Below are 60000 nucleotides of genomic sequence, written 5' to 3'. Positions count from 1 at the left end.
TAGAATGGTATGAGGGGAATAGGGTACACTACTTCTGTCTAGAATGGTCTGAGGGGAATAGGGTACACTACTTCTGTCTAGAATGGTCTGAAGGGAATAGGGTGTCTAGAATGGTATGAGGGGAATAGGGTGTCTAGAATGGTCTGAGGGGAATAGGGTACACTACTTCTGTCTAGAATGGTCTGAGGGGAATAGGGTACACTACTTCTGTCTAGAATGGTCTGAGGGGAATAGGGTGTCATTTGGGAGGTCTCCATGATGCTCACCTCCTGTCTACTGTTCTTAATCGGGACACTCAGGACACTCTTGAGTTTGAAACGTGCCGTCTGGTCCTCGTCTGTGGTGAACCTGGGGTCCTGGAGGAGAGACAACAACAAACCGTTTAAATGTTTTCTCCTCCCTTCTCCTCCTCCCCCCACCTCCCCCCACCTCCCCTCTACCTGAGGTAAACCACTGAGAGAGGGGGAGGGAGGAGGAGAAGGGAGGAGACACAGACCGTCCTCCTCCTCCCCCCCTCCCCCCTCCTCCCCCCTCCTCACCTCTACCTGAGGTAAACCACTGAGAGAGGGGGAGGGAGGAGGAGGAGGGAGGAGACCCAGACTGTCCTCCTCCTCCCCCCACCTCCCCTCTACCTGAGGTAAACCACAGAGAGGAGGAGGGAGGAGGAGGAGGGAGGAGACCCAGACTGTCCTCCTCCTCCCCCCACCTCCCCTCTACCTGAGGTAAACCACTGAGAGGAGACCCAGACTGTCCTCCTCCTCCCCCCCTCTACCTGAGGTAAACCACTGAGAGGAGACCCAGACCGTCCACCTCCTCCCCCCACCTCCCCTCTACCTGAGGTAAACCACTGAGAGGAGACCCAGACTGTCCTCCCCCTCCTCCCCTCTACCTGAGGTAAACCACTGAGAGAGGAGGATGGAGGAGGAGGAGGGAGGAGACCCAGACTGTCCTCCTCCTCCCCCCACCTCCCCTCTACCTGAGGTAAACCACTGAGAGGAGGAGGGAGGAGGAGGAGGGAGGAGACCCAGACTGTCCTCCTCCTCCCCCCACCTCCCCTCTACCTGAGGTAAACCACTGAGAGGAGACCCAGACTGTCCTCCTCCTCCCCCCCTCTACCTGAGGTAAACCACTGAGAGGAGACCCAGACCGTCCACCTCCTCCCCCCACCTCCCCTCTACCTGAGGTAAACCACTGAGAGGAGACCCAGACTGTCCTCCCCCTCCTCCCCTCTACCTGAGGTAAACCACTGAGAGAGGAGGATGGAGGAGGAGGAGGGAGGAGACACAGACCATCACCCTCCTCCCCCCACCTCCCCTTTAGCTGAGGTAAACCACTGAGAGGAGACACAGACCGTCCCTCTCCTCCCCCCTCCCCCCTCCTCCCCTCGACCTGAGGTAAACCACTGAGAGAGGGGGAGGGTGGAGGAGGAGGGAGGAGACACAGACCGTCCCCAGCTGGGGATTAGTTCTGATAAGTTACACTGATCTCTGGTTCATCAGGTTGAAATGACGGAGGAAGGAGAGAGGAAGGAGGAGGGAGATCGGGGTTCCCCTCTGTCTGTCTGTCTGTCTGTCTGTCTGTCTGTCTGTCACGTAGCCTAAAATCCTAAGAAAGAAATTGAGAAACCTGTCCAACCAAAAACATAGAGACCCAGAAACCCAAAGGCCTGAGCCTTCACTACGGTGAATCACTAAAACATAGAGCCCCAGAAACCCAACACAAGCCTTCACTACGGTGAATCACTAAAACATAGAGCCCCAGAAACCCAAAGGCCTGAGCCTTCACTACGGTGAATCACTAAAACATAGAGCCCCAGAAACCCAAAGGCCTGAGCCTTCACTACGGTGAATCACTAAAACATAGAGCCCCAGAAACCCAAAGGCCTGAGCCTTCACTATGGTGAATCACTAAAACATAGAGCCCCAGAAACCCAAAGGCCTGAGCCTTCACTACGGTGAATCACTAAAACATAGAGCCCCAGAAACCCAAAGGCCTGAGCCTTCACTACGGTGAATCACTAAAACATAGAGCCCCAGAAACCCAAAGGCCTGAGCCTTCACTACGGTGAATCACTAAAACATAGAGCCCCAGAAACCCAAAGGCCTGAGCCTTCACTACGGTGAATCACTAAAACATAGAGCCCCAGAAACCCAAAGGCCTGAGCCTTCACTACGGTGAATCACTAAAACATAGAGCCCCAGAAACCCAAAGGCCTGAGCCTTCACTACGGTGAATCACTAAAACATAGAGCCCCAGAAACCCAAAGGCCTGAGCCTTCACTACGGTGAATCACTAAAACATAGAGCCCCAGAAACCCAAAGGCCTGAGCCTTCACTACGGTGAATCACTAAAACATAGAGCCCCAGAAACCCAAAGGCCTGAGCCTTCACTACGGTGAATCACTAAAACATAGAGCCCCAGAAACCCAACACAAGCCTTCACTACGGTGAATCACTAAAACATAGAGCCCCAGAAACCCAAAGGCCTGAGCCTTCACTACGGTGAATCACTTAAACATAGAGCCCCAGAAACCCAAAGGCCTGAGCCTTCACTACGGTGAATCACTAAAACATAGAGCCCCAGAAACCCAAAGGCTTGAGCCTTCACTACGGTGAATCACTAAAACATAGAGCCCCAGAAACCCAAAGGCCTGAGCCTTCACTACGGTGAATCACTAAAACATAGAGCCCCAGAAACCCAAAGGCTTGAGCCTTCACTACGGTGAATCACTAAAACATAGAGCCCCAGAAACCCAAAGGCCTGAGCCTTCACTACGGTGAATCACTAAAACATAGAGCCCCAGAAACCCAAAGGCCTGAGCCTTCACTACGGTGAATCACTAAAACATAGAGCCCCAGAAACCCAAAGGCCTGAGCCTTCACTACGGTGAATCACTAAAACATAGAGCCCCAGAAACCCAAAGGCCTGAGCCTTCACTACGGTGAATCACTAAAACATAGAGCCCCAGAAACCCAACACAAGCCTTCACTACGGTGAATCACTAAAACATAGAGCCCCAGAAACCCAAAGGCCTGAGCCTTCACTACGGTGAATCACTTAAACATAGAGCCCCAGAAACCCAAAGGCCTGAGCCTTCACTACGGTGAATCACTAAAACATAGAGCCCCAGAAACCCAAAGGCTTGAGCCTTCACTACGGTGAATCACTAAAACGTAGAGCCCCAGAAACCCAAAGGCCTGAGCCTTCACTACGGTGAATCACTAAAACATAGAGCCCCAGAAACCCAAAGGCTTGAGCCTTCACTACGGTGAATCACTAAAACATAGAGCCCCAGAAACCCAAAGGCCTGAGCCTTCACTACGGTGAATCACTAAAACATAAGCCCCAGAAACCCAAAGGCCTGAGCCTTCACTACGGTGAATCACTAAAACACAACAGAAATTCACTACGGAAGAAGAAAGAACAGGACGTCAGAAACCAGCTCAATGTATCTGAAGAATCCAGACTCTCTCACCCAGAGGGATTTACAGTAGTGAGTCATTTATCAGACTCTCTCACCCAGAGAGATTTACAGTAGTGAGTCATTTATCAGACTCTCTCACCCAGAGGGATTTACAGTAGTGAGTCATTTATCAGACTCTCTCACCCAGAGGGATTTACAGTAGTGAGTCATTTATCAGACTCTCTCACCCAGAGGGATTTACAGTAGTGAGTCATTTATCAGATGCTCAAACCCAAAGGGATTTACAGTAGTGAGTCATTTATCAGACTCTCTCACCCAGAGAGATTTACCGTAGTGAGTCATTTATCAGACTCTCTCACCCAGAGAGATTTACAGTAGTGAGTCATTTATCAGAGTCTCTCACCCAGAGGGATTTACAGTAGTGAGTCATTTATCAGACTCTCTCACCCAGAGAGATTTACAGTAGTGAGTCATTTATCAGACTCTCTCACCCAGAGGGATTTACAGTAGTGAGTCATTTATCAGACTCTCTCACCCAGAGGGATTTACAGTAGTGAGTCATTTATCAGACTCTCTCACCCAGAGGGATTTACAGTAGTGAGTCATTTATCAGACTCTCTCACCCAGAGGGATTTACAGTAGTGAGTCATTTATCAGACTCTCTCACCCAGAGAGATTTACAGTAGTGAGTCATTTATCAGAGTCTCTCACCCAGAGGGATTTACAGTAGTGAGTCATTTATCAGACTCTCTCACCCAGAGAGATTTACAGTAGTGAGTCATTTATCAGATGCTCAAACCCAGAGGGATTTACAGTAGTGAGTCATTTATCAGACTCTCTCACCCAGAGAGATTTACAGTAGTGAGTCATTTATCAGACTCTCTCACCCAGAGAGATTTACAGTAGTGAGTCATTTATCAGACTCTCTCACCCAGAGAGATTTACAGTAGTGAGTCATTTATCAGACTCTCTCACCCAGAGAGATTTACAGTAGTGAGTCATTTATCAGACTCTCTCACCCAGAGAGATTTACAGTAGTGAGTCATTTATCAGACTCTCTCACCCAGAGAGATTTACAGTAGTGAGACATTTATCAGACTCTCTCACCCAGAGAGATTTACAGTAGTGAGTCATTTATCAGACTCTCTCACCCAGAGAGATTTACAGTAGTGAGTCATTTATCCGACTCTCTCACCCAGAGAGATTTACAGTAGTGAGTCATTTATCAGACTCTCTCACCCAGAGAGATTTACAGTAGTGAGACATTTATCAGACTCTCTCACCCAGAGAGATTTACAGTAGTGAGTCATTTATCAGACTCTCTCACCCAGAGAGATTTACAGTAGTGAGACATTTATCAGACTCTCTCACCCAGAGAGATTTACAGTAGTGAGTCATTTATCAGACTCTCTCACCCAGAGAGATTTACAGTAGTGAGTGTAGACATGATCAAATACAAATCTTAGAATCAACTATTAAAGACGACCAGAACCCACTGGATTCTCCAATTACATTGGATGAACTACAGGACAAAATACAAACCCTCCAACCCAAAAAGGCCTGTGGTGTTGACAGTATCCTAAATTAAATGATAAAATATACATACCACAAATTCCAATTGGCTATACTAAAACTCTTTAACATCATCCTTAGCTCTGGCATATTCCCCAATATTTGGAACCAAGGACTGATCACCCCATTCCACAAAAGTGGAGACAAATTTGACCCCCAATAACTACCGTGGGATATGCGTCAACAGTAACCAGTAACCAAATGTCAAATTGGCTTCTTACCAAATCTTACCAAATTACCGTACGACAGACCACGTATTCACCCTAAATGAGAAACAAACAAAACAAAACAAAGGCAAAGTCTTCTCATGCTTTGTTGATTTCAAAAAAGCCTTCAACTCAATTTGGGATGAGGATCTGCTATACAAATGGATGGAAAGTGGAAAGCTTCGACTATGTACAGACTCAGTGAGCATAGCCTTGCTATTGAGAAAGGCCGCCGTAGGCAGACATGGCTCTCAAGAGAAGACAGGCTATGTACAGACTCAGTGAACACAGCCTTGCTATTGAGAAAGGCTGTCGTAGACAGACAGGCTAAGTACAGACTCAGTGAGCATAGCCTTGCTATTGAGAAAGGCCGCCGTAGGCAGACATGGCTCTCAAGAGAAGACAGGCTATGTACAGACTCAGTGAACATAGCCTTGCTATTGAGAAAGGCTGTCGTAGACAGACAGGCTATGTACAGACTCAGTGAGCATAGCCTTGCTATTGAGAAAGGCCGCCGTAGGCAGACATGGCTCTCAAGAGAAGACAGGCTATGTACAGACTCAGCGAGCATAGCCTTGCTACTTAGAAAGGCCGCCATAGGCAGACATGGCTCTCAAGAGAAGACGGGCTATGTACAGACTCAGTGAGCATAGCCTTGCTATTGAGAAAGGCCGCCGTAGGCAGACATGGCTCTCAAGAGAAGACAGGCTATGTGCTCACTGCCCACAAAATGAGGTGGAAACTGAGCTGCACTTCCTAACCTCCTGCCCAATGTATGACCATATTAGAGACACATATTTCCCTCAGATTACACAGACCCACAAAGAATTTGAAAACAAATCCAATTTTGATAAACTCCCATATCTACTGGGTGAAATTCCACAGTGTGACATCACAGCAGCAAGATGTGTGACCTGTTGCCACGAGAAAAGGGCAACCAGTGAAGAACAAACACCATTGTAAATACAACCCATATTTATGTTTATTGATTTATTCTCCCTTGTGTCCTTTAACTATTCGCACATCGTTACAACACTGTATATATATATAATATGACATTTTAAATGTCTTTATTATTGTGGGACTTTTGTGAGTCTAATGTTTACTGTTAATTTGATTGTTTATTTCACTATTTTATCTATTTCACTCCCATACAAATAAAGCCCATTGAATTGAGTTGAGAGAGAAGTAGACATTGTTTACCTCACAGACGTCTCCTGTCATGTTCATGGGCATCCCTGTAGCAACTACATATCCCAGGATGCCCTTCACCAGCTCCTGGTGGGCATGGTTGCTGGAAGACTCTTCCCTCACGCAGCCCGGCGTCGTCAGGGAAACCACCTGGACCAATCGCCTACATCCATCCTGGTCCTGGAGGAACAACAGAAAGAATCAATCAACTAATCAATGAATCAACCAACCAATCATTAAGCCAATCAACCAGCCAATCAATGAATCAATAAATGTAATTCAATCATTATATCAATCAACCAACTAATCAATGAATCAACCAACCAATCATCAAGCCAATCAACCAGCCAATCAATGAATCAATAAATGTAATTCAATCATTATATCAATCAACCAACTAATCAATGAATCAACCAACCAATCATCAAGCCAATCAACCAGCCAATCAATCAACCAACCAATCAATCAACCAGCCAATCAATGAATCAGTCAACCAGCCATAGGGAGCTAACAGGGGTAGTACCTGTCGGAGCAGAGACAGAGAGCAGCGTTCTGCCCACACCACCTCTATAGCATGTTGCAGGGCCCCCTGGCAGAGCTCCGCCACAGAGCCTCTCCTCCCAGAGCCTCCAGCCAGTATCTTCATCATCCAGTCACAGCCCTCACCTCGCCCACAAGGCTCAGCTCGCCCACAAGGCTCAGCTCGCCCACAAGGCTCACCTCGCCCACAGAATCTAGTCCTCCTCGGAGAGCGGGGTGAAGAGCGGGGTGAAGAGCGGGGTGAGGAGCGGGGTGAGCTGGGTGAGTGGGGACAGCGAAGGGAGCGAGAAGAAACTGTGGAGTGGGGGGAGCGAGGGGTACGGGGGGAGCAACTGCCCGCCTTCTCGAGGGTGAGGGGGTCACCCCACTGGGGGGTGGAAAGGGTAGAGGTCTGGTGAGGGGGGGTTTGGGGCAGGGAGGGGATGGAGGTGGAGATCCGGAGGGAGGGGCTGGACAGGGGGAAGGAGTCCCGGCCGCGGCCCAGGAGGAGAATGCTGGAGCTGGGGTCGGACGGAGACCTGCTGGGCCTTCTGGAGGTCTGAGGAGAGGGTAGCGTCTCCACGAACCAGCCTCCCACCATCTCCCTGACACACACACACACACAGTGTATCTTAATGACAGCACTACATAGCTGTACCCATGTATCAACTCATCATTAAACCATTAATTACTGGAATCAGGTGTGTAGTGCTAGGGCAAAAATACCAGGATGAAGGAACACTACCCTATATAGAGCACTATTTAGACCAGGATGAGGAAACACTGCCCTATATAGAGTACTATTTAGACCAGGATGTAGAAACACTGCCCTACTGTATATAGAGCACTATTTAGACCAGGATGAGGAAACACTGCCCTACTGTATATAGAGCACTATTTAGACCAGGATGAGGAAACACTGCCCTACTGTATATAGAGCACTATTTAGACCAGGATGTAGAAACACTGCCCTACTGTATATAGAGCACTATTTAGACCAGGATGTAGATACACTGCCCTACTGTATATAGAGCACTATTTAGACCAGGATGAGGAAACACTGCCCTACTGTATATAGAGCACTATTTAGACCAGGATGAAGAAACACTGCCCTATATAGAGCACTATTTAGACCAGGATGAGGAAACACTGCCCTACTGTATATAGAGCACTATTTAGACCTGGATGAAGAAACACTGCCCTACTGTATATAGAGCACTATTTAGACCTGGATGAAGAAACACTGCCCTACTGTATATAGAGCACTATTTAGACCAGGATGTAGAAACACAGCCCTATATAGAGCACTATTTAGACCAGGATGAGGAAACACTGCCCTATATAGAGCACTATTTAGACCAGGATGAGGAAACACTGCCCTACTGTATATAGAGCACTATTTAGACCAGGATGTAGAAACACAGCCCTATATAGAGCACTATTTAGACCAGGATGAGGAAACACTGCCCTATATAGAGCACTATTTAGACCAGGATGAAGATACACTGCCCTACTGTATATAGAGCACTATTTAGACCAGGATGAAGATACACTGCCCTACTGTATATAGAGCACTATTTAGACCAGGATGAAGAAACACTGCCCTATATAGAGTACTATTTAGACCAGGATGAGGAAACACTGCCCGATATAGAGTACTATTTAGACCAGGATGTAGAAACACTGCCCTATATAGAGCACTATTTAGACCAGGATGAAGATACACTGCCCTACTGTATATAGAGTACTATTTAGACCAGGATGGGGAAACACTGCCCTATATAGAGCACTATTTAGACCAGGATGTAGAAACACTGCCCTACTGTATATAGAGCACTATTTAGACCAGGATGAGGGAACACTGCCCTACTGTATATAGAGCACTATTTAGACCAGGATGAAGAAACACTGCCCTACTGTATATAGAGCACTATTTAGACCAGGATGTAGAAACACTGCCCTACTGTATATAGAGCACTATTTAGACCAGGATGTAGAAACACTGCCCTACTGTATATAGAGCACTATTTAGACCAGGATGTAGAAACACTGCCCTATATAGAGTACTATTTAGACCAGGATGAAGATACACTGCCCTACTGTATATAGAGCACTATTTAGACCAGGATGAGGAAACACTGCCCTATATAGAGCACTATTTAGACCAGGATGAGGAAACACTGCCCGATATAGAGTACTATTTAGACCAGGATGTAGAAACACTGCCCTACTGTATATAGAGCACTATTTAGACCAGGATGAGGAAACACTGCCCTACTGTATATAGAGTACTATTTAGACCAGGATGTAGGAACACTGCCCTATATAGAGCACTATTTAGACCAGGATGAGGGAACACTGCCCTATATAGAGCACTATTTAGACCAGGATGGGGAAACACTGCCCTATATAGAGCACTATTTAGACCAGGATGAGGAAACACTGCCCTACTGTATATAGAGCACTATTTAGACCAGGATGTAGATACACTGCCCTATATAGAGCACTATTTAGACCAGGATGAAGGAACACTACCCTATATAGAGCACTATTTAGACCAGGATGAGGAAACACTGCCCTACTGTATATAGAGCACTATTTAGACCAGGATGAAGAAACACTGCCCTATATAGAGCACTATTTAGACCAGGATGTAGAAACACTGCCCTATATAGAGCACTATTTAGACCAGGATGAGGAAACACTGCCCTACTGTATATAGAGCACTATTTAGACCAGGATGTAGATACACTGCCCTATATAGAGCGCTATTTAGACCAGGATGAAGGAACACTACCCTATATAGAGCACTATTTAGACCAGGATGTAGAAACACTGCCCTATATAGAGCACTATTTAGACCAGGATGTAGAAACACTGCCCTACTGTATATAGAGCACTATTTAGACCAGGATGAAGAAACACTGCCCTACTGTATATAGAGCACTATTTAGACCAGGATGTAGAAACACTGCCCTACTGTATATAGAGCACTATTTAGACCAGGATGTAGAAACACTGCCCTACTGTATATAGAGCACTATTTAGACCTGGATGAAGAAACACTGCCCTACTGTATATAGAGCACTATTTAGACCAGGATGTAGAAACACTGCCCTACTGTATATAGAGTACTATTTAGACCAGGATGTAGAAACACTGCCCTACTGTATATAGAGCACTATTTAGACCAGGATGAAGAAACACTGCCCTATATAGAGTACTATTTAGACCAGGATGAGGAAACACTGCCCGATATAGAGTACTATTTAGACCAGGATGTAGAAACACTGCCCTATATAGAGCACTATTTAGACCAGGATGAAGATACACTGCCCTATATAGAGTACTATTTAGACCAGGATGAGGAAACACTGCCCTATATAGAGCACTATTTAGACCAGGATGAAGATACACTGCCCTATATAGAGTACTATTCGGACCAGGGTGAGGAAACACTGCCCTATATAGAGCACTATTTAGACCAGGATGTAGAAACACTGCCCTACTGTATATGGAGCACTATTTAGACCAGGATGAGGGAACACTGCCCTACTGTATATAGAGCACTATTTAGACCAGGATGAAGAAACACTGCCCTACTGTATATAGAGCACTATTTAGACCTGGATGAGGAAACACTGCCCTATATAGAGCACTATTTAGACCAGGATGAGGAAACACTGCCCGATATAGAGTACTATTTAGACCAGGATGTAGAAACACTGCCCTATATAGAGCACTATTTAGACCAGGATGTAGAAACACTGCCCTACTGTATATAGAGCACTATTTAGACCAGGATGTAGAAACACTGCCCTATATAGAGCACTATTTAGACCCGGATGAGGAAACACTGCCCTACTGTATATAGAGCACTATTTAGACCAGGATGTAGATACACTGCCCTATATAGAGCACTATTTAGACCAGGATGAAGGAACACTACCCTATATAGAGTACTATTTAGACCAGGATGTAGAAACACTGCCCTATATAGAGCACTATTTAGACCAGGATGTAGAAACACTGCCCTACTGTATATAGAGCACTATTTAGACCAGGATGTAGAAACACTGCCCTACTGTATATAGAGCACTATTTAGACCTGGATGAAGAAACACTGCCCTACTGTATATAGAGCACTATTTAGACCAGGATGAGGAAACACTGCCCTACTGTATATAGATCACTATTTAGACCAGGATGTAGAAACACTGCCCTACTGTATATAGAGCACTATTTAGACCAGGATGAGGAAACACTGCCCTATATAGAGCACTATTTAGACCAGGATGAAGGAACACTGCCCTACTGTATATAGAGCACTATTTAGACCAGGATGTAGAAACACTGCCCTATATAGAGCACTATTTAGACCTGGATGTAGAAACACTGCCCTACTGTATATAGAGCACTATTTAGACCAGGATGAAGAAACACTGCCCTATATAGAGTACTATTTAGACCAGGATGAGGAAACACTGCCCGATATAGAGTACTATTTAGACCAGGATGTAGAAACACTGTCCTATATAGAGCACTATTTAGACCAGGATGAAGATACACTGCCCTATATAGAGCACTATTTAGACCAGGATGAAGATACACTGCCCTACTGTATATAGAGCACTATTTAGACCAGGATGAAGAAACACTGCCCTATATAGAGTACTATTTAGACCAGGATGAGGAAACACTGCCCGATATAGAGTACTATTTAGACCAGGATGTAGAAACACTGCCCTACTGTATATAGAGCACTATTTAGACCAGGATGTAGAAACACTGCCCTACTGTATATAGAGCACTATTTAGACCAGGATGAGGGAACACTGCCCTACTGTATATAGAGCACTATTTAGACCAGGATGAAGAAACACTGCCCTACTGTATATAGAGCACTATTTAGACCAGGATGAGGAAACACTGCCCGATATAGAGTACTATTTAGACCAGGATGTAGAAACACTGCCCTACTGTATATAGAGCACTATTTAGACCAGGATGAGGAAACACTGCCCTACTGTATATAGAGTACTATTTAGACCAGGATGTAGGAACACTGCCCTATATAGAGCACTATTTAGACCAGGATGAGGAAAGACTGCCCTATATAGAGCACTATTTAGACCAGGATGAGGAAACACTGCCCTACTGTATATAGAGCACTATTTAGACCAGGATGTAGAAACACTGCCCTACTGTATATAGAGCACTATTTAGACCAGGATGAGGAAACACTGCCCTACTGTATATAGAGCACTATTTAGACCAGGATGTAGAAACACTGCCCTACTGTATATAGAGCACTATTTAGACCAGGATGTAGAAACACTGCCCTACTGTATATAGAGCACTATTTAGACCAGGATGTAGAAACACTGCCCTATATAGAGCACTATTTAGACCAGGATGAGGAAACACTGCCCTACTGTATATAGAGCACTATTTAGACCAGGATGTAGATACACTGCCCTATATAGAGCACTATTTAGACCAGGATGAAGGAACACTACCCTATATAGAGCACTATTTAGACCAGGATGAGGAAACACTGCCCTACTGTATATAGAGCACTATTTAGACCAGGATGAAGAAACACTGCCCTATATAGAGCACTATTTAGACCAGGATGTAGAAACACTGCCCTATATAGAGCACTATTTAGACCAGGATGAGGAAACACTGCCCTACTGTATATGGAGCACTATTTAGACCAGGATGTAGATACACTGCCCTATATAGAGCACTATTTAGACCAGGATGAAGGAACACTACCCTATATAGAGCACTATTTAGACCAGGATGAGGAAACACTGCCCTACTGTATATAGAGCACTATTTAGACCAGGATGAAGAAACACTGCCCTATATAGAGCACTATTTAGACCAGGATGTAGAAACACTGCCCTATATAGAGCACTATTTAGACCAGGATGTAGAAACACTGCCCTACTGTATATAGAGCACTATTTAGACCTGGATGAAGAAACACTGCCCTACTGTATATAGAGCACTATTTAGACCAGGATGTAGAAACACTGCCCTACTGTATATAGAGTACTATTTAGACCAGGATGTAGAAACACTGCCCTACTGTATATAGAGCACTATTTAGACCAGGATGAAGATACACTGCCCTACTGTATATAGAGCACTATTTAGACCAGGATGAAGAAACACTGCCCTATATAGAGTACTATTTAGACCAGGATGAGGAAACACTGCCCGATATAGAGTACTATTTAGACCAGGATGTAGAAACACTGCCCTATATAGAGCACTATTTAGACCAGGATGAAGATACACTGCCCTATATAGAGTACTATTTAGACCAGGATGAGGAAACACTGCCCTATATAGAGCACTATTTAGACCAGGATGTAGAAACACTGCCCTACTGTATATAGAGCACTATTTAGACCAGGATGAGGGAACACTGCCCTACTGTATATAGAGCACTATTTAGACCAGGATGAAGAAACACTGCCCTACTGTATATAGAGCACTATTTAGACCAGGATGAGGAAACACTGCCCTATATAGAGCACTATTTAGACCAGGATGAGGAAACACTGCCCGATATAGAGTACTATTTAGACCAGGATGTAGAAACACTGCCCTACTGTATATAGAGCACTATTTAGACCAGGATGAGGAAACACTGCCCTACTGTATATAGAGTACTATTTAGACCAGGATGTAGGAACACTGCCCTATATAGAGCACTATTTAGACCATGATGAGAAAACACTGCCCTATATAGAGCACTATTTAGACCAGGATGTAGAAACACTGCCCTACTGTATATAGAGCACTATTTAGACCAGGATGAGGAAACACTGCCCTACTGTATATAGAGCACTATTTAGACCAGGATGTAGAAACACTGCCCTACTGTATATAGAGCACTATTTAGACCAGGATGTAGAAACACTGCCCTACTGTATATAGAGCACTATTTAGACCAGGATGAGGGAACACTGCCCTACTGTATATAGAGCACTATTTAGACCAGGATGAAGAAACACTGCCCTACTGTATATAGAGCACTATTTAGACCAGGATGAGGAAACACTGCCCTATATAGAGCACTATTTAGACCAGGATGTAGAAACACTGCCCTACTGTATATAGAGCACTATTTAGACCAGGATGAGGGAACACTGCCCTACTGTATATAGAGCACTATTTAGACCAGGATGAAGAAACACTGCCCTACTGTATATAGAGCACTATTTAGACCAGGATGAGGAAACACTGCCCTATATAGAGCACTATTTAGACCAGGATGAGGAAACACTGCCCGATATAGAGTACTATTTAGACCAGGATGTAGAAACACTGCCCTACTGTATATAGAGCACTATTTAGACCAGGATGAGGAAACACTGCCCTACTGTATATAGAGTACTATTTAGACCAGGATGTAGGAACACTGCCCTATATAGAGCACTATTTAGACCATGATGAGAAAACACTGCCCTATATAGAGCACTATTTAGACCAGGATGTAGAAACACTGCCCTACTGTATATAGAGCACTATTTAGACCAGGATGAGGAAACACTGCCCTACTGTATATAGAGTACTATTTAGACCAGGATGTAGAAACACTGCCCTACTGTATATAGAGCACTATTTAGACCAGGATGTAGAAACACTGCCCTACTGTATATAGAGCACTATTTAGACCTGGATGAAGAAACACTGCCCTACTGTATATAGAGCACTATTTAGACCAGGATGTAGAAACACTGCCCTACTGTATATAGAGCACTATTTAGACCAGGATGAGGAAACACTGCCCTATATAGAGTACTATTTAGACCAGGATGAGGAAACACTGCCCTATATAGAGTACTATTTAGACCAGGATGAGGAAACACGGCCCTATATAGAGTACTATTTAGACCAGGATGTAGAAACACTGCCCTATATAGAGTACTATTTAGACCAGGATGTAGAAACACTGCCCTATATAGAGTACTATTTAGACCAGGATGTAGAAACACTGCCCTACTGTATATAGAGCACTATTTAGACCTGGATGAAAAAACACTGCCCTACTGTATATAGAGCACTATTTAGACCAGGATGAAGAAACACACTTTCAACATCTCATCAAGGTCTTACCTGGACGAGTGATCATCCAGCCAAACCTCCACCCTGTTGCTGTCCACTCCGCTCCCAAACCCCCATCGATGTGTCTTGGTCCGACGACTCCACAGCGGCGAGAAAAACCAACCTGCGCTGGTCACCGCGGGTTGTTCCCTTCCACCCGGGCAGGGAGAGTCGAAAGGAGAGGAAGTGTCGGGAGTCACTCCATCCGAGTCCATCTGCTCCTGCAGCGGTTCGGACTGGAGGCAGGGCATACCGTCCGACAAGTAGCTTGAAAACAGGTCCCTTAAACTCAGTTTGAGCGACGGGAGGCCACATCCATTCGGAATCAGAGACTGAGAACAACGTGGAGCAGAGGAAGTCTTGAGCCTACAGAGCACGCTCACGATTAGAGAGACAGACAGAGACAGAGACCGCTTTCAGAGCTCACCCATTATCCTATCAGCTATTGGAGAAACCCAGAGGGAGATATATTTAGGCTAACCTAATCCTGGAGGCATCGCCCAGGTGATTTATTCGGTAGGAACATTCAAGGAACGGATTAGCGGCCGATTTGGAGCTGGGACTATTAAGGACACTGAACCCCCAGGGTTCCCCGAGCCAGGCTTGGAATCCCTCCCCACGGTCCTCCCTCTCTCCCCGTCCTCTCCATGTTGGTCCTCCCTCTCTCCTCCTTCCTCTCCATGTTGGTCCTCCCTCTCTCCCCTTCCTCTCCATGTTGGCCCTCCCTCTCTCCCTCTCTCCCCCTTCCTCTCCATGTTGGTCCTCCCGCTCTCCCTCTCTCCCCCTTCCTCTCCATGTTGGTCCTCCCTCTCTCCCTCTCTCCCCCTTCCTCTCCATGTTGGTCCTCCCTCTCTCCCCCTTCCTCTCCATGTTGGTCCTCCCTCTCTCCCCCTTCCTCTCCATGTTGGTCCTCCCTCTCTCCCCTTCCTCTCCATGTTGGTCCTCCCTCTCTCCCCCTTCCTCTCCATGTTGGTCCTCCCTCTTTCTCCCCTCCCTCTCCATGTTGGTCCTCCCTCTCTTCCCTCCCTCTCCATGCTGATCCTCCCTCTCTCCCCTCTCTCTCCACGATGGTCCTCCCTCTCTCCCCTTCCTCTCCATGTTGGTCCTCCCTCTCTCCCCTCCCTCTCCACGATGGTCCTCCCTCTCTCCCCCTTCTTCTCCATGTTGGTCCTCCCTCTCTCCCCTTCCTCTCCACGTTGGTTCTCCCTCTCTCCCCCTTCCTCTCCACGTTGGTCCTCCCTCTCTACCCCTCCCTCTCCATGTTGGTCCTCCCTCCCCTCCCTCCCTCTCTCCCCTTCCTCTCCACGTTGGTCCTCCCTCTCTCCCCGTCCTCTCCACGTTGGTCCTCCCTCCCCTCCCTCCCTCTCTCCCCTTCCTCTCCACGTTGGTCCTCCCTCCCCTCCCTCCCTCTCTCCCCTTCCTCTCCATGTTGCTCCTCCCTCTCCCTCCCTCTCTCCCCCTTCCTCTCCACGTCGGTCCTCCCTCTCTCCCCCTTCCTCTCCATGTTGGTCCTCCCTCTCTCCCCCTTCCTCTCCATGTTGGTCCTCCCTCTCTCCCCCTTCCTCTCCATGTTGGTCCTCCCTCTCTCCCCCTTCCTCTCCATGTTGGTCCTCTCTCCCCCTTCCTCTCCATGTTGGTCCTCCCTCTCTCCCCTCCCTCTACACGATGGTCCTCCCTCTCTCCCCTTCCTCTCCATGTTGGTCCTCCCTCTCTCCCCCTTCCTCTCCATGTTGATCCTCCCTCTCTCCCCCTTCCTCTCCATGTTGGTCCTCCCTCTTTCCCCTTCCTCTCTCCCCCTTCCTCTCCATGTTGGTCCTCCCTCCCCTCCCTCCCTCTCTCCCCTTCCTCTCCATGTTGGTCCTCCCTCTCCATGTTGGTCCTCCCTCTCTCCCCTTCCTCTCCATGTTGGTCCTCCCTCTCTCCCCCTTCCTCTCCATGTTGGTCCTCCCTCTCTCCCCTTCCTCTCCATGTTGGTCCTCCCTCCCCTCCCTCCCTCTCTCCCCTTCCTCTCCATGTTGGTCCTCCCTCTCTCCCCCTTCCTCCCTCTCTCCCCCTTCCTCTCCATGTTGGTCCTCCCTCTCTCCCCCTTCCTCTCCATGTTGGTCCTCCCTCTCTCCCCCTTCCTCTCCATGTTGGTCCTCCCTCTCTCCCCTTCCTCTCCACACCTCCCCACTATGCTCCTCCTCTCCTCCCTCCTTCTCTCCCCTTCCGTTCCACACCTCCCCACTCTGCTCCTCCTCTCCTCCCCACTGCAGAAGGAAGCCCAGAATCATGACCTGAAGAGAGAGTTCTGGGTGACCATGGCAACAAGGACATGGTCAAGGTGGTGAGTTCTGGGTGACCATGGCAACAAGGACATGGTCAAGGTGGATCTATAATCTACTCTCCAGGAAGACTACAGATCTAGGATCAGCCTCTTACTCCCTCTACCAGACAGTCCTCTATCTCTCTCTCTAACAGACAGTCCTCTCTCTCTCCCTCTCTACCAGAAACCTCCCACATCCTGAATAGTGTCTCCCCCCAGGCTGTGACCCTCACCAACCGGCCACCTGGCCCATAGAGACTAAAGGACTACAACGTACATGCTTTATAGCGCATCAAGGCCACCCGGCCCATAGAGACTAAAGGACTACAACGTCCATGCTGCACAGCGCATCAAGGCCACCTGGCCCATAGAGACTAAAGGACTACAACGTCCATGCTGCACAGCGCATCAAGGCCACCTGGCCCATAGAGACTAAAGGACTACAACGTCCATGCTGCACAGCGCATCAAGGCCACCTGGCCCATAGAGACTAAAGGACTACAACGTCCATGCTGCACAGCGCATCAAGGCCACCTGGCCCATAGAGACTAAAGGACTACAACGTCCATGCTGCACAGCGCATCAAGGCCACCTGGCCCATAGAGACTAAAGGACTGCAACGTCCATGCTGCACAGCGCATCAAGGCCACCTGGCCCATAGAGACTAAAGGACTACAACGTCCATGCTGCACAGCGCATCAAGGCCACCTGGCCCATAGAGACTAAAGGACTACAACGTCCATGCTGCACAGCGCATCAAGGCCACCTGGCCCATAGAGACTAAAGGACTACAACGTCCATGCTGCACAGCGCATCAAGGCCACCTGGCCCATAGAGACTAAAGGACTACAACGTCCATGCTGCACAGCGCATCAAGGCCACCTGGCCCATAGAGACTAAAGGACTACAACGTCCATGCTGCACAGCGCATCAAGGCCACCTGGCCCATAGAGACTAAAGGACTACAACGTCCATGCTGCACAGCGCATCAAGGCCACCTGGCCCATAGAGACTAAAGGACTACAACGTCCATGCTGCACAGCGCATCAAGGCCACCTGGCCCATAGAGACTAAAGGACTACAACGTCCATGCTGCACAGCGCATCAAGGCCACCTGGCCCATAGAGACTAAAGGACTACAACGTCCATGCTGCACAGCGCATCAAGGCCACCTGGCCCATAGAGACTAAAGGACTACAACGTCCATGCTGCACAGCGCATCAAGGCCACCTGGCCCATAGAGACTAAAGGACTACAACGTCCATGCTGCACAGCGCATCAAGGCCACCTGGCCCATAGAGACTAAAGGACTACAACGTCCATGCTGCACAGCGCATCAAGGCCACCTGGCCCATAGATACTAAAGGACTACAACGTCCATGCTGCACAGCGCATCAAGGCCACCTGGCCCATAGAGACTAAAGGACTACAACGTCCATGCTGCACAGCGCATCAAGGCCACCTGGCCCATAGAGACTAAAGGACTACAACGTCCATGCTGCACAGCGCATCAAGGCCACCTGGCCCATAGAGACTAAAGGACTACAACGTCCATGCTGCACAGCGCATCAAGGCCACCTGGCCCAGCATGGCTGTGCAGCATGGACGTTGTAGTCCTCAAGCCATCTCTGTACTCTAAATAACCGAATATCTATACTTGTATATCTGCTCAGTCTCCTATAGCTCTGTGATCCATTTACCTGGTAGTACACACGGAGTGGACAAAACATTAGGAAACACCACGACCCAGACTGACCAGGTGAATTCAGGTGAAAGCTCTGATCCCTTATTGACGACACATGTCAAATCCACAACTTTTTTTAAATTGATTTTATTTAACATTTTCTTTCACAAGGCAAGTCGGTTTTAAGAACATATTCTTCTTTACAATGACGGTCTAGGAACAGTGGAACAGTGGGTTAACTGGTCTAGGAACAGTGGGTTAACTGGTCTAGGAACAGTGGGTTAACTGGTCTAGGAACAGTGGGGTTAACTGGTCTAGGAACAGTGGGTTAACTGGTCTAGGAACAGTGGGGTTAACTGGTCTAGGAACAGTGGGGTTAACTGGTCTAGGAACAGTGGAACAGTGGGGTTAACTGGTCTAGGAACAGTGGAACAGTGGGGTTAACTGGTCTAGGAACAGTGGAACAGTGGGTTAACTGGTCTAGGAACAGTGGAACAGTGGGTTAACTGGTCTAGGAACAGTGGGGTTAACTGGTCTAGGAACAGTGGAACAGTGGGTTAACTGGTCTAGGAACAGTGGAACAGTGGGGTTAACTGGTCTAGGAACAGTGGAACAGTGGGTTAACTGGTCTAGGAACAGTGGAACAGTGGGGTTTAACTGGTCTAGGAACAGTGGGTTAACTGGTCTAGGAACAGTGGGTTAACTGTCTAGGAACAGTGGGGTTAACTGGTCTAGGAACAGTGGAACAGTGGGGTTAACTGGTCTAGGAACAGTGGAACAGTGGGGTTAACTGGTCTAGGAACAGTGGAACAGTGGGTTAACTGGTCTAGGAACAGTGGAACAGTGGGTTAACTGGTCTAGGACAGTGGGGTTAACTGGTCTAGGAACAGTGGAACAGTGGGTTAACTGGTCCAGGAACAGTGGAACAGTGGGGTTAACTGGTCTAGGAACATGGAACAGTGGGTTAACTGGTCTAGGAACAGTGGAACAGTGGGGTTAACTGGTCTAGGAACAGTGGGTTAACTGGTCTAGGAACAGTGGAACAGTGGGTTTAACTGGTCTAGGAACAGTGGAACAGTGGGTTAACTGGTCTAGGAACAGTGGAACAGTGGGTTAACTGGTCTAGGAACAGTGGAACAGTGGGTTAACTGGTCTAGGAACAGTGGAACAGTGGGTTAACTGGTCTAGGAACAGTGGATTAACTGGTCTAGGAACAGTGGAACAGTGGGTTAACTGGTCTAGGAACAGTGGAACAGTGGGTTAACTGGTCTAGGAACAGTGGAACAGTGGGTTAACTGGTCTAGGAACAGTGGAACAGTGGGTTAACTGGTCTAGGAACAGTGGAACAGTGGGTTAAACTGGTCTAGGAACAGTGGGTTAACTGGTCTAGGAACAGTGGGTTAACTGGTCTAGGAACAGTGGGTTAACTGGTCTAGGAACAGTGGGTTAACTGGTCTAGGAACAGTGGAACAGTGGGGTTAACTGTCTAGGAACAGTGGGTTAACTGGTCTAGGAACAGTGGAACAGTGGGGTTAACTGGTCTAGGAACAGTGGGTTAACTGGTCTAGGAACAGTGGGTTAACTGGTCTAGGAACAGTGGGTTAACTGATCTAGGAACAGTGGGTTAACTGGTCTAGGAACAGTGGGTTAACTGGTCTAGGAACAGTGGGTAACTGGTCTAGGAACAGTGGGTTAACTGGTCTAGGAACAGTGGGTTAACTGATCTAGGAACAGTGGAACAGTGGGGTTAACTGATCTAGGAACAGTGGATTAACTGGTCTAGGAACAGTGGGTTAACTGATCTAGGAACAGTGGGTTAACTGGTCTAGGAACAGTGGGTTAACTGGTCTAGGAACAGTGGGGTTAACTGCCTTGTTCAGGGGAACAGTGGGTTAACTGGTCTAGGAACAGTGGGTTAACTGGTCTAGGAACAGTGGATTAACTGGTCTAGGAACAGTGGGTTAACTGATCTAGGAACAGTGGGTTAACTGGTCTAGGAACAGTGGGTTAACTGGTCTAGGAACAGTGGGTTAACTGGTCTAGGAACAGTGGGTTAACTGGTCTAGGAACAGTGGGTTAACTGGTCTAGGAACAGTGGGTTAACTGGTCTAGGAACAGTGGAACAGTGGGTTAACTGGTCTAGGAACAGTGGGTTAACTGGTCTAGGAACAGTGGGTTAACTGGTCTAGGAACAGTGGGTTAACTGGTCTAGGAACAGTGGGTTAACTGGTCTAGGAACAGTGGGTTAACTGATCTAGGAACAGTGGGTTAACTGGTCTAGGAACAGTGGGTTAACTGGTCTAGGAACAGTGGGTTAACTGGTCTAGGAACAGTGGGTTAACTGGTCTAGGAACAGTGGGTTAACTGGTCTAGGAACAGTGGGTTAACTGGTCTAGGAACAGTGGGTTAACTGGTCTAGGAACAGTGGGTTAACTGGTCTAGGAACAGTGGGTTAACTGGTCTAGGAACAGTGGGTTAACTGGTCTAGGAACAGTGGGTTAACTGGTCTAGGAACAGTGGGTTAACTGGTCTAGGAACAGTGGAACAGTGGGTTAACTGGTCTAGGAACAGTGGAACAGTGGGGTTAACTGGTCTAGGAACAGTGGAACAGTGGGGTTAACTGGTCTAGGAACAGTGGGGTTAACTGGTCTAGGAACAGTGGGTTAACTGGTCTAGGAACAGTGGGTTAACTGGTCTAGGAACAGTGGGTTAACTGGTCTAGGAACAGTGGAACAGTGGGTTAACTGGTCTAGGAACAGTGGAACAGTGGGTTAACTGGTCTAGGAACAGTGGAACAGTGGGGTTAACTGGTCTAGGAACAGTGGGTTAACTGGTCTAGGAACAGTGGGTTAACTGGTCTAGGAACAGTGGGTTAACTGGTCTAGGAACAGTGGAACAGTGGGGTTAACTGGTCTAGGAACAGTGGAACAGTGGGTTAACTGGTCTAGGAACAGTGGAACAGTGGGGTTAACTGGTCTAGGAACAGTGGGTTAACTGGTCTAGGAACAGTGGGTTAACTGGTCTAGGAACAGTGGGTTAACTGGTCTAGGAACAGTGGAGTTAACTGATCTAGGAACAGTGGGTTAACTGGTCTAGAACAGTGGGTTAACTGGTCTAGGAACAGTGGGTTAACTGGTCTAGGAACAGTTGTTTAACTGGTCTAGGAACAGTGGGTTAACTGGTCTAGGAACAGTGGGGTTAACTGGTCTAGGAACAGTGGGTTAACTGGTCTAGGAACAGTGGGTTAACTGGTCTAGGAACAGTGGGTTAACTGGTCTAGGAACAGTGGGTTAACTGGTCTAGGAACAGTGGGGTTAACTGGTCTAGGAACAGTGGGTTAACTGGTCTAGGAACAGTGGGTTAACTGGTCTAGGAACAGTGGGTTAACTGGTCTAGGAACAGTGGGGTTAACTGGTCTAGGAACAGTGGGTTAACTGGTCTAGGAACAGTGGGTTAACTGGTCTAGGAACAGTGGGTTAACTGGTCTAGGAACAGTGGGTTAACTGGTCTAGGAACAGTGGGTTAACTGGTCTAGGAACAGTGGGTTAACTGGTCTAGGAACAGTGGGTTAACTGGTCTAGGAACAGTGGGTTAACTGGTCTAGGAACAGTGGGTTACTTCTAGAACAGTGGGTAACTGGTCTAGGAACAGTGGGGTTAACTGGTCTAGGAACAGTGGGTTAACTGATCTAGGAACAGTGGGTTAACTGATCTAGGAACAGTGGGTTAACTGTCTAGGAACAGTGGGTTAACTGGTCTAGGAACAGTGGGTTAACTGGTCTAGGAACAGTGGGTTAACTGGTCTAGGAACAGTGGGGTTAACTGGTCTAGGAACAGTGGGTTAACTGGTCTAGGAACAGTGGGTTAACTGGTCTAGGAACAGTGGGTTAACTGGTCTAGGAACAGTGGGTTAACTGGTCTAGGAACAGTGGGGTTAACTGGTCTAGGAACAGTGGGTTAACTGGTCTAGGAACAGTGGGTTAACTGATCTAGGAACAGTGGGTTAACTGATCTAGGAACAGTGGGTTAACTGGTCTAGGAACAGTGGGTTAACTGGTCTAGGAACAGTGGGTTAACTGGTCTAGGAACAGTGGGTTAACTGTCGGCCCATCGATCAGTGTAGATGAAGGGGGAGGAGGCCTTGAGACATGGGTGGTGTGTCATTCAGAGGGTGAACGGGCAGGACAATAGATTGAAGTGCCTTTGAACCGGGGGTATAGTCGTAGGTGCCAGGGATACCGGATAGTGTCAAGAACTGCAACGCTGCTGGGTTTTTAAAGCTCAACTGTATATCAAGAATGGTCCCACCACCCAAAGGACATCCAGCCAACTTGACACATCTGTGGAAAGCGTTGGAGTCAACATGGGCCAGCATCCCCTGTGGAAGGCTTTCAACACCTTGTAGAGTTCATGTCCCGACGAATTGAGGCTCCTCCCCCTCTCCCTCCCTAGTCCTTCTATCCTCCGTCTGCCTCTCCCCCTCTCCTCCCCCTCTCTCCCCCTCTCCTCCCCCTCTCCCTCCCTAGTCCTTCTATCCTCAGTCTGCCACACTCCCTCTCCTCCCTCTGCTCCCTCTCTCTCTGTCATTCTTCTACCTCTTTCCCTGCCTCTCTCCCCCTCTCCCCCCTCTCCTCCGTCCCTCCATCTCTTCCTCTCCTCTGTCCCTCTAACTCTTCCTCCCATCCCTCCCTCCCTCCCTCTCTTCCTCTTGTCCCTTCCTCTCTTCCTCTCCTCCCTCTTCCTCGCCTCCGTCCCCCTCTCTTCCACCCTCTCTTCCTCTAGTCCCTCCCTCTCCTCCCTTCCTTCCTCTCTCTCCCTCTTCCCTCTATCCATCCATCCATCCCTCTCTTCCGTCCTTCTCTTCCTCCCTCTCTTCTCTCCTCCCTCCCTTCCTCTCTCTCCCTCTTCCCTCTATCCATTTTTCCATCCCTCACCTCCCTCCCTCCGTCAAGTTGCCTTGCCGATGATGAGGATACTCATGAGGAAGACCATGATGAAGAAGATCCACATGAAGAACCGGTCCATCACCTTGGCAACCTTCTTCCACTCCGCCCCTTTAGCACACGTAGCCCGTTGCTCCCGGAAACAGTTGGCGATGTACTGAATGTTATACACCACCTAGAAGAGAGGGAGGGAGGAGAGATGAGAAACAGTTGGTGATGTACTGAATGTTATACACCACCTAGAAGAGAGGGAGGGAGGAGAGGGAGGGAGGAGGGGGAGGGAGGAGAGGGAGGGAGGAGGGGGAGGGAGGAGATATGAGAAACAGTTGGTGATGTACTGAATGTTATACACCACCTAGAAGAGAGGGAGGGAGGAGAGGGAGGGAGGAGGGGGAGGGAGGAGAGGGAGGGAGGAGGGGGAGGGAGGAGATATGAGAAACAGTTGGTGATGTACTGAATGTTATACACCACCTAGAAGAGAGGGAGGGAGGAGAGGGAGGGAGGGAGGAGAGGGAGGGAGGAGAGATGAGAAACAGTTGGCGATGTACTGAATGTTATACACCACCTAGAAGAGAGGGAGGGAGGAGAGGGAGGGAGGAGGGGGAGGGAGGAGAGGGAGGGAGGAGGGGGAGGGAGGAGAGGGAGGGAGGAGGGGGAGGGAGGAGAGGGAGGGAGGAGAGATGAGAAACAGTTGGCGATGTACTGAATGTTATACACCACCTAGAAGAGAGGGAGGGAGGAGAGGGAGAGGAGAGGGAGGGAGGAGAGGGAGGGAGGAGAGGGAGGGAGGGAGGAGAGGGAGGATGGGGAGGGAGGAGAGGGAGGGAGGAGGGAGGGAGGGGGGAGTTGAGATAGGGAGGGGGAGGGAGGAGGGGAGGAGAGAGATAGGGAGGGAGGGAGGGAGGGAGGGGGGAGAGATAGGGAGGGAGAGGGAGGGAGGAGGGAGAGGAGAGAGATAGGGAGGGAGAGGGAGGGAGGAGAGATGAGAAACAGTTGGCGATGTACTGAATGTTATACACCACCTAGAAGCGAGGGAGGGAGGAGAGGGAGGGAGGAGAGGGAGGGAGGGGGAGTTGAGATAGGGAGGGGGAGGGAGGAGGGGGAAGAGAGAGATAGGGAGGGAGGGAGGGGGGGAGAGATAGGGAGGGAGAGGGTGGAGAGGGAGGGAGGAGGGAGAGGAGAGAGATAGGGAGGGAGAGGGAGGAGGGTTTGGGAGAGAGGGAGGGAGGGGGAGGAAGGAGAGGGAGAGGAAGGAGAGAGGAAGGGAGAGGAAGGAGAGAGGAAGGGAGAGGAAGGAGAGAGGGAGGGAGAGGAAGGAGAGAGGGAGGCAGAGGAAGGAGAGAGGGTTCAGGAGAGGTAGGAGAGAGGGAGGGAGAGGAATGAGAGGGGGAGGGAGAGGAAGGAGAGAGGGAGGGAGAGAGAGGGATGGGGAAGGAGAGATGAGAAACAGTTTGAAATGTATTGATCTTATACACCACCTAGAAGAGAGGGATGGGGAGGAGAGAGAGAGAGACAGAGGGGAGAGAGAGAGACAGAGAGAGAGAGAGACAGAGAGAGAGAGAGAGACTGAGAGAGAGAGAGACAGAGAGAGAGAAAGAGAGAGAGAGAGAGAGAGAGAGAGAGAGAGAGAGAGAGAGGAGCACAGCTTGATAAATCCTGACTGTGTGATGCAATAGGCATTAGTCACCTGTTTGTGGTGTGGGCAGGGGCAGGAGCAGGATGGGGCCGAGGCTGGGTTGAGGTGCTTCTCCTTGGGGTAAGGCAGCGGCTCATTCAGCCCACCATTCTGGAGGTTCCCTGGAGGGGGTGCCTGATAGTCCAGCTCCTCTCTCCCGATGTGGTGGTAATGCCTCAGGGGCTCCCTCTTCTCCTCGCCCCCTTCCCCCTTGGAGGTCTGGCTCGGGTTGCTGTGATGGTTCTGGTTACTACGGTTACTGTAATGATCGTCGCGGTGCCCGCCGTTAGCGTAGCGACAGTTGTCGAGGTGATTTTGATGGGTGCTGTGGTGGTTTTGGAGGTGCCCATTGCCGCACTGGTACGGAGCGAGGCGATGGCAGTCGTCTTGGTAACAGCCGTCGTGGTAGAGGTCGTCGTGGTAATGGTTCCGTGCCAGGGCGGAGTTGCCCGACATTGGTTCCTCACTGTAGAGAGGTGTTCTATCACCCTCTGGTGTAGTGCAGTTCTCCCCCACCTCGTACACAAACAGGATCTTAGACATGTAGTCAATGATGAGTACCTGGGAACACACACACACACACACACACACACACACACACACACACACGAACACACACACACACACACACACACAGTTAGTATACTCTCTGGTGTAGTGCAGTTCTCCCCCACCTCGTACACAAACAGGATCTTAGACATGTAGTCAATGATGAGTACCTGGGAACACACACACACACACACACACACACACACACACGAACACACACACACACACACAGTGACACAGAGACACACACATACACAGTGACACAGAGATAGAGTAAACACACACACAACAGTGACACAGAGATAGAGTAAACCACACACCACACAGTGACACAGAGCTCCAGACTTTGGCCCAGTGAGGAACAGGCTTGGCCAACCTTGGCCCAGTGAGGAACAGGCTTGGCCCTACCTTGGCCCAGTGAGGAACAGGCTTGGCCTACCTTGGCCCAGTGAGGAACAGGCTTGGCCCTACCTTGGCCCAGTGAGGAACAGGCTTGGCCTACCTTGGCCCAGTGAGGGCCAAGCCTTGGCCCAGTGAGGAACAGGCCTGGCGGTACCTTGGCCCAGTGAGGAACAGGCTTGGCCCTACCTTGGCCCAGTGAGGAACAGGCCTTGGCCCTACCTTGGCCCAGTGAGGAACAGGCTTGGCTTCTGCACCACAGAAATGGATGTTCATGATGAAGATGGTCAGAGATGTCGAGGCCGTGATCATCGTCATCGTCGCTATGTAGTACTTCCCTGGAACACACACACAACACACACACACACACACCACACCACACACACACACACACCACACACACACACACACACACACCCACACACACACACACACACACACAGTTAGTATACTCTCTGAGGCATCATATTATCACCTATATAGGGAACACTCTCTGAGGCATCATATTATCACCTATATAGGGAACACTCTCAGAGGGAGGCATCATATTATGACCTATATAGGGAACACTCTCTGAGGGAGGCATCATATTATCACCTATATAGGGAACACTCTCTGAGGCATCATATTATCACCTATATAGGGAACACTCTCAGAGGCATCATATTATCACCTATATAGGGAACACTCTCTGAGGCATCATATTATCCCCTATATAGGGAACACTCTCAGAGGGCATCATATTATCACCTATATAGGGAACACTCTCTGAGGCATCACATTATCACCTATATAGGGAACACTCTCAGAGGGCATCATATTATCACCTATATAGGGAACACTCTCTGAGGCATCACATTATCACCTATATAGGGAACACTCTCAGAGGGCATCATATTATCACCTATATAGGGAACACTCTCTGAGGGAGGCATCATATTATCTCTGAGGCATCATATTATCACCTATATAGGGAACACTCTCTGAGGGAGGCATCATATTATCACCTATATAGGGAACACTCTCAGAGGGAGGCATGCTCTCTGCCACCATTAGTTGGAAGACAGTGAGGGCCAGTAGAACTGTCACGCCCAGAGAAACCTTCTCTCCTGAGTCAGCGGGCAGGTAGAAACCCAGGGGAGCTAGAACAACACAAACAAACAACAGCATTAAATAATATAACCAACAATACAATGTAAACAACAACAATAAACAATACAATACAACCACAAACCCAGATGAGCTAGAACAGAACAAACAGTCACCACAAAATCCTGCATCTCCTAACAATAATATTAATAACAATAATAACAATAATAATAACAATAATAATAATAATAATAACAATAACAATAATAACAATAATAACAACAATAATAATAATAATAATAATAACAATAATAACAATAATAATAATAATAATAATAATAATAATAATAACAATAATAATAACAATAGCAATAATAATAATAATAATAATAATAATAATAACAATAATAATAATAATAATAATAATAACAATGATAACAATAATAATATAACAATAATAATAATAATAATAATAACAATAATAATAATAACAATAATAATAATAATAATAATAATACTAACAACAATAATAATAATAACAATAACAATAACAATAATAATAATAATAATAATAATACTAATAATAATAACAATAATAATAATAATAATAATAATAACAATAATAATACCAATAATAATAATAATAATAATAATAATAATAACAATAATAATAATAATAATAATATTAATAATGATGATGCTGGTGATACCAGTACCTAGGAATATTAATAATGATGGTGCTGGTGATACCAGTACCTAGGAATATTAATAATGATGATGCTGGTGATACCAGTACCTAGGAATATTAATAATGATGGTGCTGGTGATACCAGTACCTAGGAATATTAATAATGATGGTGCTGGTGATACCAGTACTAGGAATATTAATAATGATGATGCTGGTGATACCAGTACCTAGGAATATTAATAATGATGGTGCTGGTGATACCAGTACCTAGGAATATTAATAATGATGGTGCTGGTGATACCAGTACCTTAGGAATATTAATAATGATGATGCTGGTGATACCAGTACCTAGGAATATTAATAATGATGGTGCTGGTGGATACCAGTACCTAGGAATATTAATAATGATGATGCTGGTGATACCAGTACCTAGGAATATTAATAATGATGATGCTGGTGATACCAGTACCTAGGAATATTATAATGATGATACTGGTGATACCAGTACCTAGGAATATTAATATGATGGTGCTGGTGATACCAGTACCTAGGAATATTAATAATGATGATGCTGGTGATACCAGTACCTAGGAATATTAATAATGATGGTGCTGGTGATACCAGTTCCTAGGAATATTAATAATGATGATGCTGGTGATACCAGTTCCTAGGAATATTAATAATGATGGTGCTGGTGATACCAGTTCCTAGGAATATATAATGATGATGCTGGTGATACCAGTACCTAGGAATATTAATAATGATGGTGCTGGTGATACCAGTTCCTAGGAATATTAATAATGATGGTGCTGGTGATACCAGTACCTAGGAAATATTAATAATGATGATGCTAGTGATACCAGTAACTAGGAATATTAATAATGATGGTGCTGGTGATACCAGTTCCTAGGAATATTAATAATGATGGTGCTGGTGATACCAGTACCTAGGAATATTAATAATGATTGATGCTAGTGATACCAGTACCTAGGAATATTAATAATGATGGTGCTGGTGATACCAGTACCTAGGATATTAATAATGATGATGCTGGTGATACCAGTACCTAGGAATATTAATAATGATGATGCTAGTGATACCAGTACCTAGGAATATTAATAATGATGGTGCTGGTGATACCAGTACCTAGGAATATTAATAATGATGATGCTGGTGATACCAGTACCTAGGAATATTAATAATGATGATGCTAGTGATACCAGTAACTAGGAATATTAATAATGATGGTGCTGGTGATACCAGTACCTAGGAATATTAATAATGATGATGCTAGTGATACCAGTACCTAGGAATATTAATAATGATGGTGCTGGTGATACCAGTACCTAGGAATATTAATAATGATGGTGCTGGTGATACCAGTACCTAGGAATATTAATAATGATGGTGCTGGTGATACCAGTACCTAGGAATATTAATAATGATGATGCTGGTGATACCAGTACCTAGGAATATTAATAATGATGGTGCTGGTGATACCAGTACCTAGGAATATTAATAATGATGATGCTGGTGATACCAGTACCTAGGAATATTAATAATGATGATGCTGGTGATACCAGTACCTAGGAATATTAATAATGATGATGCTGGTGATACCAGTACCTAGGAATATTAATAATGATGATGCTGGTGATACCAGTACCTAGGAATATTAATAATGATGATGCTGGTGATACCAGTACCTAGGAATATTAATAATGATGATGCTAGTGATACCAGTACCTAGGAATATTAATAATGATGGTGCTGGTGATACCAGTACCTAGGAATATTAATAATGATGATGCTGGTGATACCAGTACCTAGGAATATTAATAATGATGGTGCTGGTGATACCAGTACCTAGGAATATTAATAATGATGGTGCTGGTGATACCAGTACCTAGGAATATTAATAATGATGATGCTGGTGATACCAGTACCTAGGAATATTAATAATGATGGTGCTGGTGATACCAGTACCTAGGAATATTAATAATGATGGTGCTGGTGATACCAGTACCTAGGAATATTAATAATGATGATGCTGGTGATACCAGTACCTAGGAATATTAATAATGATGGTGCTGGTGATACCAGTACCTAGGAATATTAATAATGATGATGCTGGTGATACCAGTACCTAGGAATATTAATAATGATGATGCTGGTGATACCAGTACCTAGGAATATTAATAATGATGATGCTGGTGATACCAGTACCTAGGAATATTAATAATGATGGTGCTGGTGATACCAGTACCTAGGAATATTAATAATGATGGTGCTGGTGATACCAGTACCTAGGAATATTAATAATGATGGTGCTGGTGATACCAGTACCTAGGAATATTAATAATGATGATGCTGGTGATACCAGTACCTAGGAATATTAATAATGATGATGCTGGTGATACCAGTTCCTAGGAATATTAATAATGATGATGCTGGTGATACCAGTACCTAGGAATATTAATAATGATGGTGCTGGTGATACCAGTTCCTAGGAATATTAATAATGATGGTGCTGGTGATACCAGTACCTAGGAATATTAATAATGATGATGCTAGTGATACCAGTAACTAGGAATATTAATAATGATGGTGCTGGTGATACCAGTTCCTAGGAATATTAATAATGATGGTGCTGGTGATACCAGCACCAAGGAATATTAATAATGATGATGCTAGTGATACCAGTACCTAGGAATATTAATAATGATGGTGCTGGTGATACCAGTAACCTAGGAATATAATAATGATGATGCTGGTGATACCAGTACCTAGGAATATTAATAATGATGGTGCTGGTGATTACCAGTACCTAGGATATTAATAATGATGATGCTGGTGATACCAGTACCTAGGAATATTAATAATGATGCTTGCTGGTGATACCAGTACCTAGGAATATTAATAATGATGGTGCTGGTGATACCAGTACCTAGGAATATTAATAATGATGATGCTGGTGATACCAGTACCTAGGAATATTAATAATGATGGTGCTGGTGATACCAGTACCTAGGAATATTAATAATGATGATGCTAGTGATATAGTACCTAGGAATATAATAATGATGATGCTGGTGATACCAGTACCTAGGAATATTAATAATGATGATGCTGGTGATACCAGTACCTAGGAATATTAATAATGATGGTGCTGTGATACCAGTACCTAGGAATATTAATAATGATGATGCTGGTGATACCAGTACCTAGGAATATTAATAATGATGGTGCTGGTGATACCAGTACTAGGAATATTAATAATGATGATGCTGGTGATACCAGTACCTAGGAATATTAATAATGATGGTGCTGGTGATACCAGTTCCTAGGAATATTAATAATGATGATGCTGGTGATACCAGTACCTAGGAATATTAATAATGATGGTGCTGGTGATACCACGTTCCCTAGGAATATTAATAATGATGGTGCTGGTGATACCAGTACCTAGGAATATTAATAATGATTGATGCTAGTGATACCAGTAACTAGGAATATTAATAATGATGGTGCTGGTGATACCAGTTCCTAGGAATATTAATAATGATGGTGCTGGTGATACCAGTACCTAGGAATATTAATAATGATGATGCTAGTGATACCAGTAACCTAGGAATATTAATAATGATGGTGCTGGTGATACCAAGTACCTAGAAATATTAATAATGATGATGCTGGTGATACCAGTACCTAGGAATATTAATAATGATGATGCTAGTGATACCGTAGTAACTAGGAATATTAATAATGATGGTGCTGGTGATACCAGTACCTAGGAATATTAATAATGATGGTGCTGGTGATACCAGTTCCTAGGAATATTAATAATGATGGTGCTGGTGATACCAGTACCTAGGAATATTAATAATGATGGTGCTGGTGATACCATTTCCTAGGAATATTAATAATGATGGTGCTGGTGTTACCAGTACCTAGGAATATTAATAATGATGGTGCTGGTGATACCAGTATCTAGGAATATTAATAATGATGGGCTGGTGATACCAGTACCTAGGAATATTAATAATGATGATCTGGTGATACCAGTACCTAGGAATATTAATAATGATGATGCTGGTTGATACCAGTACCTAGGAATATTAATAATGATGATGCTGGTGATACCAGTACCTAGGAATATTAATAATGATGGTGCTGGTGATACCCAGTACCTAGGAATATTAATAATGATGATGCTGGTGATACCAGTACCTAGGAATATTAATAATGATGGTGCTGGTGTACCAGTACCTAGGAATATTAATAATGATGATGCTAGTGATACTAGTACCTAGGAATATTAATAATGATGATGCTGGTGATACCAGTACCTAGGAATATTAATAATGATGATGCTGGTGATACCAGTTCCTAGGAATATTAATAATGATGGTGCTGGTGATACCAGTACCTAGGAATATTAATAATGATGGTGCTGGTGATACCAGTACCTAGGAATATTAATAATGATGATGCTGGTGATACCAGTACCTAGGAATATTAATAATGATGATGCTGGTGATACCAGTACCTAGGAATATTAATAATGATGATGCTGGTGATACCAGTACCTAGGAATATTAATAATGATGGTGCTGGTGATACCAGTACCTAGGAATATTAATAATGATGATGCTGGTGATACCAGTACCTAGGAATATTAATAATGATGGTGCTGGTGATACCAGTACCTAGGAATATTAATAATGATGATGCTAGTGATACTAGTACCTAGGAATATTAATAATGATGATGCTGGTGATACCAGTACCTATGAATATTAATAATGATGATGCTGGTGATACCAGTACCTAGGAATATTAATAATGATGGTGCTGGTGATACCAGTACCTAGGAATATTAATAATGATGATGCTGGTGATACCAGTACCTAGGAATATTAATAATGATGGTGCTGGTGATACCAGTACCTAGGAATATTAATAATGATGATGCTGGTGATACCAGTACCTAGGAATATTAATAATGATGATGCTGGTGATACCAGTACCTAGGAATATTAATAATGATGATGCTGGTGATACCAGTACCTAGGAATATTAATAATGATGGTGCTGGTGATACCAGTACCTAGGAATATTAATAATGATGATGCTGGTGATACCAGTACCTAGGAATATTAATAATGATGGTGCTGGTGATACCAGTACCTAGGAATATTAATAATGATGATGCTGGTGAATACCAGTTCCTAGGAATATTAATAATGATGATGCTGGTGATACCAGTACCTAGGAATATTAATAATGATGGTGCTGGTGATACCAGTTCCTAGGAATATTAATATGATGGTGCTGGTGATACCAGTACCTAGGAATATTAATAATGATGGATGCTAGTGATACCAGTAACTAGGAATATTAATAATGATGGTGCTGGTGATACCAGTTCCTAGGAATATTAATAATGATGGTGCTGGTGATACCAGTACCAAGGAATATTAATATGATGATGCTAGTGATACCAGTACCTAGGATATTAATAATGATGGTGCTGGTGATACCAGTACCTAGGAATATTAATAATGATGATGCTGGTGATACCAGTACCTAGGAATATTAATATGATGGTGGCTGGTGATACCAGTACCTAGGAATATTAATAATGATGATGCTGTGATACCAGTACCTAGGAAATTAATAATGATGGTGCTGGTGGATACCAGTACCTAGGAATATTAATAATGATGGTGCTGGTGATACCAGTACCTAGGAATATTATAATGATGATGCTGGTGATACCAGTACCTAGGAATATTAATAATGATGGTGCTGGTGATACCAGTACCTAGGAATATTAATAATGATGATGCTAGTGATACTAGTACCTAGGAATATTAATAATGATGATGCTGGTGATACCATACCTAGGAATATTAATAATGATGATGCTGGTGATACCAGTACCTAGGAATATTAATAATGATGGTGCTGGTGATACAGTACCTAGGAATATTAATAATGATGATGCTGGTGATACCAGTACCTAGGAATATTAATAATGATGGTGCTGGTGATACCAGTACCTAGGAATATTAATAATGATGATGCTGGTGATACCAGTACCTAGGAATATTAATAATGATGGTGCTGGTGATACCAGTTCCTAGGAATATTAATAATGATGATGCTGGTGATACCAGTACCTAGGAATATTAATAATGATGGTGCTGGTGATACCAGTTCCTAGGAATATTAATAATGATGATGCTAGTGATACTAGTACCTAGGAATATTAATAATGATGATGCTGGTGATACCAGTACCTAGGAATATTAATAATGATGCTGGTGATACCAGTACCTAGGAATATTAATAATGATGGTGCTGGTGATACCAGTACCTAGGAATATTAATAATGATGATGCTGGTGATACCAGTACCTAGGAATATTAATAATGATGGTGCTGGTGATACCAGTACCTAGGAATATTAATAATGATGATGCTGGTGATACCAGTACCTAGGAATATTAATAATGATGGTGCTGGTGATACCAGTTCCTAGGAATATTAATAATGATGATGCTGGTGATACCAGTACCTAGGAATATTAATAATGATGGTGCTGGTGATACCAGTTCCTAGGAATATTAATAATGATGGTGCTGGTGATACCAGTACCTAGGAATATTAATAATGATGATGCTAGTGATACCAGTAACTAGGAATATTAATAATGATGGTGCTGGTGATACCAGTTCCTAGGAATATTAATAATGATGGTGCTGGTGATACCAGTACCTAGGAATATTAATAATGATGATGCTAGTGATACCAGTACCTAGGAATATTAATAATGATGGTGCTGGTGATACCAGTACCTAGGAATATTAATAATGATGATGCTGGTGATACCAGTACCTAGGAATATTAATAATGATGATGCTAGTGATACCAGTAACTAGGAATATTAATAATGATGGTGCTGGTGATACCAGTACCTAGGAATATTAATAATGATGATGCTAGTGATACCAGTACCTAGGAATATTAATAATGATGGTGCTGGTGATACCAGTACCTAGGAATATTAATAATGATGGTGCTGGTGATACCAGTACCTAGGAATATTAATAATGATGATGCTAGTGATACCAGTACCTAGGAATATTAATAATGATGGTGCTGGTGATACCAGTACCTAGGAATATTAATAATGATGGTGCTGGTGATACCAGTTCCTAGGAATATTAATAATGATGGTGCTGGTGATACCAGTACCTAGGAATATTAATAATGATGGTGCTGGTGATACCAGTACCTAGGAATATTAATAATGATGATGCTGGTGATATCAGTACCTAGGAATATTAATAATGATGATGCTGGTGATACCAGTACCTAGGAATATTAATAATGATGATGCTGGTGATACCAGTACCTAGGAATATTAATAATGATGGTGCTGGTGATACCAGTACCTAGGAATATTAATAATGATGATGCTGGTGATACCAGTACCTAGGAATATTAATAATGATGGTGCTGGTGATACCAGTACCTAGGAATATTAATAATGATGATGCTAGTGATACTAGTACCTAGGAATATTAATAATGATGATGCTGGTGATACCAGTACCTAGGAATATTAATAATGATGATGCTGGTGATACCAGTACCTAGGAATATTAATAATGATGGTGCTGGTGATACCAGTACCTAGGAATATTAATAATGATGATGCTGGTGATACCAGTACCTAGGAATATTAATAATGATGGTGCTGGTGATACCAGTACTAGGAATATTAATAATGATGATGCTGGTGATACCAGTACCTAGGAATATTAATAATGATGGTGCTGGTGATACCAGTACCTAGGAATATTAATAATGATGATGCTAGTGATACCAGTACCTAGGAATATTAATAATGATGGTGCTGGTGATACCAGTACCTAGGAATATTAATAATGATGGTGCTGGTGATACCAGTTCCTAGGAATATTAATATGATGGTGCTGGTGATACCAGTACCTAGGAATATTAATAATGATGGTGCTGGTGATACCAGTTCCTAGGAATATTAATAATGATGGTGCTGGTGATACCAGTACCTAGGAATATTAATAATGATGGTGCTGGTGATACCAGTATCTAGGAATATTAATAATGATGATGCTGGTGATACCAGTACCTAGGAATATTAATAATGATGATGCTGGTGATACCAGTACCTAGGAATATTAATAATGATGATGCTGGTGATACCAGTACCTAGGAATATTAATAATGATGGTGCTGGTGATACCAGTACCTAGGAATATTAATAATGATGATGCTGGTGATACCAGTACCTAGGAATATTAATAATGATGGTGCTGGTGTACCAGTACCTAGGAATATTAATAATGATGATGCTAGTGATACTAGTACCTAGGAATATTAATAATGATGATGCTGGTGATACCAGTACCTAGGAATATTAATAATGATGATGCTGGTGATACCAGTTCCTAGGAATATTAATAATGATGGTGCTGGTGATACCAGTACCTAGGAATATTAATAATGATGGTGCTGGTGATACCAGTACCTAGGAATATTAATAATGATGATGCTGGTGATACCAGTACCTAGGAATATTAATAATGATGATGCTGGTGATACCAGTACCTAGGAATATTAATAATGATGATGCTGGTGATACCAGTACCTAGGAATATTAATAATGATGGTGCTGGTGATACCAGTACCTAGGAATATTAATAATGATGATGCTGGTGATACCAGTACCTAGGAATATTAATAATGATGGTGCTGGTGATACCAGTACCTAGGAATATTAATAATGATGATGCTAGTGATACTAGTACCTAGGAATATTAATAATGATGATGCTGGTGATACCAGTACCTATGAATGTTAATAATGATGATGCTGGTGATACCAGTACCTAGGAATATTAATAATGATGGTGCTGGTGATACCAGTACCTAGGAATATTAATAATGATGATGCTGGTGATACCAGTACCTAGGAATATTAATAATGATGGTGCTGGTGATACCAGTACCTAGGAATATTAATAATGAATGCTGGTGATACCAGTACCTAGGAATATTAATAATGATGGTGCTGGTGATACCAGTACCTAGGAATATTAATAATGATGGTGCTGGTGATACCAGTTCCTAGGAATATTAATAATGATGGTGCTGGTGATACCAGTACCTAGGAATATTAATAATGATGGTGCTGGTGATACCAGTACTTAGGAATATTAATAATGATGATGCTGGTGATACCAGTACCTAGGAATATTAATAATGATGATGCTGGTGATACCAGTACCTAGGAATATTAATAATGATGATGCTGGTGATACCAGTACCTAGGAATATTAATAATGATGGTGCTGGTGATACCAGTACCTAGGAATATTAATAATGATGATGCTGGTGATACCAGTACCTAGGAATATTAATAATGATGGTGCTGGTGATACCAGTACCTAGGAATATTAATAATGATGATGCTAGTGATACTAGTACCTAGGAATATTAATAATGATGATGCTGGTGATACCAGTACCTAGGAATATTAATAATGATGATGCTGGTGATACCAGTACCTAGGAATATTAATAATGATGGTGCTGGTGATACCAGTACCTAGGAATATTAATAATGATGATGCTGGTGATACCAGTACCTAGGAATATTAATAATGATGGTGCTGGTGATACCAGTACCTAGGAATATTAATAATGATGATGCTGGTGATACCAGTACCTAGGAATATAATAATGATGGTGCTGGTGATACCAGTACCTAGGAATATTAATAATGATGATGCTAGTGATACCAGTACCTAGGAATATTAATAATGATGGTGCTGGTGATACCAGTACCTAGGAATATTAATAATGATGGTGCTGGTGATACCAGTTCCTAGGAATATTAATAATGATGGTGCTGGTGATACCAGTACCTAGGAATATTAATAATGATGATGCTGGTGATACCAGTACCTAGGAATATTAATAATGATGATGCTGGTGATACCAGTACCTAGGAATATTAATAATGATGATGCTGGTGATACCAGTACCTAGGAATATTAATAATGATGGTGCTGGTGATACCAGTACCTAGGAATATTAATAATGATGATGCTGGTGATACCAGTACCTAGGAATATTAATAATGATGGTGCTGGTGATACCAGTACCTAGGAATATTAATAATGATGATGCTAGTGATACTAGTACCTAGGAATATTAATAATGATGATGCTGGTGATACCAGTACCTAGGAATATTAATAATGATGATGCTGGTGATACCAGTTCCTAGGAATATTAATAATGATGGTGCTGGTGATACCAGTACCTAGGAATATTAATAATGATGGTGCTGGTGATACCAGTACCTAGGAATATTAATAATGATGATGCTGGTGATACCAGTACCTAGGAATATTAATAATGATGATGCTGGTGATACCAGTACCTAGGAATATTAATAATGATGATGCTGGTGATACCAGTACCTAGGAATATTAATAATGATGGTGCTGGTGATACCAGTACCTAGGAATATTAATAATGATGATGCTGGTGATACCAGTACCTAGGAATATTAATAATGATGGTGCTGGTGATACCAGTACCTAGGAATATTAATAATGATGATGCTAGTGATACTAGTACCTAGGAATATTAATAATGATGATGCTGGTGATACCAGTACCTAGGAATATTAATAATGATGATGCTGGTGATACCAGTACCTAGGAATATTAATAATGATGGTGCTGGTGATACCAGTACCTAGGAATATTAATAATGATGATGCTGGTGATACCAGTACCTAGGAATATTAATAATGATGGTGCTGGTGATACCAGTACCTAGGAATATTAATAATGATGATGCTGGTGATACCAGTACCTAGGAATATTAATAATGATGGTGCTGGTGATACCAGTACCTAGGAATATTAATAATGATGATGCTGGTGATACCAGTTCCTAGGAATATTAATAATGATGGTGCTGGTGATACCAGTTCCTAGGAATATTAATAATGATGGTGCTAGTGATACCAGTACCTAGGAATATTAATAATGATGATGCTAGTGATACCAGTAACTAGGAATATTAATAATGATGGTGCTGGTGTTACCAGTACCTAGGAATATTAATAATGATGATGCTAGTGATACCAGTACCTAGGAATATTAATAATGATGGTGCTGGTGATACCAGTACCTAGGAATATTAATAATGATGATGCTGGTGATACCAGTACCTAGGAATATTAATAATGATGATGCTAGTGATACCAGTAACTAGGAATATTAATAATGATGGTGCTGGTGATACCAGTACCTAGGAATATTAATAATGATGATGCTAGTGATACCAGTACCTAGGAATATTAATAATGATGGTGCTGGTGATACCAGTACCTAGGAATATTAATAATGGTGGTGCTGGTGATACCAGTACCTAGGAATATTAATAATGATGATGCTAGTGATACCAGTACCTAGGAATATGAATAATGATGGTGCTGGTGGTACCAGTACCTAGGAATATTAATAATGATGGTGCTGGTGATACCAGTACCTAGGAATATTAATAATGATGATGCTAGTGACACCAGTACCTAGGAATATTAATAATGATGGTGCTGGTGATACCAGTACCTAGGAATATTAATAATGATGATGCTAGTGATACCAGTACCTAGGAATATTAATAATGATGGTGCTGGTGATACCAGTACCTAGGAATATTAATAATGATGATGCTGGTGATACCAGTACCTAGGAATATTAATAATGATGGTGCTAGTGATACCAGTACCTAGGAATATTAATAATGATGATGCTAGTGATACCAGTACCTAGGAATATTAATAATGATGGTGCCTGGTGATACCAGTACCTAGGAAGGAGATGAGGAAGCAGGGCAGCAGCAGATTGAAGATGTAGAAGAGAGACCGTCTCTTCAGGTGGAGGGTGTAGGTGATGTCAGGATACGGGTCTGAGCAGCAGCCGTACATGATGACGTTCCGGACCGCCGGCATTCCGTGACACTCCCACTCCACGTTCTCCACAAAGTCCGACAGGTCCCCACTGTCCATCCCCATGGCAATGTCCACCTGGAGACACAGTATACACACTTACAGTGTATATACACAGTATACACACACACAATCATACACACACACAGTATACACACACACACAATCATACACACACACACACACACAGTATACACACACACACACACACACAGTATACACATACACACACAGTATATACACACACACACACATACACAGTATGCAAACAGCGTAGCTAATGTCTGTTCAAATCAAATTGTATTCGTCACATACACATATTTAGTAGTTATTGCAGAAGTAGCGAAATGCTTGTGTTTCTAGCTCCAACAGTGCAGTAATATCTAACAAGACCCGACAATACACATCTAAAGTAAAATAATGAAATTAAGAAATATATTAATATTAGGACGAGCATTGTCAGAGTGGCATTGACTAAAATACAGTAGAATACAGTATATACATATGAGGTGAGTAAAGCAGTTTATAAACAGTATTAAAGTAACTAGTGTTCCATTATTAAAGTGACCAGTGTTCCATGTCTATGTATATAGGGCAGCAGCCTCTAAGGTGCAGGGTTGAGTAACAGGGTGGTAGCTGCTAGTGATGGATATTTAACAGTCTGATGGCCTTGAGATAGAAGCTGTTTTTTCTGTCTCTTGGTCTCAGCTTTGATGCACCAATGTCTGTTCCTGTGTTGCCAATGTCTGTTGTTGCGTTGCCAATGTCTGTTCCTGTGTTGCCAATGTCTGTTCCTGCGTTGCCAATGTCTGTTCCTGCGTTGCCAATGTCTGTTCCTGCGTTGCCAATGTCTGTTCCTGCGTTGCCAATGTCTGTTCCTGTGTTGCCAATGTCTGTTGTTGCGTTGCCAATGTCTGTTCCTGTGTTGCCAATGTCTCTTCCTGTGTTGCCAATGTCTGTTGTTGCGTTGCCAATGTCTGTTCCTGCGTTGCCAGTGTCTGTTCCTGGGTTGCCAATGTCTGTTCCTGCGTTGCCAATGTCTGTTCCTGCGTTGCCAATGTCTGTTCCTGCGTTGCCAATGTCTGTTCCTGGGTTGCCAATGTCTGTTCCTGTTCCTGTGTTGCCAATGTCTCTTCCTGTGTTGCCAATGTCTGTTCCTGTGTTGCCAATGTCTGTTCCTGTGTTGCCAATGTCTCTTCCTGCGTTGCCAATATCTCTTCCTGCGTTGCCAATGTCTCTTCCTGTGTTGCCAATGTCTGTTCCTGTGTTGCCAATGTCTGTTCCTGTGTTGCCAATGTCTGTTCCTGTGTTGCCAATGTCTGTTCCTGCGTTGCCAATGTCTGTTCCTGTTCCTGCGTTGCCAATGTCTGTTCCTGGGTTGCCAATGTCTGTTCCTGTGTTGCCAATGTCTGTTCCTGTGTTGCCAATGTCTCTTCCTGCGTTGCCAATGTCTGTTCCTGCGTTGCCAATGTCTGTTCCTGCGTTGCCAATGTCTGTTCCTGTTCCTGGGTTGCCAATGTCTGTTCCTGTGTTGCCAATGTCTGTTCCTGCATTGCCAATGTCTGTTCCTGTGTTGCCAATGTCTGTTCCTGTGTTGCCAATGTCTGTTCCTGTTCCTGTGTTGCCAATGTCTCTTCCTGTGTTGCCAATGTCTCTTCCTGCGTTGCCAATGTCTCTTCCTGTGTTGCCAATGTCTCTTCCTGTGTTGCCAATGTCTCTTCCTGTGTTGCCAATGTCTGTTCCTGTGTTGCCAATGTCTGTTCCTGTTCCTGTGTTGCCAATGTCTCTTCCTGTGTTGCCAATGTCTCTTCCTGCGTTGCCAATGTCTCTTCCTGTGTTGCCAATGTCTGTTCCTGTGTTGCCAATGTCTGTTCCTGAGTTGCCAATGTCTGTTCCTGCCTAAATTATTCAGTATTTAAGAAACTTAGCAAAGTGTGTATTATACCAAACACATATATATATATATATATATATAATACCATACATGTATACCTACAGTTGAAGTCTGAAGTTTACATAAACCTTAGGCAAATACATTTAAACTCAGTTTTTCACAATTCCTGTCATTTAATCCCAGTAAAAATGTCCTGTTTTAGGTCAGTTAAGATCACCACTTTATTTTAAGAATCATTCTCTCTACTATTATTCTGACATTTCACATTCTTTAAATAAAGTGGTGATCGTAACTGACCTAAGACAGGGTTAGTTTAGACTAGGCCTACAGACAGACAGACAGGGTTAGTTTAGACTAGGCCTACAGACAGACAGACAGACAGACAGAATGACAGACAGACAGACAGACAGACACAGACAGACAGACAGACAGACAGACAGACAGACAGACAGACAGACAGACAGACAGAATGACAGACAGACAGACAGAACGACAGACAGACAGACAGACAGAATGACAGACAGACAGACAGAATGACAGACAGACAGAATGACAGACAGACAGACAGACAGACAGACAGACAGACAGACAGACAGACAGACAGACAGACAGACAGACAGACAGACAGACAGAGTGTGTACCTGGTTGCCGTTGTATGTCCAGGACCCAAACGTGAGGTTACACCACTGCCAGTCGAAGGGAAAGTAGGAGACGTCCACAACACAGGAGCTCTTGGTGATGGCCGGCATGTCCCAGGTTATCTCTCCATTGTAACGTAACACCACGTTGGTGTCTGCTGGACCAGATGCTTCCTCATCAGCCCTACACACAGAGACAGAGACACACAGAGACACAGAGACTCACGGAGACACACAGAGACACACAGAGAGACAGAGACACACAGAGACACAGAGACAGAGACACACAGACACATAGAGACAGAGACACACAGAGACAAATGGACACACAGAGACACACAGAGACACAGAGACACAGAGACACACAGACACGGAGACACAGAGACACACAGACACGGAGACACAGAGACAAACGGACACACAGAGACACACAGACACAGAGACACAGAGACAAAGGGACACACAGAGACACAAAGACACGGAGACACAGAGACAAACGGACACACAGAGACACACAGACACAGAGACACAGAGACAAACGGACACACAGAGACACACAGACACGGAGACACAGAGACAAACGGACACACAGAGACACACAGACACAGAGACACAGAGACAAACGGACACACAGAGACACACAGACACAGAGACAAACGGACACACAGAGACACACAGAGACACAGAGACACACAGAGACACACAGAGACACAGAGACACAGAGACACAGAGACACAGAGACACACATAGACACACAGAGACACAGAGACACAGAGACACACAGAGACACACAGAGACACAGAGACACAGAGACACACAGACACGGAGACACGGAGACACACAGAGACACAGAGACACACAGACACGGAGACACACAGACACAAAGAGACACAGAGACACACAGAGACACAGAGACACACAGAGACACACAGAGACACACAGAGACACAGAGACACACACGGACACACAGAGACACGGAGACACAGAGACAAACGGACACACAGAGACACACAGAGACACACAGAGACACACAGAGACACACAGACACAGAGACAAACCCAGTATAAATATACACATAGAGAGGTATATAGAGACAGAGAGAGGTATATAGAGAGGTATATAGAGAGGTATATAGAGACACAGAGAGGTATATAGAGAGGTATATAGAGACACAGAGAGGTATATAGAGAGGTATATAGAGAGGTATATAGAGACACAGAGAGGTATATAGAGAGGTATATAGAGAGGTATATAGAGACACAGAGAGGTATATAGAGAGGTATATAGAGAGGTATATAGAGAGGTATATAGAGACACAGAGAGGTATATAGAGACACAGAAAGGTATATAGAGAGGTATATAGAGAGGTACATAGAGAGGTATATAGAGAGGTATATAGAGAGGTATATAGAGAGGTACAGAGAGAGGTATATAGAGAGGTACATAGAGAGGTACATAGAGGGCGGCAGCGTAGCCTAGTGGTTAGAGCGTTGGACTAGTAACCGGAAGGTTGCGAGTTCAAACCCCCGAGCTGACAAGGTACAAATCTGTCGTTCTGCCCCTGAACAGGCAGTTAACCCACTGTTCCCAGGCCGTCATTGAAAATAAGAATATGTTCTTAACTGACTTGCCTGGTTAAATAAAGGTAAAATTAAAAAAATTAACAGAGAGGTATATAGAGAGGTATATAGAGAGGTATATAGAGAGGTATATAGAGAGGTATATAGAGACACAGAGAGGTATATAGAGAGACAGAGAGGTATATAGAGAGGTATATAGAGATACAGAGAGGTATATAGAGAGGTATATAGAGAGGTGTATAGAGAGGTATATAGAGAGGTATATAGAGAGGTATATAGAGAGGTATGTAGAGACACAGAGAGGTATATAGAGAGACAGAGAGGTATAAAGAGAGGTATATAGAGAGGTATATAGAGACACAGAGAGGTATATAGAGAGGAATATATAGAGAGGTATATAGAGACACAGAGAGGTATATAGAGAGGTATATAGAGACACAGAGAGGTATATAGAGAGGTATATAGAGAGGTATATAGAGACACAGAGAGGTATATAGAGAGGTATATAGAGAGGTATATAGAGACACAGAGAGGTATATAGAGACACAGAGAGGTATATAGAGACACAGAGAGGTATATAGAGAGGTATATAGAGACACAGAGAGGTATATAGAGAGGTATATAGAGAGGTATATAGAGAGGTATATAGAGACACAGAGATGTATATAGAGAGGTATATAGAGACACAGAGAGGTATATAGAGACACAGAGAGGTATATAGAGAGGTACATAGAGAGGTATAAAGAGATGTATATAGAGAGGTATATAGAGAGGTATATAGAGACACAGAGAGGTAAATAGAGACACAGAGAGGTATATAGAGAGGTATATAGAGAGGTATATAGAGAGGTACATAGAGAGGTATATAGAGAGGTATATAGAAACACAGAGAGGTAAATAGAGACACAGAGAGGTATATAGAGAGGTATATAGAGAGGTATATAGAGAGGTACATAGAGAGGTATATAGAGAGGTATATAGAAACACAGAGAGGTAAATAGAGACACAGAGAGGTATATAGAGAGGTAAATAGAGAGGTATATAGAGAGGTATATAGAGAGGTATATAGAGACACAGAGAGGTATATAGAGAGGTATATAGAGAGGTATACAGAGACACAGAGAGGTATATAGAGAGGTATATAGAAAGGTATATAGAGACACAGAGAGGTATATAGAGAGGTATATAGAGAGGTATATAGAGAGGTATATAGAGACACAGAGAGGTATATAGAGAGGTATATAGAGAGGTATATAGAGACACAGAGAGGTATATAGAGAGGTATATGGAGAGGTATACAGAGAGGTATATAAAAAGTATATAAAGAGGTATATAGAGACACAGAGAGGTATATAGAGACACAGAGAGGTATAAAGAGACACAGAGAGGTATATAGAGACACAGAGAGGTATATAGAGACACAGAGAGGTATAAAGAGACACAGAGAGGTATATAGAGAGGTATATAGAGACAAAGAGAGGTATATAGAGAAACAGAGAGGTATATAGAGACACAGAGAGGTATATAGAGAAACAGAGAGGTATATAGAGAGGTATATAGAGACACAGAGAGGTATATAGAGAAACAGAGAGGTATATAGAGAGGTATATAGAGACAAAGAGAGGTATATAGAGACAAAGAGAGATATATAGAGACAAAGAGAGGTATATAGAGAAACAGAGAGGTATATAGAGAGGTATATAGAGACACAGAGAGGTATATAGAGAGGTATAAAGAGACAAAGAGAGGTATATAGAGAAACAGAGAGGTATATAGAGAGGTATATAGAGACACAGAGAGGTATATAGAGAGGTATATAGAGAGGTATATAGAGACACAGAGATGTATATAGAGAGGTATATAGAGACACAGAGAGGTATATAGCGAGGTATATAGAGACACAGAGAGGTATATAGAGACACAGAGAGGTATATAGAGAGGTACATAGAGAGGTATGAAGAGATGTATATAGAGAGGTATATAGAGAGGTATATAGAGACACAGAGAGGTATATAGAGAGGTATATAGAGAGGTATATAGAGACACAGAGAGGTATATAGAGAGGTACATAGAGAGGTATATAGAGAGGTATATAGAAACACAGAGAGGTATATAGAGACACAGAGAGGTATATAGAGAGGTATATAGAGAGGTATACAGAGACACAGAGAGGTATAAAGAGACACAGAGAGGTATATAGAGACAAAGAGAGGTATATAGAGAAACAGAGAGGTATATAGAGAGGTATATAGAGACACAGAGAGGTATATAGAGAGGTACCTAGAGAGGAATATAGAGACACAGAGAGGTATATTGAGACACAGAGAGGTACATAGAGAGGTATATAGAGACACAGAGAGGTATATAGAGAGGTATATAGAGAGGTATATAGAGACAAAGAGAGGTATATAGAGAAACAGAGAGGTATATAGAGAGGTATATAGAGAGGTATATAGAGAGGTATATAGAGAGGTATATAGAGACACAGAGAGGTATATAGAGACACAGAGAGGTATTTAGAGACACAGAGAAGTATATAGAGAGGTATATAGAGACACGGAGAGGTATAAAGAGACACAGAGAGGTATATAGAGAGGTATATAGAGACACAGAGAGGTATATAGAGAGGTATATAGAGACACAGAGAGGTATATAGAGAGGTATATAGAGACACAGAGAGGTATATAGAGAGGTATATAGAGACACGGAGAGGTATAAAGAGACACAGAGAGGTATATAGAGAGGTATATAGAGACACAGATAGGTATATAGAGAGGTATATAGAGACACAGAGAGGTACATAGAGACACAGAGAGGTACATAGAGAGGTATATAGAGACACAGAGAGGTATATAGAGACACAGAGAGGTATATAGAGAGGTATATAGAGAGGTATATAGAGACACAGAGAGGTATATAGAGAGGTATATAGAGACACAGAGAGGTATATAGAGAGGTATATAGAGAGTTATATAGAGACACAGAGAGGTATATAGAGAGGTATGTAGAGAGGTATATAGAGAGGTATATAGAGACACAGAGAGGTATATAGAGAGGTATATAGAGACACAGAGAGGTACATAGAGAGGTATATAGAGAGGTATATAGAGAGGTATATAGAGACACAGAGAGGTATATAGAGACACAGAGAGGTATATAGAGAGGTACATAGAGAGGTATATAGAGAGGTATATAGAGACAAAGAGAGGTATATAGAGAGGTATATAGCGACAAAGAGAGGTACATAGAGAGGTATATAGAGACACAGAGAGGTACATAGAGAGGTATATAGAGAGGTATATAGAGAGGTATATAGAGAGGTATATAGAGACACAGAGAGGTATATAGAGACACAGAGTGGTACATAGCGAGGTATATAGAGAGGTATATAGAGAGATATATAGAGACACAGAGAGGTATATAGAGAGGTACATAGAGAGGTATATAGAGAGGTATATAGAGACAAAGAGAGGTATATAGAGAGGTATATAGAGAGGTATATAGAGACACAGAGAGGTATATAGAGAGGTACATAGAGAGATATATAGAGAGGTATATAGAGACAAAGAGAGGTATATAGAGAGGTATATAGAGAGGTACATAGAGAGGTATAGAGAGGGGTATATAGAGAGGTATATAGAGAGGTATATAGAGACACAGAGAGGTATATAGAGAGGTATAGAGAGAGGTATATAGAGAGGTATGTAGAGAGGTATATAGAGAGGTATATAGAGAGGTATATAGAGAGGTACATAGAGAGGTATATAGAGAGGTATATAGAGACACAGAGAGGTATATAGAGACACAGAGAGGTATAAAGAGAGGTATATAGAGAGGTATATACAGAGGTATATAGAGAGGTATATAGAGAGGTACATAGAGAGGTATATAGAGAGGTATATAGAGACACAGAGAGGTATATAGAGAGGTACATAGAGAGGTACATAGAGAGGTATATAGAGAGGTATATAGAGACACAGAGAGGTATAAAGAGAGGTATATAGAGAGGTATATAGAGAGGTATATAGAGAGGTATATAGAGAGGTATATAGAGAGGTATATAGAGACACAGAGAGGTATATAGAGACACAGAGAGGTATATAGAAACACAGAGAGGTATATAGAGACACAGAGAGGTATAAAGAGAGGTATATAGAGAGGTATATAGAGAGGTATACAGAGAGGTATATAGAGAGGTATACAGAGAGGTATATAGAGAGGTATATAGAGAGGTAGATAGAGAGGTATATAGAGACACAGAGAGGTATATAGCGAGATATATAGAGCGATATATAGAGAGGTATATAGAGACACAGAGAGGTATATAGAGAGGTATATAGAGAGGTATATAGAGAGGTATATAGAGAGGTACATAGAGAGGTATATAGAGAGGTATATAGAGAGGTATATAGAGACACAGAGAGGTATATAGAGAGGTACATAGAGAGGTATACAGAGAGGTATATAGAGAGGTATATAGAGAAACAGAAAGGTATATAGAGAGGTATATAGAGATACAGAGAGGTATATAGAGACACAGGGAGGTATATAGAGAGGTACATAGAGAGGTATATAGAGAGGTATATAGAGACAAAGAGAGGTATATAGAGAGGTATATAGAGAGGTACATAGAGAGGTATAGAGAGAGGTATATAGAGAGGTATATGGAGAGGTATATAGAGAGGTATATAGCGACACAGAGAGGTATATAGAGAGGTATATAGAGAGGCATATAGAGAGGTCTATAGAGAGGTATATAGAGACACAGAGAGGTATATAGAGACACAGAGAGGTATATAGAGACACAGAGAGGTATATAGAGAGGTATATAGAGAGGTATATAGAGACACAGAGAGGTATATAGAGAGGTATATAGAGAGGTACATAGAGAGGTATAGAGAGAGGTATATAGAGAGGTATATAGAGAGTTATATAGAGAGGTATAGAGAGAGGTATATAGAGACACAGAGAGGTATATAGAGACACAGAGAGGTATAAAGAGAGGTATAGAGAGAGGTATATAGAGACACAGAGAGGTATATAGAGAGGTATATAGAGAGGTACATAGAGACACAGAGAGGTATATAGAGACACAGAGAGGTATATAGAGAGGTATATAGAGAGGTATATAGAGACACAGAGAGGTATATAGAGACACAGAGAGGTATATAGAGACACAGAGAAGTATATAGAGAGGTATATAGAGACACAGAGAGGTATAAAGAGACACAGAGAGGTATATAGAGAGGTATATAGAGAGGTATATAGAGAGGTATATAGAGACACAGAGAGGTATATAGCAAACACAGAGAGGTATATAGAGACACAGAGAGGTATATAGAGACACAGAGAGGTATATAGAGACACAGAGAGGTATATAGAGAGGTATATAGAGACACAGAGAGGTATATAGAGAAGAGGTATATAGAGAGGTATATAGAGAGGTATATAGAGAGGTATATAGAGACACAGAGAGGTATATAGAGAGGTATATAGAGAGGTATATAGAGACACAGAGAGGTATATAGAGAGGTACCTAGAGAGGAATATAGAGACACAGAGAGGTATATAGAGACACAGAGAGGTATATAGAGAGGTACATAGAGAGGTATATAGAGACAACAGAGAGGTATATAGAGAGGTATATAGAGAGGTATATAGAGAGGTATATAGAGACACAGAGAGGTATATAGAGACAGAGCGAGGTATATAGAGACAGAGCGAGGTATATAGAGACACAGAGAGGTATATAGAGACACAGAGAGGTATATAGAGAGGTATATAGAGAGGTATATAGAGAGGTATATAGAGACACAGAGAGGTATATAGAGAGGTATATAGAGACACAGAGAGGTATATAGAGACACAGAGAGGTATATAGAGAGGTATATAGAGACACAGAGAGGTATATAGAGAGGTATATAGAGACACAGATAGGTATATAGAGAGGTATATAGAGACACAGCGAGGTATATAGAGACACAGAGAAGTATATAGAGAGGTATATAGAGAGGTATATAGAGACACAGAGAGGTACATAGAGAGGTATATAGATACACAGAGAGGTACATAGAGACACAGAGAGGTACATAGAGAGGTATATAGAGAGGTATATAGAGGGGTATATAGAGACACAGAGAGGTATATAGAGAGGTATATAGAGACACAGAGAGGTATATAGAGACACAGATAGGTATATAGAGAGGTATATAGAGACACAGAGAGGTATATAGAGAGGTATATAGAGAGGTATATAGAGAGGTATATAGAGAGGTACATAGAGAGGTATATAGAGACACAGAGAGGTATATAGAGAGGTATATAGAGAGGTATATAGAGAGGTATATAGAGAGGTATATAGAGAGGTATATAGAGAGGTATATAGAGAGGTACATAGAGAGGTATATAGAGAGGTATAGAGAGAGGTATATAGAGACACAGAGAGGTATATAGAGAGGTATATAGAGAGGTATATGGAGAGGTATATAGAGAGGTACATAGAGAGGTATATAGAAAGGTATATAGAGACACAGAGAGGTATATAGAGAGGTATATAGAGAGGTATATAGAGACACAGAGAAGTATAAAGAGAGGTATATAGAGAGATATGTAGAGAGAGAGAGATCCAGACCGACTTGTTATAAAGCACTATGTCAGGTCTCCACAGAGAGACAGAGAGAGACCCAGACTGACTTGTTATAGAGCACTATATCAGGTCTCCACAGAGATAGATCCAGACTGACTTGTTATAAAGCACTATGTCAGGTCTCCACATAGAGATCCAGACTGACTTGTTATAAAGCACTATGTCAGGTCTCCACAGAGAGATCCAGACTGACTTGTTATAAAGCACTATGTCAGGTCTCCACAGAGAGAGAGAGATCCAGACTGACTTGTTATAGAGCACTATGTCAGGTCTCCACAGAGAGAGATCCAGACTGACTTGTTATAGAGCACTATGTCAGGTCTCCACAGATAGACAGAGATCCAGACTGACTTGTTATAAAGCACTATGTCAGGTCTCCACAGAGAGACAGAGACCCAGACTGACTTGTTATAGAGCACTATGTCAGGTCTCCAAAGAGAGAGATCCAGACTGACTTGTTATAGAGCACTATGACAGGTCTCCACAGAGAGACAGAGATCCAGACTGACTTGTTATGAAGCACTATGTCAGGTCTCCACAGAGAGACAGAGATCCAGACTGACTTGTTATAGAGCACTATGTCAGGTCTCCAAAGAGAGAGATCCAGACTGACTTGTTATAAAGCACTATGTCAGGTCTCCACAGAGAGATCCAGACTGACTTGTTATGAAGCACTATGTCAGGTATCCACAGAGAGACAGAGATCCAGACTGACTTGTTATAGAGCACTATGTCAGGTCTCCACAGAGAGACAGAGATCCAGACTGACTTGTTATGAAGCACTATGTCAGGTCTCCACAGAGAGACAGAGATCCAGACTGACTTGTTATAGAGCACTATGTCAGGTCTCCACAGAGAGAGATCCAGACTGACTTGTTATAGAGCACTATGTCAGGTCTCCACAGAGAGAGATCCAGACTGACTTGTTATAGAGCACTATGTCAGGTCTCCACAGAGAGAGATCCAGACTGAATTGTTATAGAGCACTATGTTAGGTCTCCACAGAGAAACAGAGATCCAGACTGACTTGTTATGAAGCACTATGTCAGGTATCCACAGAGAGACAGAGATCCAGAATGACTTGTTATAGAGCACTATGTCAGGTCTCCACAGAGAGACAGAGATCCAGACTGACTTGTTATGAAGCACTATGTCAGGTCTCCACAGAGAGACAGAGATCCAGACTGACTTGTTATAGAGCACTATGTCAGGTCTCCACAGACAGAGATCCAGACTGACTTGTTATAGAGCACTATGTCAGGTCTCCACAGAGAGAGATCCAGACTGACTTGTTATAAAGCACTATGTCAGGTCTCCAGAGAGAGACAGAGACCCAGACTGACTTGTTATAAAGCACTATGTCAGGTCTCCAGACCAGGTTACTGGGGATGCGGATAACCTCCAGTCCATCGTATTCCTCTTTGTCCCACTTCAGGTACGCATCGAACCACGTCTGACGGATCCACAGGTAGGTAGTCAACACCTGGTTCCTCTCGTCCTGCACACGCACACACACACACACACGCGCGCGCGCACGCGCACACACACACACGCGCACACACACACGTAAGACGTCAGGACAGATGAACCTTGACATCCTGGTTATTTGACTAACATTGTTATATCTACATTACGATACACTGCTGCCCTCTAGAGACATTAAAAATACATTGCACAAATGACATAGAGGCAGTAACCCAGGAACAGGGTTGGAGAGAGAGTCCTGCAGAAAACCCAGGAACAGGGTTGGAGAGAGAGTCCTGCAGTAACCCAGGAACAGGGTTGGAGAGAGAGTCCTGCAGTAACCCAGGAACAGGGTTAGAGAGAGAGTCCTGCAGTAAACCCAGGAACAGGGTTGGAGAGAGAGTCCTGCAGTAACCCAGGAACAGGGTTGGAGAGAGAGTCCTGCAGTACACCAGGAACAGGGTTGGAGAGAGAGTCCTGCAGTAACCCAGGAACAGGGTTGGAGAGAGAGTCCTGCAGTAACCCAGGAACAGGGTTGGAGAGTCCTGCAGTAACCCAGGAACAGGGTTGGAGAGAGAGTCCTGCAGTAACCCAGGAACAGGGTTGGAGAGAGAGTCCCGCAGTAACCCAGGAACAGGGTTGGAGAGAGAGTCCCGCAGTACACCAGGAACAGGGTTGGAGAGAGAGTCCTGCAGTAACCCAGGAACAGGGTTGGAGAGTCCTGCAGTAACCCAGGAACAGGGTTGGAGAGAGAGTCCTGCAGTACACCAGGAACAGGGTTGGAGAGAGAGTCCTGCAGTACACCAGGAACAGGGTTGGTGATGGTCTATAGTGAGACAGGGTGATTGGCTATAGTGAGACAGGGTGATGGTCTATAGTGAGTCCTCACCATATCTTTGATCTGAGACAGGGTGATGGTCTATAGTGAGACAGGGTGATGGTCTATAGTGAGACAGGGTGATGGTCTATAGTGAGTCCTCACCATATCTTTGATCTGAGACAGAGTAATGGTCTATAGTGAGACAGGGTGATGGTCTATAGTGAGTCCTCACCATATCTTTGATCTGAGACAGGGTGATGGTCTATAGTGAGTCCTCAACATATCTTTGATCTGAGACAGGGTGATGGTCTATAGTGAGTCCTCACCATATCTTTGATCTGAGACAGGGTGATGGTCTATAGTGAGTCCTCACCATATCTTTGATCTGAGACAGGGTGATGGTCTATAGTGAGTCCTCACCATATCTTTGATCTGAGACAGGGTGATGGTCTATAGTGAGTCCTCACCATATCTTTGATCTGAGACAGGGTGATGGTCTATAGTGAGTCCGCACCATATCTTTGATCTGAGACAGGGTGATGGTCTATTGTGAGACAGGGTGATGGTCTATAGTGAGTCCTCACCATATCTTTGATCTGAGACAGCGTGATCTGTAGTGTGACGTTCAGGGTCTTGTCCGTGTCCTCTACTGGTCTCAGAGCACTGGAGTAATTTTCCATCAGGTCGTTAAGCAGCTTCTGGGCATAACGACCCTGGGCACTGGTACACACTGGAGGGAGGGGGAGGCGAGAGGGGATGGGATGGGGGAGAGGGAGGGAGGGTAGAGGGGGGGGGGAGGGTAGAGGGAGGGAGGGTAGAGGGGGGGAGGGGGGGGGGGGGGAGAAGGGGGAGGGGTGAGAGGGGATGGGATGGGTAGAGGGAGGGGGGGGGAGGGAGGGAGAAGGGGGGAGGGAGGGGATGAGGAGAGGGGGGATGGGATGGGGGAGAGGGAGGGGGGAGAGGGGGGGGGTGGGGGAGAGGGAGGGGGAGGGGGGGGGGTGGGGGGGGGGAGAGGGAGGAATTATTGATCTATAACACTAATTAACAACATGACAGAGGTTCTCTCTCCATTTATCTATAATACTAATTAACATGGTAGAGGTTCTCTCACCATTTATCTATAACACTAATTAACAACATGACAGAGGTTCTCTCACCATTTATCTATAACACTAATTAACAACATGACAGAGGTTCTCTCACCATTTATCTATAACACTAATTAACAACATGACAGAGGTTCTCTCACCATTTATCTATAACACTAATTAACATGACAGAGGTTCTCTCACCATTTATCTATAACACTAATTAACAACATGACAGAGGTTCTCTCACCATTTATCTATAACACAAATTAACAACATGACAGAGGTTCTCTCACCATCGATCCAGCAGCTGATCCACACCAGCAGCACCACCGTCTTCATGTTGCCCTGCTGCCTCCAACCAACAGATCAATTATTCAACTCGCAAATAACAGAGACGGCCTAGTTAGAATCCTCTTCTATGGAGTCCCATTGTGATCCACAGCCCAGCCACAGAACACTCTAGATAAAACACTCTGCACAGAACACTCTAGATAGAACACTCTAGATAGAACACTCTAGATAGAACACTCTGGATAGAACACTCTAGATAGAACACTCTAGATAGAACACTCTAGATAGAACACTCTAGATAGAACGCTCTGCACAGAACACTCTAGATAGAACACTCTGGATAGAACACTAGAATGTAGACATTGTGTTCTAGAGTCTTGACGCTAAGCTGGTCGTTATTTTTGTGTTCCGTTGTGTCACTGAACCAGGATATCTCTCTCTCTCACACACACACACACACACACACACACACACACACACACACACACACACGAGCTGGGGGATATCAGGTAGCACAAGGACACAGCGTGAAACCAGATACATGAACATCTATCTGCCCATACACACCCCAAGAAACACAGACACACACACCCCAAGACACACACACACTCTGCCTTACTGTGTTACACACACACACACTGAGACAGATGTCAATCAGGCAGAGAACAACCCTTAGATCAGACAGGACAACAGGGGTGTCAAAGAGCACTACACACAGTGCATTCGGAAAGCATTCAGACCCCAGGCGGAAGCCACTCCTCAGTAAAAGGCACGACAGCCCTCTTGGAGTTTGCCAAAAGGCACCTAAAGGACTCTCAAGCCTATGAGAAACAAAATTCTCTGGTCTGATAAAACCAAGATTAAACTCCTTGGCCTGAATGCCTAGCTTCACGTCTGGAGGAAACATGGCACCATCCCTAAGGTGAAGCATGGTGGTGGCAGCATCATGCTGTGGGGATGTTTTTCAGGGACTGGGAGACTAGTCAGGATCGAGGCAAAGATGAACGGAGCAAAGTACAGAGAGATTCTTGATGAAAACCTGCTCCAGAGCACTCAGGACCTCAGACTGGGGCGAAGGTTCACCTTCCAACAGTACAACGACCCTAAGCACACAGCCAAGACAACGCAGGAGTGGCTTCGGGACAAGTCTCTGAATGTCCTTGAGTGGCCCAGCCAGAGTCTGGACTTGAACCCGATGGATCATCTCTAGAGAGACCTGAAAATAGCTGTGCAGCGACGCTCCCCATCCAACCTGACAGAGCTTGAGAGGATCTGCAGAGAAGAATGGGAGAAACTCACCGAATACAGGTGTGCCAAGCTTGTAGCGTCAAACTCAAGAAGAATCGAGGCTGTAATCGCTGCCAAAGGTGCTTCAACAAAGTACTGAGTAAAGGGTCTGAATACTTACAGTACCAGTCCGAAGTTTGGACACACCTACTCATTCAAGGGTTTCCCTTTATTATTTAGAGAGGGAGGGAGGGAGGGAGGGAGGGAGGGAGGGAGGGAGGGAGGGAGGGAGGGAGGGAGGGAGGGAGGGAGGGAGGGAGGGAGGGAGGGTCTTACAGTACCAGTCCAACTCATTCAAGGGTTTCCCTTTATTATTTAGAGAGGGAGGGGAGGGAGGGGAGGGAGGGAGGGAGGGAGGGAGGGTCTTACAGTACCAGTCCAACTCATTCAAGGGTTTCCCTTTATTATTTAGAGAGGGAGGGAGGGAGGGAGGGAGGGAGGGAGGGAGGGAGGGAGGGAGGGAGGGAGGGAGGGAGGGAGGGAGGGAGGGTCTGAATACTTACAGTACCAGTCCAACTCATTCAAGGGTTTCCCTTTATTATTTAGAGAGGGAGGGAGGGAGGGAGGGAGGGAGGGAGGGAGGGAGGGAGGGAGGGAGGGAGGGAGGGAGGGAGGGAGGGTCTTACAGTACCAGTCCAACTCATTCAAGGGTTTCCCTTTATTATTTAGAGAGGGAGGGAGGGAGGGAGGGAGGGGAGGGAGGGAGGGAGGGAGGGAGGGAGGGAGGGAGGGAGGGAGGGAGGGAGGGAGGGAGGGAGGGAGGGAGGGAGGGAGGGAGGGTCTTACAGTACCAGTCCAACTCATTCAAGGGTTTCCCTTTATTATTTAGAGAGGGAGGGAGGGAGGGAGGGAGGGAGGAGGGAGGGAGGGAGGGAGGGAGGGAGGGAGGGAGGGAGGGAGGGAGGGAGGGAGGGAGGGAGGGAGGGAGGGAGGGAGGAAGGAGGGAGGGAGGAAGGAGGGAGGGAGGGTCTTACAGTACCAGTCCAACTCATTCAAGGGTTTCCCTTTATTATTTAGAGAGGGAGGGAGGGAGGGAGGGAGAGGGAGGGAGGGAGGGAGGGAGGGAGGGAGGGAGGGAGGGAGGGAGGGAGGGAGGGAGGGAGGGAGGGAGGGAGGGAGGGAGGAAGGAGGGAGGGAGGGTCTTACAGTACCAGTCCAACTCATTCAAGGGTTTCCCTTTATTATTTAGAGAGGGAGGGAGGGAGGGAGGGAGGGAGGGAGGGAGGGAGGGAGGGAGGGAGGGAGGGAGGGAGGGAGGGAGGGAGGGAGGGAGGGAGGGAGGGAGGGAGGAAGGAGGGAGGGAGGGTCTTACAGTACCAGTCCAACTCATTCAAGGGTTTCCCTTTATTATTTAGAGAGGGAGGGAGGGAGGGAGGGAGGGAGGGAGGGAGGGAGGGAGGGAGGGAGGGAGGGAGGGAGGGAGGGAGGGAGGAAGGAGGGAGGGAGGGTCTTACAGTACCAGTCCAACTCATTCAAGGGTTTCCCTTTATTATTTAGAGAGGGAGGGAGGGAGGGAGGGAGAGGGAGGGAGGGAGGGAGGGAGGGAGGGAGGGAGGGAGGGAGGGAGGGAGGGAGGGAGGGAGGGAGGGAGGGAGGGAGGGAGGGAGGGAGGGAGGAAGGAGGGAGGGAGGGAGGGAGGGAGGGAGGGAGGGAGGAAGGAGGGAGGGAGGGTCTTACAGTACCAGTCCAACTCATTCAGGGAGTAAGCTAAATACATTTAGCAAATCAAAATATAATTTAGATTTTTTCAAAGTAGCCACCCTTTGCCTTGATGACAGCTTTGCACACTCTTGGCATTCTCTCAACCAGCTTCACCTGGAATGCTTTTCCAACAGTCTGAAGGAGTCCCCAGATGTGCTGAGCACTTGTTGGCTGCTTTTCCTTCACTCAGCGGTCCAACTCATCCCAAACCCTCTCAATTGGGTAAAAGGTCGGGGTGATTGTGGAGGTCATCTGATGCAGCACTCCATCACTCTCCTTCTTGGTAAAATAGCCCTTACACAGCCTGGAGGTGTGTTGGTTCATTGTCCTGTTGAAAAACCAATGATAGTCCCACTAAGCGCAAACCAGATGGGATGGCGTATCCCTGCAGAATGCTGTGGTTGCCATGCTGGTTAAGTGTGCCTTGAATTCTAAATAAATCACAAACAGTGTCACCAGCAAAACACCCCCACACCATCACACCTCCTCCTCCATGCTTCACGGTGGGAACCACACATGCTGAGATCCTCCGTTCACCTCCTCTGCGTCTCACAAAGACATGGTTGTTGGATTTTAAAAAATCTCCGATTTGGACTCATCAGACCAAAGGACAGATTTCCACCGGTCTAATGTCCATTGCTCGTGTCTCTTGGCCCCAAACAAGTCTCTTCTTATTATTGGTGTCCTTTAGTAGTGGATTCTTTGCAGCAATTCAACCATGAAAGCCTGATTAACACAGTCTCCTCTGAATAGTTGATGCTGAGATGTCTGTTACTTGAACTCTGTGAAGCATGTATTTGGGCTACGATTTCTGAGGCTGGTAACTCTAATGAACTTGTCCTTTTCAGCAGAGGTACCTCTGGGTCTTTTCTGTGGTGGTCCTCATGAGAGCATCATGGCGCTTGGTGGTTTTAGCGACGGCACTTGAAGAAACTTTCAAAGTTCTTGAAGTTTTCCGGATTGACTGATCTTCATGTCTTAAAGTAATGATGGACTGTCATTTCTCTTTGCTTACTTGAGCTGTTCTTGACATAATATGGACTTGGTCTTTTAACAAATAAGGCTGTCTTCTGTATACCACCCCTACCTTGTCACAACACAACTGATTGACTCAAACGCATTAATGAAGGGGGTAAAAATTCACAAATTAACTTTTAACAAGGCACACCCGTTAATTGAAATACATTCCAGGTGACTACCTCATGAAGCTGGTTGAGAGAATTCCAAGAGGTATGCAAAGTTGTCATCAAGGCAAAGGGGTGGCAACTTTGAAGAATCTCAAATATAAAAATATATTTTGATTTGTTTAACACTTGTTTAACACACATGATTCCATTGTGTGTTATTTCATAGTAAAGGTGTGTCCAAACTTTAGACCGTAGGTATATGATCCCGCTGGTTTAGACCGTAGGTATATGATCCCGCTGGTTTAGACCGTAGGTATATGATCCCGCTGGTTTAGACCGTAGGTATATGATCCCGCTGGTTTAGACCGTAGGTATATGATCCCCCTGGTTTAGACCGTAGGTATATGATCCCACTGGTTTAGACCGTAGGTATATGATTCCCGCTGGTTTAGACCGTAGGTAGATGATCCCGCTGGTTTAGACCGTAGGTATATGATCCCACTGGTTTAGACCGTAGGTATATGATCCCACTGGTTTAGACCGTAGGTATATGATCCCACTGGTTTAGACCGTAGGTATATGATCCCGCTGGTTTAGACCGTAGGTATATGATCCCGCTGGTTTAGACCGTAGGTATATGATCCCGCTGGTTTAGACCGTAGGTATATGATCCCGCTGGTTTAGACCGTAGGTATATGATCCCGCTGGTTTAGAGCGTAGGTATATGATCCCGCTGGTTTAGACCGTAGGTATATGATCCCGCTGGTTAGACCGTAGGTATATGATCCCGCTGGTTTAGACCGTAGGTATATGATCCCGCTGGTTTAGACCGTAGGTATATGATCCCACTGGTTTAGACCGTAGGTATATGATCCCGCTGGTTTAGACCGTAGGTATATGATCCCACTGGTTACCGATCATGTGTTGCACAGAAGGGAGAATAATAATTAGCTTTGTCATTTTTTACTGGACTGATGGCCTCCATCTGAATGTCTGAGGGAGGAGGGTGGAGGGGG

The 60000-nt window shown here is 44.3% G+C and overlaps 2 protein-coding genes across 2 annotated transcripts in view; both read right to left on the bottom strand.

The window, feature by feature from the left end:
- Nucleotides 1–17312, bottom strand: part of LOC116364152 (cGMP-specific 3',5'-cyclic phosphodiesterase-like) — a 51026-nt gene extending 33714 nt beyond the window's left edge. The window contains exons 1-8 of the mRNA XM_031817386.1: nt 17205–17312; nt 15052–15371; nt 6917–7517; nt 6406–6573; nt 1352–1402; nt 1179–1246; nt 441–453; nt 267–356 (exon numbers count right to left, since the gene is read on the bottom strand). Of these exons, the coding sequence (XP_031673246.1) occupies nt 267–356; nt 441–453; nt 1179–1246; nt 1352–1402; nt 6406–6573; nt 6917–7517; nt 15052–15371; nt 17205–17312 (1419 nt within the window). The remainder of the gene's footprint in view (nt 1–266; nt 357–440; nt 454–1178; nt 1247–1351; nt 1403–6405; nt 6574–6916; nt 7518–15051; nt 15372–17204) is intronic.
- A 6537-nt stretch (nt 17313–23849) lies between these two features.
- LOC116364153 (neuronal acetylcholine receptor subunit alpha-9-I) lies at nt 23850–55149 on the bottom strand. Its single transcript, XM_031817388.1, has 9 exons — nt 54872–55149; nt 54072–54217; nt 52547–52701; nt 42981–43161; nt 40307–40523; nt 27601–27735; nt 26816–26931; nt 25658–26206; nt 23850–24145 (listed from the first exon to the last, which is right to left on the bottom strand). The coding sequence occupies exons 1-9, from the start codon at nt 54915–54917 to the stop codon at nt 23975–23977; spliced, it is 1716 nt and encodes a 571-aa protein (XP_031673248.1). The 5' UTR covers nt 54918–55149; the 3' UTR covers nt 23850–23974.
- Between the last annotated feature and the right edge of the window lie 4851 nt (nt 55150–60000).

Source organism: Oncorhynchus kisutch, unplaced genomic scaffold, assembly GCF_002021735.2.
Source record: "Oncorhynchus kisutch isolate 150728-3 unplaced genomic scaffold, Okis_V2 scaffold1010, whole genome shotgun sequence".
Classification (NCBI taxonomy): domain Eukaryota; kingdom Metazoa; phylum Chordata; class Actinopteri; order Salmoniformes; family Salmonidae; genus Oncorhynchus; species Oncorhynchus kisutch.
The sequence above is the reverse complement of the archived record's forward strand: the minus strand, read 5'-3'. Positions and strand labels throughout refer to the sequence as shown.

Excerpts from the sequence above, each read along its gene's own strand:
- LOC116364153 (XM_031817388.1), bottom strand. The coding sequence starts at position 54,917 with ATGAAGACGGTGGTGCTGCTGGTGTGGATCAGCTGCTGGATCGATG. Across the intron at positions 54,218-54,871 it reads GATCAGCTGCTGGATCGATG|TGTGTACCAGTGCCCAGGGT; the intron begins GTGAGAGAACCT and ends CCCTCCCTCCAG. Across the intron at positions 52,702-54,071 it reads TGTCTCAGATCAAAGATATG|GACGAGAGGAACCAGGTGTT; the intron begins GTGAGGACTCAC and ends GTGCGTGTGCAG.